This window comes from Anopheles stephensi, chromosome 3 (genome assembly GCF_013141755.1).
Source record: "Anopheles stephensi strain Indian chromosome 3, UCI_ANSTEP_V1.0, whole genome shotgun sequence".
In the NCBI taxonomy this organism is placed as follows: Eukaryota; Metazoa; Arthropoda; class Insecta; order Diptera; family Culicidae; genus Anopheles; species Anopheles stephensi.
Genome location: NC_050203.1, coordinates 12,916,414 through 12,977,361, shown reverse-complemented (window position 1 = coordinate 12,977,361; position 60,948 = coordinate 12,916,414). Strand labels below are relative to the sequence as shown.

General features: G+C 45.3%; 1 protein-coding gene across 4 annotated transcripts; it reads left to right on the top strand.

Annotated features, from left to right (window-relative positions):
- Positions 1–617: 617 nt before the first annotated feature.
- On the top strand, positions 618–25,208 carry LOC118514462. Of its 4 annotated transcripts, none has more exons than XM_036061380.1 (11): positions 618–732; positions 896–1,782; positions 19,118–19,541; positions 19,649–20,179; positions 20,624–20,854; positions 21,399–21,547; positions 21,785–21,980; positions 22,076–22,915; positions 22,984–23,213; positions 23,284–23,464; positions 23,565–24,320. In XM_036061380.1, the coding sequence occupies exons 2-11, from the start codon at positions 1,659–1,661 to the stop codon at positions 23,890–23,892; spliced, it is 3,234 nt and encodes a 1,077-aa protein (XP_035917273.1). In that variant the 5' UTR covers positions 618–732; positions 896–1,658; the 3' UTR covers positions 23,893–24,320. The 4 variants fall into 4 exon arrangements, with proteins under 4 accessions (XP_035917273.1, XP_035917272.1, XP_035917275.1 ...); XM_036061379.1 differs by adding an exon at positions 24,365–25,208 and having other exon boundaries at positions 620–1,782; positions 23,565–23,909; XM_036061382.1 differs by having other exon boundaries at positions 620–1,782; positions 23,284–23,459; positions 23,565–23,758.
- Positions 25,209–60,948: the final 35,740 nt, after the last annotated feature.

The window sequence follows — 60,948 nt, the reverse complement described above, 5'->3', positions numbered from 1 at the left end:
TCAACCCTTCCGGTAAATTCCGCTTTAATTCCGATGTACATCCACCGGGGTGTGTGTGTGTGCGTGTACAGTACGGTACCGAATTGTATCGGGGTCCATGTTTACATGTGTCGTCTGCCTACCCACCTGCAGGCCTGCACTAGCGCTTTGTTTGTTCCCTTGACAACATTGGCAACACACCTACGGAACCTAACTACACACAGCGTAACATAACAATAGTAACCACCCATTACCGCCCGGTCCGCCTCGCTCCAACCTGGGGGTCAATTGAACCTTTTGGGTGGGAGTTACGGGGAGTTGTTTGGCGCGTCGTTGTGAGGTCCATTAAACTCTGTACCGTCCACAAAAGGAAAATATCGCCCCTCGCTTCATAGCCAGGCTGAAGTTCTAAAAGGCGGGCACAGTTTCCATGACAACAATGGAATTAAACAACACAAGAACGAAGAACTATAATCGAAAAAAAATCACGCACACACACACACAAGCCTAAAGTGGTGTGTGTGTTATTGGGGGTGGAAAATCTAAAGAAAAGCTACTCAAACTAGCATTGTGTGCGTGTGTGTTTGAGTCAGTAGCCTACAGGCAGGGGAACAGGTGAAGTTTGGGCACATTGGCCAAAAAACGCAGTCTTGTTGGAAGCGCTCCCCGGTACGGTTGAATTACGGATCAGGCGGATCGGATTGACTCACTCAATAAAAACGCGCTGCAAATGTGTATTACGGCGTGAAATAAGTTCCGTCATCAAATTTGTCATCACTAACTGAATGGAATGCCAGCGACATATTGAATGCGTTCAGCCAAAAAAGCCAAAAAAGTGTACATCAGTGATGTAAAATCACTCGTGTAATTTAAAGCGTAAAGAGTGTGTTGTAATGAGCTTTTCTCTTTTTTTAAGGCCATAATACCCGGTGTAATTCAGTTCCAAATAGTTTGCTGTTCGTTAGTGCTGGATTCGATACGAAAATAGTTGTCTGCTTTGATGACATCGGAGATACTACTACTCTGGTGACAGTTTGCTCACTTGTTTTTGTTTTGTGTTTTTCTTATGTGAGAAACGTCAAGTCAGTCAAAAGGTGACCTTCTAATTAGATTCGCCCAGTTTGTGATTCCGGGTGCGCTTCGTGTGGGAAAGCATTCGTTTGAAGTAAAAGTGATACGGTACCGTTTTTCTGCCTTGAGCAGCCCCAGCAGGGAAATGGATAAGTGTAAACAAACGTGAGGACAAACGCGCACCATTCGCTTGTTGTGCTAGCCGCTTTCGAATGAGCCGCTTGTCGGGGAGTGATTGTGTGTATCGCCTACGATGGAGGCGTTGCTTTTGACGCTTTTCCAAGCATCATCATCGTCATCTACGGTGCTGCAGTAGAATATTAGACGCCGGCGTTAAGAGACTTGTGCAGGAAGAAAGAAATCCGTGTTTGCAGCGAGCAAAAGTGCCCAGTGATTGAGTGCGAAAGCGAAAGATTGCCAATGACGCTCGCCGTTACTCAATCGAACCGAGCCGGGTAACGATTAACAGTGCGGGAAGGGGGTTGGATATGCGAATGCCAAACGCCACCGGCTGCAACCGATCAAACAGGCAAAGAAGATATTGCCCGCGAGTCGAGCTGCTCTCGGCCACGGCTGGTTGGAATTGATGAGGAAAGCAAACAGAAATAATGAAGTGCAATTTTCGTTACCTGACGCTGCTGGCCGGGCTGGCGGTGGCGTTATGCTGGCTGGTGCCTGCTGTTCCAGTAGCGCAAGGATATAGCAGTGATCCGCATCTGTTCGAGAATAGAGGTAATTTTTCCTGGAACTGTTGTTTTTTGTTTTTATTGCATTTCTTTCGTTTCTAGCAAAGCATCGGATGTCTTCCTGCGATTGAAGGGACAGCATCGAAATCACAGGGATAAAAAAGGGGGCAATACCGGTGGGGGGTTTTTTTGCACGCCCAACTCCAATGAGTCTTTCCCATCCATATCCACTCGCCGGAAGGACGAGGGAATGCAATTTTACGGTCACTTCCTTCGGAGATGGTAATGTTGCTGTTTTTACCCCGTCTCGCCCTGTTTGTGATGCTTGATCAGATGCACTGGTGCATCGTTGCGTTCATCCGCGTGAATGCAGCTATCGGTTGCATGCTCCAAACTTCTTGCGTTACATTCACCAGTCGAGCTGGCCCTTGGTTGGTCGTCCATTTTGGGGTGTTTTTTTTTGTGTGCTGTTGCTCCGCACCGAAAAACGGGCGACTGATTGATTGACAAAGATAATTGAAATGCTTGAGCGGACCCCAGGACCTCAAGGTACATTATTGGCGCCCGGTTCGGGAAAATACGTACCCCGCACTCAGTCAGTGACTAACGACATTTCCTGTTGTTGCCTGTTTTGTTTGAACGCCCCGTGCCTTTTGTTGCAGCATCCTTTGCCTGGCACGGATGACAGTGTGGATGACACTGGCAGAGTAGATTTTGCTGGTAAGAAAGAGTCTGCAAGAGTCCACACAGAAACGAACACGGCACGGTCGCCAATCCTCCAGCTGGGATGTTGAAGAATGTGCTGTGGCTGTGGACAGTAGTGGACCGAGCGCGCGCGAAGCAAAACAACTTAATTACGCTTGCAAAACAACAACTTAATTGAATTAAGCGTTGTCCGGCGCGCGAACCGAGTTGCCAGCGTCATGGTATGTCCCGTGCTGGTGCAGCTGATGCAGCTTGTGCAAATCAGGCCAACAGTAGCAGCAGTAGCAGCTGCACCACCGACAGTCAGCGCATTAGTTGGAGGGGTTGGGAAAAATGAGTTTTGATGCTTTGTTGTTTCTAGTCGCCCGGGTTTCGGGCGGTTCTTCTATTAACGAATTGTGAGGTGCTTTTTGCCGCTTGCATCCTTGCATCAGCATTTTTTTTTCTTCTTAAATTGGTCGCCACCTTCTACGGTAGTAACTGGGAAAGCAATTGGGCACGATGTGAACAAGCGCTGGAACAAAATGGAGCGTAATATTTTCGGAATCCAGCTACGTTAAAGGGCTAATTGGGGATGGTAGGATGGTTTTTGTGACTGGCGTGATTGTGACGAATGGGTTGGAATTAAATCTTGAGTACACGAAGCTATGCTGATTTTGTTTTTGGGTTGACAAGCATTGGAGGGATTGTCGTTATGAGTGAGTTGAAGGTAGTTCTTTGCAGTCTGGCGATTGAAGCATTATTGGTGAATTTTTGTCTTAATTGGGCTCGTCTGATGGGACGAGCCGCAAGCGACGCTGGTTTTAATACGCCAAAGTCCGGAAGCGAATCCCGTCTGGACTGTCTATATAACTCTATATAATTTCTAGTTATTAGCCTTGAATAGACATAATTGGTCGTAGGTTGAAGTTGTTGGGTTTTAATCAGGAACATGATATGCTACTCATGCCTATATAGTTGTGCCATAAACTCTTGGTTTTCCATATCGTCTGGATAAAAACATCAACTGGTTATCAAATATTGGACATGGTTCAATCTGTCTCGGAGAAAAATGTTCGATTCCTTTGACATTGACTTTGTGGTTATCCTTTGAGTTACCGTGTAGTAAAATTAAGAACAATCAAATTAGACAACAACACAAGTGAAAACCTCTCCATTTATTGAAAGTTTTCTTCACCCAGACTGGCTATTAGCTAAAGTATGCCCCCATTATGTTACCTCTGCATTATTATGAGACCCCTGCCAAGGTATACCTTTTCAACCATAAAATATTGCCGTAACTTTTCATAGGCCATCCGCCCAACAACCAACATTAGTCATTCGATTTGTTGCCTAAGAAGTAATTCTAACTGGGTTGGGCTACCCGTACCTCTAAAAGCCTCCTCCCGTAAAGCAGAATAAATGGATGGCAACACTTGGACAAAGCTTGGTACAGAAACAGAAGGGAAGGAATGTGCCAGGTACCAAGCGGCTCGTAACCGGGGTGTTATTTTGTTTTTTCCGGCCAAGAAACGAAATTACCCTACCAAACAAAGCATCGCAAAAACAAAAAAAGTAACTGATAGAACCAGCACGCACAGGTTCGGTACCAGGACCGGGGAAAACTTCGATTTCAAATATCAAAGAATCGAACCGATGCGACCGTTCTAGTTCCCCCGGGAACCATTCCGGGATCAGTGTTACGCGGCACCCGAAGACAGGTGGGGGATGGATGAGCCCGTATAAAAATGACTTTTCGTTACAGCGCACCATAAATAAGCGACATAAATGTGCGGCAAGGTTGTCGTATAAAAATCGGGTCGGTTTTTGTGTCTCTGAATGTGCTTACACCGTTCGAATGTGCACCGAAACAGCCCCCAAAAATGGGTAAGAAATATGTTTTTTTGCTCGCTCCCTTCTCCCCCCCCCCCTCCCTCCCTTCCAAATGTCCCAAACTTTCCTGGTGAAATCGGAATCGGGTTTGCAAATGAATCAATGGTAGGGAAAATAGATTTCGGGACTTCTTGTCTTCCCGCCCTGACATCTAGGCAGGGGTTTGTGTCCCATTCTCGTTCTTCCACATTTGTCTCTTTGGGTGAAAACAGAAAAAAAAACAAAAACGCCGGTAATGGATTGCGTTCGTGCGCAAATGGCGTCACATTTCCACCCGTGGCGGGCCACCCTTAAACCCCAAACTCTAAAGATGGGAAAAAGGTGAAAAGGTCGCGAACGGTCGCTTGAACCGGGCCGAAATCGGCCAACCAAGTTCGATCGGATCGGATCCAGCTTTTAGGATGGGGGAGAGAGTTCTCTCCCTGGAGAGTTTTGGGGATGGCTCTTCTTAAATCAAAAGTTTCCACGTGGATCGCGTTCCGGCTGCTTCTTGCGCTGCCGTATTTATCCACCGAAATAATGTGTGTGTGTGTTTTTGCGTTGCGTATTAGTCGTCGGTGCGTATTTCTGTAGCGGTAGGCCAGTCTGGTGGCTCATCCTCTAATTTCATTTCAAACCAGCGAGTCGAGTTGGGTGATATATTGAATATATGCAAATATGGCCGTCCGCTTTGTCCGCTGGCGTCGTGAAGCGGAGGAGCTCACGGGGATCCAGTCACTAGCCTTGATTACTGGGCCGGACCGTTCGGGTCGTTCGGGCCGGACGACGGTTACGATTAATCCACACGCGAGAATGGCCCAATGGTGCCGTAGCCGGCCAGTTACGGCCCGGTGCCGTACTTCCTGGCCAGCCGACTGGAACGAATGGAATTGTTGTTTGTGCTGGGTCGAAACCCATAATCACGCGGGCGGGACGCGGGCGACAGGGTGAGCACGGTGGCACGGATGCTGCGACATTTGCGGTGATCTATTTGCACCATTTCGTGGCAAATGTGGCAACGGCGAACGGTCGTAAGCGCGCCGCACCAGTTCGGTTGTCATGATTTCGGAGTTTGAAAATGAGCGTTATAGATGCTGGCATGCTTAACTGCCAATGATTGGAAATTAATCGTTTGCTCGTTGATGTAGCGGAATTATTGTGATACTACTGTGGCGGGGGAAAGTGGGGCGCGCGAAGGGAGCGGGTGCGTAGGTTGGCGCCCTGTTGTGCCCTGTTGTGCATCGGTGAGTGTCGGTGAGTACTTTTGGGGTACCGCTCATGGGAGGAATTCAATTATTTTACCGAACCAGACGACTATAGGCTCTACGGCAAACATGGATTGTGCGAATGTGTGGCGGCTTGGACATTGTTGTTGAAGGACGAAATTGTGATTGCGAAAGATAAGCTTGCCCAGTATATACGCGAAAGGCATGGGATGTAAAATATCATCATTTAATGTTTCATAATTTAGCCGCCGTAGCCATTTCGTTCCCTTTCGGAGCTCGATGGCTCCGGATAGATAATTAGGAAGCTTTTCGTGTATGGATTAGCCGCTTACGGGTTGTGATTTTCGGTTTAGTGTATTTTGAATTTTAAAACGGGATTGGTAATTAATTCTTGGTTTTATGAAATTGATTTTAATCGGATGTTTTTTTTTCTCAATACAAATTATATGGTATATGAATTATATGAGTATGATTTAATGTTAACTTCAATATTCATCGCTATCGACTGCATTTAATCTACTGTGAATGGTAAATTTTGATCACATCTTACTCTTCTCATACACTACAGTGCGTGGCATAACTTTAAACTTGCACACCTGCACTTTGCGGATAGAATAAAAAATAATCGATCTCCATTAATATGTTCATAAGTACAAGTCAATTTGACGTCTTCATTGGGGAAGAAATCAGTTGTTTTATTCTCTTTCGTATTATATTGCATTTATTCATCTGCAATGCTAATCAAACAATTTTTGAAATATTTGTAAAAAAAAACTTTTGTAGAAAATTCAATCAAAATATTTGTAAAGGAATTATTTTTACAATTATTTTTTTATTTTTAAAATTGTGGTGAGGTCGAGCTGCGAATATAGCAGCAGCTGCGTGTTTTGAAATGGCCGGGCTTTGAATCTCATGTCGACCGTGCGCTGAGCTGTCCGTCCAGCCACGGGCAAGATCAAATTAAGGATGGGTAATTTCCTGAACAGATCTCGCGAGGCTGTAGGCAAAGTTTCTTTCTAGAAGGAATTAGTATTTATAAATTACAGGCAGAAATATAATCTTTGACGAAAAAAATTAGACAAATTCAAAATCATTATCTTAAAGCGACGTTACACACTGTAAATGACAATTTTGCCGATTGATTTACTCAGCCATAATAGTACAGACATGTCATATTTAGACGTTAACTCTGAGAATTGAAATTTGTATTTTGTTCTATAGTTGATCAAAACCTGGTGCAGTATGAAGGTTCGTTTTAGGCTTCAGATACTGTGCTTCAGAAACTTCCTGAAAAACTCCGAAATATCTGCTAGTAATAACAGTGGAAATTTTTGACCGGTGATAAAAATAACCAAGCTCAACAGTTGTCGCCTCCCTCCCCCTTGGACGGAACTCATCAAAACGCTAATCATTTCGTCCGGGAATAGGCACTCGCACAGAGATTGGTGAAATTTCTTTCATTCCTTCCCGGGCTGCTACAACCCCGTAGTTGTAGTCTCGGTAAGCATAAAGCACCACCGGGAATAAAGTAATAATTTTCCGTACATAAAAAGCGTCTCGGCCGCTGGTGCGCGTCGAGTTGCGAGAGTTTCCCGGGGACAACTCGCATCAAATGTTGCGCAGCCATACCGGGGCAGGGAAAAGTGAAAAGGGTGAGCGTGGTGAGGGCCGGAGCCACCGATGGTCACGAGAAATAAATTAACAGCAAATCTATTTTCCACCAAAAAACGATGGTCAAAAAGGAGGGGCGCCACGGGTTTCGCTGGCGCTTGTGGATGTAGTTCACGGTTGATGTCACGCCCCGGGTTAGCATTCGTGTTTGTTTGTATGGCTGGTTGAGAGTGTGTGTGTGAGGGCAAGGGGGTTGAGACGCGTACCTGGGGGAGACCGGGAGGTTTTCCCCGTATCTTTTGTAGATCTCTGTCCCAGCGTGTGCTTCATTTGAATGTGAAGAAGGACGGAGGCATTATTATGATACGGGAATTGAATTGTGGCCGGGACGTTGTTGGACGGTGTCACTGATGCTGTTTGCTGCACTCGTAGCGGATGATGATCGGTCTCCGGAGGGTTGGTCTCCGCCCTTTGGTGGCGTTCCGATGGATGGCTGTCGGTCCCATTACTGGTAACGGCTAATGATGCTCATGTGACTTTTTAGTGGTCTGATTTTTAGCAGCAGATTTCGCGTTGCGGCCATTCTTCGTTTGTCACCCATGCGTCCGGAACCATCCAGCCGGACGGAGGGATGATGCGGTTGGAATGACGGTCAGGTACGGAACAATAATTGAACAATGTGTTGGTTTGCGTCGAACGGCCGCCACATTAGTTTTTGTTTTTTGTAGTTACTAGCTAAGCTTTTTTTGCGGCCAACGGCACTTGCCGAATGTGACAGAGGTGTCAGAGGAACGCTGCAAAATGTGGTAAGCGTTACGGTGGGTCTAATTTTAGCTTCTAGCAGGAAAAGAAACGCCATCAAGCTTTCGGGTGGGTCGTTTGCACACTGTGTTAATTTAATTTTGTCCATTGCGAATTTAACAAGCTAACATGCGGTTAGGCGAAACAACGTGCCCGGACACTAAATAGTCATTTTGTGGGTTTCAATGAGTTAGATTTTTTCGTTAGATCCGCTAGACGTAACTATGGAAGCTTCCCATGTTCCCAAGGACAAACCTCGGAAGAACGAACGATTCAAATCGGCGTGATCTGTCTGTGTATGTGAATATCGTTTCCGAAAGGCTCGTCTCACTTGTCGCTAGTAGGCAGCATGCGTCAAGCCAATGATATTTTAAAATGGGCTTGTTTGATATTATTAACTTATTAAAAGCCTTACCGTTGAAAATGACATTTTAACTATAACCAAATTCCTGGAGATATCCATTGCAGATAATAGCGCCACTCCACTCCAAGTTCACGGATATAAACGATGGAACCGGCTGGAACCAAATGTTCCAGATCGTACATTTAGTTGCCGTTGTACCTGTTAGCCGAAAGATGGTTCAAACATTGTTTAGAGCTTGGTATTGCAGGTATGGATGGTGCGTGCCATTTTGCAAAGTGTCTTACAGTGCGTGCATATTTCAGTGTTGGGACCATCGCCGTTCTGTTTGCCCATGCTTGGAGCTTCCGGTTCAATTGCCGAGGTATCGATTGTCAGCTACACAGCTGGAACCCATCGGTGGAAGGATATTTTGTGTTAAAGTATGCACCGGTGACCCATTATAGCGTTGAAATAAGCAACTTGCAAGCATCGACACTAGGGCACCGGTTTTTCAGCGAGGTAGAAAAAGTATTTCAGAACGTGAAGATATCGGAATCTCCCATGTTGAGGGCAGCGACGGTTACGATAGCTTGCACTGTCGTTTGGTTAAAGTTTGTAAACACCTCGGTTCATCGGCTTAACTTCAAACCGAACATGCACATGCTATATGTAGAGGTCAAAAACAGTCCGATGCGAAACATTCCACCCTCCGTGACCAATTTACTCCAGTTGCAAGGCATTGCCTTTCGCCTAACGATGCTCACGAGCGTGAATTTAAATTTATTCTGCCGGTTGAGCAGGATTGAGTATTTAGACTTTGGCAAGAACAAAATAACGCACATCGTACCGCAAGTCGATTCGTGCCGCAGCGATAACGTAGGCCTATTTATTTTAGAATCCAATGAGCTGACTGAGATTAATTTAGATATATTTAACTCTTTTGCAAACCTAACCCAGCTTGATTTGCGGAAAAATAAGATCGAGACACTCACTGGGCAGCTGACCTATAAACTGCAAAACTTGATACTGCATCATAATCGTTTGAAGGTGCTTGATTTCTGCAATTGGGACGGTGCGAAAGTGGACTGGCTTTACGTAGTGTACAATGATCTTACTCGGGTTCCCCGTTGCTTGCATAAACTGATATCTCAGGAAGCTCGTGCAGTTTCGTTTTCGTTTAATCAAATCGATCGCTTCGAACTAGAGTGCTTTCGTGGCTTACCGAACCTACAAGAGATTGACCTGTCGAACAACAAAATTAGTTCATTACCTCTGAATGAAAGTTTGTATCCGCTCAACTTAAGTGCGTTATATGTCTACAACAACCCACTCGTCCGCTTACCAAACGGAACATTTAACAGGATTATGGTAGGTTTGGGGAAAAGAGTATTACCGTCTTCATTAAACCATTTATATGAGGAATAGTGTGCATCTCACAAAAAAAAGACAGTAAAAAGGAAATAAATGCCGGAATTCATATAAACTAACCGAACTGAGTGGGATATTTTTGCAATCTTGGCTGGGCCGGAGTTCAAATCCAGGCCTGCTCACCGTTCGCAGGACTGTATATCCTATTCTGCGTACGGGGAGCTGGTCTGCCGAGTGAAGCCTGAAGTCCACATGCATTGCAGACAATTCTAGACTTAAAAAGATATTCCTGCCCAATCGAACTCGAATGACACAAACTGTAGAATTATCATTACTACGACACTTAACAACGCTTCTCGTGTTCCTTTTGGGAAGCACTTGGCAAAAATGACATGTGTCATTATAAATGTACGCGCAGAAACAATCGGCTTGAAGTGCATCACCATTATCCGCCTTAGTTGACGAGATACATTCTGGCTGGAAGATGTATTATTTCGCGTTTAGCCTATGGTACGTTAGCGAGTGCGGCAAAGCAATTGGTGCATTGTTGATCGGTATGAATTCACGGTGTGTGTTACTTTTCAGTATGGTACTCACCGATGTGCTGGTTGGACGTGTAGGGAGCTTCAAGTTCGATTGCACAGACATTCGAACCTGTAAGCTAACGAATTGGAGCCCGACGGTCGAAGGATACTTCGTGTTACAGTATGTACCGGCGGACCGGAGCCAGATTGCCGTGAGCAACTTGCAAGCGCCGACGCTCAAGAAACGTTTGTGCCGCGAGCTGGGAAAGCGAGCATTTGAGGAGCTGTGGATTGTTGAATCGCCTATGCTGAGGGCAGCTTCCTTTACGGCAGCTTGTAATGTGCATGTGTTAAAAATTCACAAGACATCGGTGTCACGGGTTCATTTCGAACAAAACAACGCTACGCGGCTGCTAAGCATCAAAAGCAGCCCCCTGCATTCGGTTCCTTCGACGGTGAGCAATTTGCTGAACGTGAAAGAAATCATCTTACGATTAGCAAACATTAAATCGCTCAACTTGAACGTGTTCTGTCCACTAACCATGCTGGATAGTTTAGATTTGGGTCAGAACAAAATAACGCACATTGTTCCCCAATCAAATGTTCCGTGCATTCCTAACCTCGTAATATTTCGATTGGACTACAACGCGCTGAAGCAGATAAATTTGGGCATATTTGACACTTTCTCAAACCTGGGTCAAATCAATTTGCGAGACAACAGTCTGGAGACGCTGACGGGTACGTTGAGCAATCCGGACGTACAAAACTTCATACTGGCTCGCAATCGTTTTAAGGCGCTAGATTTCTGCACATGGGAGGGTGGTAAGGTTTTCAATTTGGACATATCCTTCAACAATCTTACCAGAGTGCCTCGTTGCCTGTACAAAGTACTGTCCCAAAGAGTTCGTTCGATTTTTCTCGTGTTTAATCAAATCGATCGCTTTGAAATAGACGACTTTGATGGCTTTCCCCAACTGGAAGCTGTAGATCTGTCCTACAACAGCATCCGAGCGATTCCTTTGAACGAAAGTTTGTATCCACTTAATTTGCGCGAACTGAAGTTGTATGGGAATCCTCTAGTTTGCGTACCGAATGGGACGTTTGAGAGGCTAATGGTAAGCTTGGGCGATCCAGGATCTATTTCGTATCCTACCGGTTGACTTAACCCCGGTCAGGTGATTGAAACTCGTTAGGAATATAGAAACTGGACTGCAATTCTGGTCATTATCTAACCCTCGAAAATTGAAGGGAATGTGGGAGTTCTTTTGTTTTTCTTTCGTGTTTAAAAGTTTTGAACTTTGGGGCAAAATAAAGTAAAGCATATGGCATAAGCATGGCAGGTCAAATTTGAAATTGTTGTACGCTTGGATTTGCTGTAGTACACAGCAACACTAAGGATGAATCCATTTTCGAGTCATTATTCATTATTATTATAAGGTGCAGCTCATTATCTTTTTGTAACTACGCATCGATAATGGCATCAAGTGGTTCAAGGATGAGTGTTAGCTTTATCTGCTCTAGTAGATGCTGTCTATCCGGATGTGCTCATGCGTAGCTAAAGTGTAGAAGAGTTATTGGCACAATGGTTGGTATTAATTTTACTCTTCTGTTTGGACCGGTAGCGAGCTTTCAGTTCGATAAATTAGACAACTGGAACTTATCCGTGGAAGGATACTTCGTTTTACATTTTAAGCTCTCCAATGGTGAGGGCAGTTTCATTTACAGCAGCTTGTAATGTGCTGGGCTTAAGAATTCTTAAGACATCCGTTTCATGACTATTACTTCAAAATTATAACTGAGTTCATAGCACTATCACGATCGGAAAGCGTTGTATTATAAGCTGGAAGCTCTATAGAGGGATAATAAATGGTTGAAATATATAGGCTCATTTATTGGAGGCACTATAGCATATATTGATTTTACAAATAATCAGATTGGTAATAAGATTTCATTGAAATCCTAAGTTGTGTCCTAAGTTGTTTATAGTTAGTGAGCGGGTGATTGCGTTTCGTAGTCGTTCTATCACTGAAAGTAGCCAGTTTGAGTAATGAGCCGTTCAATTAGCGAGAAGAAAATTTAGATTTCAACCACTTGTACTCCTACACTGATTGTGTCACATATGATCTCATCCTTAATTGCGGTGATTTACTTTCGGTGTTTTGTTTTCCTTTTTAACGATCATTACCGTTAATGCTTGTTAGTCGACCGATAGTAGCGCAACGGTATAAATGATTGTCCAAAACTCGTCAAATTGTTAGTACAATGAGAAGTTCGTCCGCGAGTGTGACACATTCGGTTGAACCATGTCTAGCTGCACCAAAAAGGCCTGGCACTGAAAATGGAAAAATGCTTACGGCTTCAGTTCGCCGACCATTGCTTAGTAGGTTCAGAACGGCACCTGACGTATGTGTCACTTTGCAGTGCTGTGATCTTGGCTGTGCTTTTTCGAAACGTTGGAAGCTTTGAGTTTGACTGCACAGAAAAAATGTACTGCTCTTGCTTTTTAAACCACTGGAACCCATCCAATGAAGGATACTTTGTGCTCAAATACGTACCACCGAACCGTACCTGGGTGGACCTGCAAGACCTGCAGGCATTGAGACTCGATGGGCAGTTTTGTAGCGAGCTGGGAAAAGTATTTAGCAAGATTAGGATCAGGCACTCGCCATCGTTAAAGGTTGCTTCGTTTACCGCAGCCTGCAATGTGATTGGTTTCATTATGCAGACAACATCGATCATGCGGCTATATTTCGAGCGAAACAGCCACATAGAGTTCATAACGATCCGAAAAAGTCCGATGCGCATCATACCACCCTCGGTGGGCAATTTACAGCGTGTGAAATTCATCACCATACGGCAAACGAACATTGTGCGTGTGAATCTGGCTCGGCTCTGCCACCTAAACAGGCTGGGAACATTGGACTTGGGGCAGAACAGAATAAGGCACGTCGTCTCTTTCCCGGACGCCAACTGCAACTCAAGTTTGGATTCTATTTATCTCGATTACAACGCGCTCAGGAAGATAAATTTGGATGTGTTCCGGAAGTTTGGGCAGCTGTCTTTTCTTGATATGCAGCACAACCAGCTAGAGACGCTTACAGGGCAGCTAAACAATCCAGAACTGCGCGGTTTTATACTGGAACATAATCATTTGACAGTGCTGGACTTTTGCCACTGGGATGGTACGACGGTACCCAACCTTAGCATAGCGTACAACAGTTTGACGCGAGTTCCCCGATGTCTGTACAAAATATTTCCTCAAAGTATACGAACCATTCTGCTGACATTGAATCAAATCGATCGCTTTGATGTGGACGATTTTAGCAACATGCCTAATTTAACGGTAATTGACTTGTCTCACAACAAGATCGCCTCGATTCCGTTGAACGAAAGTTTATACTCGCCGGTGTTACGTGAATTACGACTGTACCACAATCTGATCGTCAGCGTACCGGACGGAACGTTCCAGAGGATCGCGCTTGCATTTGGAACACCGGTGGGATACGGATATTAGTGCTTCGACAATGCTGTTAAAATAAAACTATTCCACTTTTTGTCGGTGGAAGTGAAGTGAGTGTGGAAGTTTTATTGAATTTAGTTGGCTTTAGTGTGAGCATTAGAATAAGATTTGATGAGTGTGTTGAACCATGATTGACTTGGATTGATGATGAGCATTCCCAGAGATAAGTCCACAAAGCTTATTAATATACTGATAATTGAGATAAGTTTTTGGGCATTGAGTAATCTATTTTAAATCTCCAAAGTAAATCGTTTTGATTGGTTTTATGGTGAAGTTATGGAGCAATCTATGATCAATGTACACTATTCGAATCAATTTGTGCTCAAAGCTTCATATAAATGATAAGTATCAATACTGCATTAGTAGACCTTAAAAGCCTGTTATGTTTCTTCCCTCGCCCCCGTTTTTATAGTACAATCAACCACACTATGCACCACCTTGTGCGATTGTACGGAATGCACTTGACGGCTGATGTCACTGGCACCACAAACAGCTACCTCTCGGAGGCCGCAGCAACTCGGTCCCGATCTGTTTCATCTGCCACTGGCTATTGCTTCAGCTGCTTGTGCTGCTGCGGCTGCTCACGCACGGATCAAAATACACTCGAGCGATTATTATGAACCATTATAAAGCGATCCGCTTTTATGGAACACATGGTACGCGAAATACGTACCACAGGCTGTGTGGCGCTGTGTCATGGCAGTGCGCACGAAACAGCTGTTGTGAAGTCACCCTCGAGCATCAGTCACCCACTCGCGCTCGGGGAAGGTGGCATTTTAGTCACTTCCTGCACTGACTTGCTGTAGGCCGCGTGTGTTTGCAGCTTTGGGCCGCGACCACTGCTGGGGCTAGCCAGTCAAACAACAGGCAGCGGGCACTGGTTAGGATGAAAATGGGGCAACTGTTGCCGTCGAGTCTATTGACAAATTTCGATTCAACGAGCGTTGATCTAATTTTGATGCCCTGGCAACGGATATTAATCCGCTTGGTGTGAGGCACACACACACACACACAGACGAGTCACAAACCACATCGAAGGATTGCATGTGTGTGGCGCGGATAGCGTCATTGGCACCATTTGGAACGATATGACCGAAAAACCCAAACCACCGCGCCGTAGCATCTATCTTTACCCTGTAAAGCGTGCCTTTCATCAACAAAGGTGTATCGAGCACAGGCCTGGTAGCAGCTGGCCGTGAGAACCTGCCGTACGGCAGTGTCCACCGGTACTGTCAACGGCGCTGGTCAGAGCGAACAACCGCGTCACCAGGTGATGAGTGATGCCGATTTGATATCGATACCGTGCGATACACTACCTAGACCGGGGATCGATTTCGGTGCGCGTCCCGGACTTCCTGACGGACTGACATTTAGCGACACCGATAGCGTGGGAGGAAAGAGGGAGAGGGAGATACAGAGGGAGTGAAGGATACTTGAATCCTCCGGGATGATGGATTTTATTGGGCGACACTTAAATCACACTTACCTGCAAGGATGAATTGGATCTCACTGGATGGAGATAGTGGATTTCGTTTTTGGCAACGTGCCAAATATTTTCGCCTACTACTTGCACGTGTGTGTGTGGGTGATATATGAAAGAGGAAGGAGCAAAATCATTTTTTAAAACCTATCGCGACGTGGACAAAAAAAACCTGGACCCCGTGAGAAGCTTCCCCACACAATCATCGTTAAATTTATCGACTTTTCCGTGCGCCGTTGATCAACCGATCGGATGTTTTTCCTGTTTTGGTTCGCACAGAACCGTTGCCCCCTGAAACGGTTCCATCTCTGTGGTGGCATCTGTCGGACCGGGATGGGGTACGGTACTTTGAAACCGATTGAATTTTCGCACGCAAAGAATTATGAGACACCGGGCGGGTAATGCACGGAGCTGGTGGGATTGGGTACGGCGAGCAGACGATTGATGGAAATTGTGATGGAAGTTAATTTGGTGCTCGATCGTGATGCATCCTTTATAAAACTAGTGCTCGTCGTTCGCGCATAGCGGAACCGGTGGAAAGCAAATTCAATCGGTCGTCAGATTTTAATCCAAGATAAGTGTTTTATTACTGAGATGACGGACTGTTTTCGGCGCCGGCGATCTACTGCTGCTGATGTTTGATGTACTGGGGGGTCGAGACGAGCATAAGCTCTGGTGGGGGAAATAGATTGTTGTGCTTAGAGATTGTGTACGCATGGGAAGTCCATCATCATTTACGCATGAGTGTACTGGTGCCTCTATGCTCTGTCGGCTGGTGTGGAAAATCCATCCACCCATTTGCCCGGGATTTGGTTGGGATCGTTAAGTTGGTGATGATAAATTTTAAGTGTACTCTGCTGTCCGGGAACGGTCCTTCCCCATTCTTCATGCCAATGGTCGAAGCTTCTTCGCTTTTTGAACTCTTGCTCGATTGATTTTCTGGGAAAGCGAGTTATTAATTTAGCGGAAATAAAAAGTAAGCGCTTTTGCTAGCCAAATGTTGTGACAGGTTCCGGTGTGTGTGTGTGTGCGTTTTTTTTCACCTCCAGCCATGCGGCATATCCTTTTCGGGTGTGATGCGCATCAACTCATCTGCCTGTGTGTTTTCACGTCTGCAGTGAAATATCTACACCGGATTGCAAAGCAATCAGCCGGAACGGGGCTCGAAGAGACGTAGAAACGTCCCGAGGCAGGGCAGTCGTGGTTGTAGCGGTCGTATGGTTGTTTCTTGGGTGAAATAAATATATGTGGGCAATAGAATTTTCATCGGTCGATTGATGATGAGGTGATTCGAAGGGAGTGAGCGCAAAGGGTAAGAATAAAATATAATCGGATATTGAATCCAAAGGCAAAGACATTATGCGGAAACTTCCCTAAAACTGCGGGGGCGCTGAAAGGTAGCAGTGGAGGTGGATAGAAGCCTGGTTCGCAGAAATAAAGTATCCAACTGTGGAGGGAGCACGGTGGAGCATGGATCACTCTCTCACACACACACACATATAGAGATCGTCATGATTTCTGGTTGAAACTTGCCATTCCTCCAGGGGAAGCAGATCGTAACGTGTGCTTGTGTGTGGGCCATGATGATTGATTGCCCCCGGAAGGGATGACCGCATTTATGCTTTGAGCGTCTACGATTTGTATCGACGGCTTGTTACTGTCAAAAATGTTTCCTCGCGATAAACTTCATCACATTCGGTAGGCACTAAAATATACGCCTTTCGGGCGTTCTTTTGGGTAGGTTTGGGAGTTTTCAGGGAACATGTTTGTAAGGAGCACGGTCGACATCCATCGGAGTACGAATGAGTGGCATATTTTTTGCGAGAGGTTCAATGTGATTCGTTCGTTCGGCAAACTGCGAAGTAGGACACGTTTATGGTTAAGATAAATTGTTCCCTACGAGGTTTGAGTCTGTGTTTTGGTCTTTTTGCATGCTTCAGCAATCGATAGCAATACGTATCATTTATTTTATTTTATATTTCTAGTTGGACGGCTTGACGCCGTATTGACAACACCGCGTGTGTTGACGATTACAAGTACAAATAAATTAACAAGGCATTTCCTCCCTGTTATTTTGCCTTATCCCGGGCATGCTCGGTTGTCGATGTGTGGAGAGCAATACGTATCAGTTGTTGGTATTTTATTAGTGAAGAACTGTTTAAATTTGGGTTTTTTTGGCCATAATATGTTAGAAACGACAACGAAGCTGGTCTTCGCACGGCTGGACCGCGGTTCAAATCCCATCCAGACCGTTCCCCATTCGTGTGAGGAGTGACTATCTAAATACGTGATATCATTAAGTCTTGCAAGCCAGAAATGTCAGACATGACCTAAGAAAGTTCGTTAGGCCAAGAAGAGATAATACGGCTGATCGATTATTTTCCGATACCTCTGTTATGACTCACATTAGAGTCTTTTACCAAAGTCTTGCTTAGGATGTCACTCGAGCACGTAGAAAAATTAATTCCTACGTTTACTTCAAGGTCTCATTTAAAATTTTAGTAGCTGATATCTTGATGCTGGATGCGAAACTGTTCTTTCTGGTCTCGAGAATTGATAGGGCTATTTCAATATTATATTTAGATCCTTAACTCCCAACTTACATCCAGTTGAGTCTAGTTCTAAACCACGTTTGATGGTAAAAGATTGATAATCGGAACTCATTTTCAGGTAATCACAATTTCTGATAACTCATTGCTCGACTGCTTGTATCTTAATCGTACGATCGATTGTTCGAACTAGTTGCTGCTTATGTTTATTGGCCCGTAACTCGATTAACATAAACAGACGATACATTATGAAGCGAGCCGTGCCGTGCTAGTACCTCATCCTCGGCGATGAGTCAACGTTGCCCCCGGTAACCGACCGAGTTTGGTTACGTTCGACTGTCGAACGCAGTGTTGCGCGTCCGTCCGGCCGATCGGGTCGCTGCTGTTGTTTGTTGAATCGATAACCGTGTAAATGCGGAAGTAAATTGATACTACTACCATGTGCGTGTCGGTCTACCCGTCTAGCGCAGCGGGGTAGAAGTTTCACAACAACAGTTTCGGTAGCGGGGTGAGCACCAAAACCTGAAGCAATTTCTCATAAGTTGCTTGCGCGTACGGTAAACTTTTAGGTTTCCCGCGGTGTAACCCAGACTATCATACGGCCCGATTTTCCCGTACGTTCAATTTCCGGTGAAAGTCCCCGACGGTGAGGACGGTGGTGGCGTGCAGCTGGCGTGGATCCGGATGTGGATCGGAAAATCCCTACGCTCTCAACCACGGCACAACCGGGGTTGGAGTTTTTCCCGCTGGTTCAGCGAATCCCGAGGAGTGGAAAGGGGAGGGGTTGTTTTTTGACTGCGAATAAGCGGAAAACTTTCCCATAAACTCCTACTCGCTACAGGACCCCGTGCCTGACTTCCACCAGTGATGATTGTTGCCGGTGTACTTTGGTACTGCTGGTGTAAGCAATATGTTTCTCCTGCCTGGTGAAACCTGCCACTTAGTCGAACGGGACACGGGTTGCGTTCAATTTCTGGACGAGGGTTGGTCTGGTGGGTGGCGCGAACCACGCACACCGCCACCCACGAACGTCTAAGACGACGCACAATCGCATAAATCTTTCCCGAATTCCCGCTGCCAAAACTGTTGTTCGTGTCTTCATGCATTAATATTGTTTTGATTCGATTTCCAATTGTTCGGGAGCGATAAATCATGTGCCCGGTTTACGGTGAGTGTGCTCCCGAGAGCGCTTTGACGTGATGTGCGTTCGTTCGTGTCCCGCTGGGACGTCCGAGGGGCACAAAGGAAATAGGATGTAAATGGGGATGGTACGAATTTGTTTTGCTGATTGTTTGGTAGCCCAAAAGCGCGCGCCTTTTGTGGGGCAGAAAGCGCAGAATCTTATAATCACCTTAAACACATTGGTTAATGGAACGCTGTTTCCATCTCGTCCGTCCGTCTAGATGGGTACATCATCGGCAATTATCTGCAGGCAACGGATCAGGACATCCGGGACTTCTTCTGGACCGGTTCCGGCGACGGTCCGAGCGCGGTACTGAATCCCTTCGAACGGTTCCCAATCAGCGAGGATGCCATCATCAAGACGGCCACGGTTGTGGCCACCGTGTACATCGATCGGAACGGTGGCCCGGACGGGTACGATGATCTGTGCATCTTCGACTGTCCGTCGGTGCCGGGCGCGCGAGGTGAGGACGAACCGGACCGGTTACCGGTGGACGAGAACGACTATGGGCACACGGTCGATAACGTTACGCCCACGGACCGACGCTTCTGGCTGATGACGGTCATCGGTGGGCTGTACGGACGGCCGGACTATCCGGCACTGGAGGGCAAACTGGCAAAGCTGTATCGGGTTGCATTCGCTCGGTAAGTCCACTGGAAAAGACAGAGTTCATTCTGTTTGCCCGTCATTGCCCTGGAGAACAAGATCACTGACGCAGATTTCCTTCTCGTAACAACAACAACAACAACAGGCAACAGGCATTACATCTCGGCATCAACGGAAGCACCAACAACCAGCACCATCACAACAACAATACACTCGAGCAACAGTCGATGGGCGAAAACGGCGAACAACCGGTGCACCGGTCCAGGCGCCGTGTGCCGACGACGGACGGCGGAAATCCTCGGAACGGCGAAGAAGGCTTAGTGGCAGCGCAACAACAAAAGGTTCGACCGAAACCTGAGCTATCTTCCGGCGGCACACACCCCCCACACCTTGACAGCACTGGCCGGGCGATGCTGCTGAATGGAAACGTCATTGCGTACGAACAGGCCGGGCGGAAACGGCGTCGGGGACGGAAAGCGTCTCTTCACAAAAGAGACACGGCCGGTGTGGTCCGATTGGTGCAGCTCGAACAGACGGGCAGCAGTAGTGATGTGCTACCGGTACCGCCGGTAGTGGAAGTCATCGGAGGACACAACCCACAGGAACAGGAGGGTAGCGGTGCCGGGCACGGTGGCAGTGGAAGCGGGAATGGTGAAGATTCCGAAGAACAGTTACGGTATGTTGCAGGTTGAGCACTGCGAGCCTCCGAACCCATCCCAACCGTTCCTCACGGCTCCAGAACTTCCAAGTACTTGTGTCGAGATTTAGCTTCCCGTGCCTATTGTTTGCCATATGTCCTGTTTTTCTTTTGTTATTTTTTTTTCGCTTCCTATTCTATGTCCCATTGCCATTGCTGATTCCCGCTGGTGGCATTCGGTGGGGGGGTTTTTTTTTAGACGTTCGGAAAATTCAAAACAAGCCTCCATTTCGAATGAATAGCGTACCGAGGACAGGGCAAAAAAACGCACTCCATCCTAACCTACTTGGAGCGCATCCTCTCGAACGATTTGCTCGATATTTGAACAAATGGCTTCCGTTGCTCTTTCATGTGTACATGTGCAGGATTGTAGTATGTTTGTGTCTCTCTGTGTGTGTGTGTGTGTTTGGGTAATCGTTCCAGTACGCTGCACGGTGCCGGTCTCGATGGAGTCCCGGGCCCCGACCGGACGGTGGTTAGGCGCAATCACGACAAGGATGCATACTCGACCGGCCGGCGGAAGGTGCGGATCCTGATACACAATACCACCCACTTGCGGGAGGAGGATCGATTGGCAATGGATGATGGCGCTGGTCGGGAAAACAATCGGTCGAAGAGCAATCGGGGCAGGTCGGCGGCAGCGGACACGACGAAGTAAGTGCGTACTTGTGGTTCTTCGGAGTGGCCGACGTAGAGACGGATCCAGCGTAACACCCGCTAATAGGCATCAGGCAGAGTGTCCACTCGCGTAGGGCGACACTCGCTAGGGCGGGGTTCGGGTAGCAAACCGAAAAATATGCTTTTGATCCTCGTTGGAGGGCTTTGTTTTTGTCGTTGTCGTTGGGTTGCTGTGGAGTGTTGTTGGTGCTTCGGTTCCGTTTCGGTGCATGGCAACGGATTTGGTTGGTAATTTTATTTCTTTCCATTGATTTGAAACGGGCAGAGTTGAGACATCGAGTCATTATTATTAGTTAGAGCATTTTATATTTGTTTTTCACTTCAAAGTCACTCCGTGTACTTAGCAGAGGGCAAGTTACAGCTCATTTTCGCCAGGGCAAGAGAGTTACTTCGTTAGAAGTCGAGGGTATTAAAACAACTGAACTTTGCGAATTGTGGTCTCTACATTGCGGACTTTACCGAGCACCGGTTTCCCACCCGCTGTAACCTTTATTGGGCTTTTATATCCCCCCTCCCACAGTCACACGCTGAATCAAACCGAAATAATCTACTCGGTGTTTGTCGGAGGTTTACCGGTGCTGGCAACAACGGCCGCCGAAGATATGAAGCTGATGTCGCAGGACGAGATGGAGCACGTGCTGGAAACGATGGTTTACCTCAAAGCTGACCGTACGTATCGTAGCTGCGCCCGGGAGAAAACCACTGGCATTTCCCGGGACTGGCCACGCTAATAACCCGAAAAAACCCTCTAAAACGCCCAAAAGAGGACAGTCGCTGTCGGGCAAACCGCAGAACTTGAACTCGTTTGTCGTGGTTTTGCCCGGCCGGGGCGTTATGGCCGAGTCGAGTCGAGTGAAGCGGTGCGCTGAACTTTGTGTTTCGTTCGTTCCACCTTTTCCGTTCCAGCGTATCTGAAGGAACCGCAGGCGACACCGTTGATTCCGTCGACACAGAACGGTAGCGGTAACGTGATAGCGTTGATCGGCCAGAACCCAAGCCTGTTTGTGGTGTCGTGCGTTGCGGCCCTGCTGCTAGCCGTGCTGTGCGTGGGACTGTTTCTTCTGGCACGCGGCAAACGGAAGCACATCGGCGAGATGAAGAAGTGAGTGTCCAAACAGTCCGGATTAGAGGGCTTTTCGAGAGCTCCGGTTTACATTTCTATATTTGTGTGTTCCCTTTTTTTTGTTGTTGTTGTAGATTGGAGTCAACGCAAGCGCTTGTAATGCCGGGCACGATAAGCGAAGAGCTGAACGCGCTGAAAACGGGTGAGAGTGGTAGCAGCAGACATCCGTCCCCTTACACCCGCGATCCGTCGGCCAGTGTGAGCCTGATAGCGCAGAAACCCTCCCCAACGATCCATTTCCCACTGCCACCGATGACGCGGCCAACCTCCTCGTCCTCGAGCTATTCGTCCGACTCGTCCGTGTACTATCCGAAGCGCAAGCAGAAACATCATCACCACCATCATCATCATCATCAACAACAACATCATTCGCAACAGCAACACGAGCTGCTGGACGAGAAGTCGGTTAATCTGAGCAATAAGCTACAGAAACAGTTCCACCTGCAGTCGCTGCTCACCGTGCACGGTGGGCAGGAGAACGTGTACGCCTCGGTCCAGAAGCCGAAGAAGGAAAACAAGCGGCGCCGGAAGTATTTGGGCGAGAATCGGGTCGGATCGTTCGAGGGTGGCGGAGCGACAGGAGCGGTAGGACCGCCCAGGAGTCCACTGACGACGACCACCGCCAGCAGCGCTAGTCCGAGCGATCGGTCGTACGATGATCGCGAGCCAAAGTTGGTGCCGGGCCCGTACGGGCACAGCGAAACCTTCAACACGGACGTGATCCTGAAGCACTATCTGAAGCGTAAGCCGCTGGTAGGGTATGGCGACCATGGCCATGGGCTACCGGTGGAGGCACTGAATCGGGACAAGATCCGCGTGCTGGAGCAGTGCGGCGGGGGCGGTGGTGGCGTTTCGGTGGATTCCGGTAGCATTGGATCGTACCTGAGTATGGCTTCGGTGAAGAGTTTCCCAAGGTGAGAAAGCCGCTTTCGAGCTGTAGGTAGAGTTGGTGGTTTTAAAGTAGAGCTTCTTCCTTCTACAGATGCTTCGTGCCGGAACCGTTGAGTCGTGTGCTGGAACCGGTCACCATGACCCATCTGGATCATTCGGATGCGTACATGGAGGGTATGAAGTCGACGGGGCCCGACACGGCCGCCACTAGTCAGTACAACACGGACACGGAGGTTCACCTGGCAAGAACTCAGAGCGATGGCGCCGATCCGGGCGTGGTAGGCCCGATCGTTTGGCAGATGCACAAGAAGGAAATGGATGGTAGGGATGGTTTGCTGTGAACGTTGAGTTATAATTCCAAACTACTGCTTTACTGACTACGATCTTCTAGAGATAGCGAGTCCAATGCGTGATCCGGTCGTGACGAGGAATCGCTTCGAGGGTCTGCTGGAGGGTGCCATCCAGCTGTACACCGATGGTCCCGAGCGGGAGGAAGAGCAAAAGAACTCGATCCCACTGCCCGGTGTGATCCGGCCGGTGGAAAACCGTGGAAAGTCGGCTGTCGTTGTAAGGTAGATTCGGTAACAGGACCGAAGTTCGCTCTTAGAATCGACTCCTTATTGCTTTTCTTACTCAATATTCATCATTGGTTTGCTATCCTCTTCCCTCTAGAGAAACGTCCCGCTCTTCGTCAGCCACCATACGCCCCGTAACGGCCGCACCGGCCCGTAAGCACACGGACGGCACACACGCGTTGGGTAATCCAGCCTCTCCAACGCCCGGTGGAACGCGTGGTGGCGCTTGGAGTAGTGGCACTCACTCACCACTGGTACGGCCGATGAGTGCTGGGCCGTTTCACACCCCATCGGGACCAGTCGGTGGGATGGAAGTGACGCGCATTACCGCACCACAAAGTGTTCTTCAATCGACGGAACTGTCAACGGCTCCGTTGCTGCACAACATCATGCAGGAGTTGAAACGGTTCCGTAACGAGCAATAAGCGAGAATAAGCAGGAGGTAGTGGTTTTATTTTTTCGTCGCTCCTATCCGCAACGCAAGGAACAGGATTTTATATACGTATATATTTATACATGTATACATATACACTCTACTATTATTATTATACTGTAAAGCAAAACAAACAAAAACCAACTATTGCTTAGACCAGACCAAGCGAGGGAAAGTGTTCGTGGTTTTGATTATTCCGTAACCATTAGAAGCGTCCGGCTTGGTCCGGATGGTGTCACCGAACGTGACGGTAGCATTCAGTCAGTGTCCCGAAATGGCAAGTAATTTAATTTTAGACTACAAATAAACGAGAGGACATATTGGATGCCCCACCTTTTGGGAATGGGTAAATGTGTAGCATTTTAAGCAAATATAAATCCACACTACCGGTGGTCATCAGTTTTTTCTCCGCGAGGAATATCGTCTAAATTTTATTTCCCCAATTTTTTCTCTCTATTTTTTAGATTTCTGTGCTCAGCTGTAAGTCCGAAACTGGCAGAATAGAGAGAAACTGAACAAAAGAAAAATATTGGTGCAGTCGGCGTGGGATCTACAAATCGAATTAAAAATATTCTAATATCCGAAATATGCTGGAAAATAAAAGTGGTAAAACGGTGTGGAGAAAAAAAAACCCGAAAAAAGAATTCGTGAACGAATTACTCCCAAAATCCCTGGCAAAACAGGGTTGCAACCCATGGAAATGCAGCCCGACAGCCCGACCGTACGAGAGGGAACCTGCAATTTTTCAAAACATCATAAAAGTCATGTTACGGTGTGAAACTGCAATGGGCGCAATGGGCGCACATGCACGGTAATAATATTTTCCAATTCCCGCGTGTAGCCGCGCACGACTGGCTGCTGCGGAAGCTCGGGCTTCGTTATCGATTTGCTGTTGACCCTGTTTGTGGTTCGACCCGGTCCGGAGTCCGGCTGTGCGTGAAAAAAATAATCCTTTCGGGTGCTGTTCCATTTTTTCCCCTTCCTTTATCCGCACATTTTTTTCCGGTACCTACCTTCGCCTAGCTTAAGCTCAATCACTAAGGGGCTTTAGATAGATAGGTGGGATGTGGAAAAGGGTGGAAAAAGAAAATGGTAAAAATACGGCACGATTTAGCCACACATGAAAAAACGGGACACCTCTTTTTCCGCCATTGCCCAATGCTGCTACACTTGTTGCATTCAAATTTCACTCGCTGGCAGGAAGTGTGCATAAAAAAAATAATAACACGAACACTGGTGAGGCTAGAGATTAACGTATCATAAATCAAAAACTAAAGCTGAACGAAGAAGAAAACCAAAAAAAAAAAAGTTCGTTTGAATTTATGCAACGGAGAAGATAATTTTGAAATGATACGGATTTAATAACGCGCTTTTCGCGGTACTGGAAGCGGTTAAGGATTATCGGTCAGCACACAATAACGGCAATCACTGTTGAACGTGTGGGAGAACCGAGCGTCAACCCCACAATCCGAGCATCAAATCGAATTCTATTTTATAATTTATTTCTTTTTAATCCAATAAATCATATTCGAGTAATAAATGCTGTCCGTATGTGGTGGCGTGGGTGGGCCGCTGACGCAGGGCTGGAATGCTGGCGGTGAAGAGAGTTTTAGGATCGACCGTGGTGGTTGATCGGTTTGTTGGAACAATTTGCTGTTCCGTTGTGATACGAGGGTTTTGTGCGGTTTTTTTTTTCACCTTGTAACGGCTCAATCGCTATTTGTCCCACGATTGCCCGCTTGTGTTGACCTCGATGCCTAGCTTCAGTTTGCTTTGATCAGCTTCGATCGGTGGTTGCTTTTAAAGGATTTGCCTTGTCTTGGAGCTATTGGGAAGGAAAATCCTTTCCGAGTGTAGTATCCGCCCGATCTTCATTAAACCGCAGGCCACACATTCTGTATACGGACGTAGGATTCCCGATTCTAGGGGTGTGCTTTTCGCGTACTTTGATTTTAGCCGCTTTGCGCTTCTTGCAGCATAGCAGAACAAAGTTTCGTTGCACGTGCAAAGTGCAAAAGATGTGCGGTAGTGTTACTTACACTTTCTTTGTAAGCGTATTTAAACTTTCTCGCACCTTAATGCTGGTGCTTTTGCTGATTTGCTTAAGCGACGGTGCGCCGTCTAGCTGGGCAACGTGAGTCGCAAGTCAAGTGTTGTGGGATTTTGTTTGTTTTCATTTTTCAGGCGTTGAATATTGCATGAAAAACAACCCGTTTCTCGGTATTCTGTTTGCCCGAAATCACATCCCGGTGCGATGCAGTTGAATGCTACACAGAATCGTGGAAGTTTGTTCTCGGAAGCGGAAAGTTTCGTTTAATGAATAAACACGTTTTATAAAGTGTAAGAAATGATAAAACGGTGTTGGAGGTGTAGGTGCGCGTGGTACATGTTAAGCTGATTTGGTAGAGGATTTAGAGCCAGCGAATGGACAGAAGAACTCGTAACGGAAGAGAGATTCCTGATAGAGGAATTGAAATACAGTAAAACAGAGAAGAACGGATTGTATCAAACCCTACGATAAGGAACAATGGATGCGGTAAAGTTATTTACTGTAGTTAGTTAAGCAGTGAATTTTTCCTTGAACAAAGCTGTAAAGTGCATCTTCAAGGATTTTTTTCTCCTTATGCATTACTGCGATAAGACTAGTTGCATCCAACAAGGATTCTTGGAACTGGTCGGATTTGGTGTGGGACTATTCTCCCCGTTTGATTCTTTTTTATAACTTATAAAAAGTTCGTTTGTTGCATGGAAATATTTAATGATCTTATATAGTGCCATTTATATCATATACAAACATAAGTTTTCCGTCTCCAATGTGAAGCATAATTTTAAAGACAAATTGTTGAAATACTTCTCCCAAACAGCAACACATTGATGCAGAAGGCAATAGCGTTTTCTATCGTATTGATTGGAAACTATAGACGATACGCGCCATCTATCTTACTGTACAAAGGTCCACCCAAAACCAAATCAATCGTTTCACCATGGGCTCATACTGCTTTCGGGCCACTTCTGCTGGAGAACTGAAGGACAAACGCTTTTGAGGCGTTTGGTGTTGCGAGAACGAGCTGGCAGAAATGGGCGATGGGAGAAGCAGTGCAAGATGCATTTTAAAACTGGTCTTTCGTTTTAATCTCCTCCAGAACCGTTCTTTCGTCCTGTTCTAAGGGGAAGATTCTCCAGCCGGGTTCAAAGATCTCGGTGAAACTGAATACGCTCGAGTCGGTCGCTCGGAGTTGCGTTGGGTGCGATGCTAGCAGAATCACGTAAAGACCACAGACCGAAGCCACAACTTTACGGATTGGAAGATTGGAAAAATTGATCCTCATTGATCGGTGAAATGTGTCGGTGTTGCCTTTCCATCATCCGACTGAGGAAATCGGTAGGTAACAGTAGGAAGCTTGAATGTTCTCCACTGCAACGTCCGTAGAGCCGTGGAGCAGAAGCAGCTGACAATAGACATCCACAAGGGATTCGATTGGCAAGTCTCGTGCATTATAGAGGCCATGTTTTTAAGAATCAACTCGTCCTCAGCTCTTGAACCCTGGACAAAGAGTTATGGATGAGAGGCACAAATCTTGAACTGTGAAATGATTATTTGAAATTGCTCCAGAATCTTATGATGATCAATCGATTGTTTAAGAGAAATCAATGTGATCGATTGCAGGGTGTAACTGGGAAAAGCTTTTGCTTATTTTCACTCAAAATTAGCTTCTTGACAAAGGGAAACTTGTTAACAGATATTAAATAATTTTCCTTTGTATTCCCCGTAGCAAACTATAACGCAGACATCCTGGCTCGAATCGTGGCAAATAGACACTAGGCGCCCCACTTCTTTCACCAGGATGGAAAACTGTTAATTTAATTGCAGTGGAAGGGAAGCTCTAAAATTTGAAAGCTCCAAAGTAAGAGCATCCTTGACGGGATGGCATCCCTTGCCAAGGTTGGCAATTGGACGGACGTCCCTGTCAATGTCCTTCAAGAGCACGGCTCGTCATGGCTGGCAGGTGCTGTTGAGCCAAGCGAGCCAAACCCACAAAAAAAGAAGGGAAAGAAAGCGAAGAAATGCACACCAAACAAGATGTCTGCTGTACACTTCAATCCCCATCGTAAATCCGAATCCTCCAAAGAACTCATTTCGCAATATGCAAACCCTTGCTGCCAGTGCGGTGGTTGTCCGTTCTCTCCCTACTCGGGACACCGTACAGAACGCATCGAGCAATGCTTGCGTCCTTAAATTATCACCGATGCATGATGATAGCAGTCGTTGCTGTCGGTCGAATAACACTGCACTCGAACGATCTGGGTCTGGTTTGTCTGACCCCCAGGGCCATCCCGTAAGCCCGTGCCCGTTTGCATGTTGCTGTTTTGGGGGCTGCCGAAGAAACCGGATACCGGGCAGAAACGTGCCATAACCGTTCCGACCCGGTGGCGCAGCCCAACAAACGCGTTACGATGTTGATGATCCATCAAGACCCTGTACCAGCCAGCAGCGTTGCAGGGGTAAGGAATCGTCGTTTCCTTTTCATCGTTATCATTTTCCACTTCGCTGCACAATCAACACGGTCCGATGCTGGAGGGCCGCATGCGGCGCGAGGGCAGGTCACAGGTTGAGTTCTCGGTTTCCAGCTCCATCTTCTTCTTTGTCATCCGGACGGTGGGAACGGCTTCACCGTCTTGACGGATTATCGGAACACACAGGAGCTCGCAGGACGATGACGACGACGAAGATGAAGTCTTTTCCCGGCGACATCCGGCATCGCCAAGGGGTCGGTAAATCAGTCCACGAGGCAGGCAGAAAAGCGAATCAGAGTGAGATAATTTCGTGTTTGACCCGTAAACTTCTTTGTTCTCGTTTGTTTCGCTCCAAAACTTGCCTTCCGGAGAGAGAGAGTGTGTGTGTGGGCCGCATCACTTCACTGGTTGCCCATTAACAACCAGCAGCAGGAAAACGTTTGCGTTTGCAAAGGATCTGTTCGGTTCAAGCCGGAGAACGCACACACACACACACACACACACACACACACACTTTCATCAAAGTCGGTCCGAGTCAGACACCTGGGAAACGCACGGAGTGCGTCCCATTCTTTGGACCATCTTTTGATCCTCGAAAGACAGGACCCGGGTGACTCACTCTAGAGTTCTTCGTATCCCCATTTCTATCCTCGCTCATTCTAACTCTTGCTCTCGCTTCCCAAGAACTGGGAAACTAGAGAAAACTATAAATTAAATCTTGTACGTACTGGATGAGCCGTACCGGTGCCGGCAAGCGCAAGGAACTAGGTTCAGGCTTTCGAGCGCTTTTGCAGCTTCACCTTTACCCGGAGCGCAAGGTGTCTTGCAGTGGCTGGCTTTCGTGGGCAATGGCCAAAGGATTAGGACTCGAGAAAACTGATCCTAACTCTATTTCGCTCGTGTGGCTCCGCCTATCTCGCTTCCTGCCCGACTGCCCACCGGCTGGAGACGAATGTGAAACTGCAACGGTGAACGGGCCCACCCACGGGTACCTGCACAAGACCGGTTCCCTTTCGGCCAGGGGAGAGAATAATTTCAACTCATTAAACTTGCAAATTGTGCTTGATAAATGGATATGATTTCTGTCTCGTCCGCCTACTGCGCTCGCTGGCTGCCTTTTGCTACTGCGTGAAACTACTACTTTACTCTCGGCGAGTGTGTTGTGGGGCAGCGTGGCAGAGACCACCGTCCATTACGACCACCATTTCGAGGTAGAGGATTTCGGTGACTGCATTTGTGCAACGATCGTAGCGATGAAATGGCCATCCATTACGGGAGCGTCATTCGTCGTGGTGTGGTTGCGTCGTCGTTTCTATGGTGCCAGCACGGTACTTAGCAACCGAAGAAGAAGCACAGCAATCACACACACACACATAGAAACGCACGCATGGAAGCAAAGAAGAAAAAAAAATGAGCCAGCTCTTTACTGCACAGTACTGCGCGTTTTGGGCACGATTTTTCGCTCCGGTTCGCTTCATCATCCGCGACAGAATCTAACCTTGCCTAATTGAACCGGGCCACATTTTGCACGGCAAATGCACGGCATCCAGAATTTACTGCCATCAACGAGTGCCTGCCGATAGCCACTATGGGACGGTTGGGAGTAATTTTAGGTCAAAAATGCCTTTTGCGCAATTTTCTGTAAAATGTCGATGATTGATATAATTTTGTTTTTAAACATTAATGTGGTATTTTCAAAGCATTTTATTGCAGCAACATTATCTGTTTCAAAAGGACAATATTCAAAACATTTGAGGAAAGCTCCATCTCTCAATTCAGTGAAGAACAGGGCGCCTCCATTGACGTTTCACAAAAAGTAGGAAAAATCCTGGCAGAATATTTTCATCCCATAGTGCAGTAGAACGGAAGCGATCCTCTCCCTACGGGAAGCTCATTGGTCACACACAGTTTCCCGTGTATTCGGGAGCAGAAACATAAAAAAACATCCACGGTAAATAAATGAGCGTCATGCCAGCAAGATCCATACGCCCACCCACCCGAAATGGCGCACGGATGCTGGTGAATGAATAGTTTAATTTCTAATTAAAGCAGTTGCAGCTAATGATGGACCATTTAAATAACGGCTCAAGTTTCGGCTCCGAGTGAGCTTTCCCCGCGTTACAGCAGCAGTACAGGCTTGTGGAACGGTGAGCGCACGGGGCAGGAATAGATGGATGTCATGCCGGCCACAACAACATTCACGAAAGTGCAAAGTACGGGAGCACGAGAGGTTCGGGCGTGACAGCGGGTTGCGTGTGGAATGGTTTTCGGGTTTTGAATTAGTGCTATTTGAGCTTGGCCGTCATTGATTCATTATCGCTGCTCTGTGCTCCGTAGCGGGCAAGCGGGTCGGTCATCGGAATATAACAGCGGAAGCGTCGTCGTATCGTGTCCCTGCTTCTAGTGCACCGGCCTCCACCAGTGCCGGTGGTAGACAACCGTTCTAGAGCAAATTGCGGTAACTGGCCACAACTGCACCTCCTCGTCGCGAGTGCCACTCGGGGGAGATGCTCAGGTGCCCAACCAGGTACTGCCACAGGCCCCCAAAAGTGTTCACCACAGCAGCACCGGGAACGTGCGTTCATGGCCGTTCGTTGGTCGGCCTGCAAGGATCGGATGGCTGTTGGGTTGGTGCAAACTGTTTAATGAATTATTTTATTCATTAATTCATAGCAACTGGACCCATTTCTCTTCCACGTTGGCCCGGTGTCCGAAAATTAGTTCGTGTGTCCTTTGCGCCGTTTCCCCGCGGTTCCGGAAGTTTGTGTGGCCTTGTTTCCCGCGCACAACAGGATGTGTTGAATGTGCGCCAGCACCCGGTGCATCACACTCGCTTGGCGCTCGCTTCCAGAGTTAACCGCACGGCGAATTTTTCGTTGTTGTGCCCGCCCTGTTCGTGAGCGTGCGTTGAGGGGACATGTTAGGGGACACGTTGACACATTTGCGGATGCCGTGAATGTGGGGCTGGCGGAACGCTGACCACAAACAAGTTCATCGGGTGCATCAGTTACTCCGATCGGGAGGGGGTGTGCGAGCGTGAGTGGGTGTGGTGTCCGCTAATGCTCCTGTGAGTGGTTTAGGCTTAGCGATTATGAGAGGCATCGGATGAAAAAAGGCGGCCATAACAATACATAAATGCACACATACACACACACGCTCACTTAAAAGAATGTTGATGCTTGGTTTGTCGAGAGGGAACGTGACAGTGACAGTGGCAATCGATTACTTCGTTCGAAATTGTTCCGTTTGGTGATTCTGGATCGTTCTCTAATTGAATTCATGTTCACTGGCAAAACCACAATCTCTCCACCGGGAGTGCAAAAGCACTTCGGGACGGGATCAGTTCGATGGGATTAGGGTCCTGACAAACTGCAATTGAAATGAAAGTTGATATGTGAGCCGGTGGAATTAATACGCTTCGAGAGGCTGATGGAACGGTTTAAGATTGGTTTAAAATCTTTCAATAATAATTGTGTGTTAAGTTAGTCTGTTTTAATAATATATTCTCGGCTTCCTTTGTAGAAACGTATGACTTAGTCGTTTAGTCTTCTCAAAGTCGTGTTGATATGGACAGGTCAGTAAATCGTTTGGCAAATTAAGTGAACCATACGATCATACGATCTTCGAAAGCGATCGTACAAACTGTGTAGAACCAATGATTTACTGGTTAGATCCTAAGTCTTAGAATCTTTTGCTCGAAAATTGTGTGTGGTTGATCAGACAGAAGTCTTGAGCGACTGATAGGAATTATCGCGTGACATATCAATCTATGAAGCTATCATGAGGTTTCTGCATTGGGTTAGAAAGTTCAATGAAAGGCCTCAAAATTCATGAAAAGGTTTAGCTTAAATAAAGTTTAAGTCAACGAAACTACGATGAATTTTTTTGCAAAACCTTGGAAGAGTACAGCAATAAGTTAAGAATCTGATGAGAAGAAGGTTCGTGCTCAGAAAGGAAGGTTTATAACAAACACGAGTTTAACATAGATAAAAACTGAGCCTTTAGAGCTCGAAGAAGTCACACCTTTCCTCTTCGGAAAAATGAATCTCGAGCCACAATTCGCTACAATTCCAGTCCGAGTTATCAGATATTAAAAAGATGTATCCCAACAAACAAATAAACCGAAGCGAAATATGTAGCACGAAGTTTTGCTCACTTAAAATGGAATAAATGTATTCTGTCGTTAGTACCCACCGTTACAATCATGGGCCCATAATTTCACTTACCAAACATGTGCCATAAAAGATGAAAATCGATGACCCGCTCGAACCCAACCGGAACCCAGTACGCATCGGGAATGCTCACCGGAAACTTTCCTAGCCAAACGATCCATTTGTATGATTACGTCCGGGGCGAAGGGTGGCTGCTTGCTTGCCGTGTGTCGCCGACAACATAAGATGATTGACCAGAGCGACTATCCCGGACCCTGCTTTTGAACCCCTTTTTATTGGTGCAAAAGAAGGTGGTGGGCTTTTAAATAAAATAAGGCAAATCAGTGTTCGTGTGAACGGAATTTCGGTACGCACGCAACGGTAATCGTGTACAGTGTTTTAATATCAATTTAGAAGTCAAATTCCTTTCCATTTGTTTCGGTTTGTTTTGCTATTTTTGCTGTAGCGAAGGGTTGCCCTCAGTCGGGTGATTCCAATGCTGATGGTTACGATTGGAAAACTTTCTAAAGGCTGTACCTTCAGCTTTGGGGGGGGGGGGGGTGGGTGGAAATTATTACCATACTCACAATGCGTACGCTCACATGGTGTTGCCAATGAGGGGCCCTGGAAGAAAATGGACGTGCAAAACGGCACACGACGCAGCTGAATGTCTGTGCCGCTGGTTTTCGGTTTTATTGCAAAGTTTAATTAAAAACAGTTGTTTGCATAATTATTTCCTTGCCCAAATACGACACCACTGCTGACGGTGACGGTGATGATGATGGTCGTTGGTCGGAAATCTTTTTGCGCTCCGACGTGTCCTGTCGAAGGATTAGCAAGGATTCGGTATGTCGCTTACGCAGGTGCTTCGTATAAGGCAAGATGCATAAATAATTATTTAATTACCTACCTTCGCCACTCTTCGCGTCCCGCTGTGGATGAAAGGAGTTGTGTGGAAATTCCTTGAAGATTGCTACGATATTTCTGGCTTTGACAGTTTTATACGTTTCGGTCTCGAATTCAAACGAATCACCCGGTACCGCCTGGGATGGGAAGGGTGGTTGAGAAATCCCGAGTTTTCAATTACAGTGTCGTAAATTTACGCAAACCACCACGCCGCAAAATCGGATCGGCTGGAGAAAAGGCTGGGGAGGCCAAAAAATGCCAACAAGCTTTCGGCCTACGGTGGGGAAAGAAAATCTGTCGAATGTCGACGTCTATAAAGTACGCTACACATGGCCGCACACCGGAGCAAAAAAGCGGGCAACCTGTCCAATATCATCTTCTAATGGTTGAGGATACCTCGTCCCGTACCGCGAAACTCCAAGCGAAATATCCGACGGTAACAAAATTCGAAACGAATTGATATTATCGTCCGCTTTCGGCAGTTTCCATTTGAGTTTTTTCCCGTGAGGTGCGTGAGCGTACTGTGAGGTTAGATGACCTTTTTCACATAATAATAATTTTACGGTTCACGGCGGCGTTTCGCTCTTCCCGCAAGCCTTGGACGGTCAGTCTTTCGAGGTAGGCTTGGTGGGCTTTCGATAATGTTCCAACTGTCACGATCCTTTGCTCACACCCTGCCAAAGGTTCTGGTCCCAGAATGGGAAGTTGTTGCTTTACTGCTACTGGACAAAGTCCAGCAGGACTCGTGTATCTGTTTGGACTCCCCAACAGAAGCAAAAGACGGAAGAAAGTGACCCCAACATAAAGAAAGGAATTCCTCGAAGGAATGGCAAAAAAGGGATGTAAGTACGTGCACGGAGTGGAAATCGAACGGAATCTTTTTCCGTAGCTGTGGCCACTGGTTGTGTAGTCTTCGACAGGCAGGAAGATTCACCAAAAAAGCGAGCCAGCAGGAGCTACAAGTACAACGGCCTTGATCCTCGTTGCCCAGATCCATCGTCACCCAATCTGTAAGGTGGTTGGTTTTCGTTGCGCCTTCACGTCTTCCTTCTTACGACCCCCGGGCCGCTGACTGACCGCGTGGCAGATACAGGGCACACTAGACACTGACACTGAAATGGAGCAAGCAGGCTTCAACTTTTCAACACGATCCAGCGGAGGACGAGCCGGGTTTTCTTCTGCCGCCCCACGGTTTCGAAGCTGAGCGGAATAAATATTGTAAATTTATCGAAAGGTTCGCGGTGCGGTGAAAATCGAGGGAAATCTGTTTTTACTTTTTTTTTTATTTGTTTGTTGCGTCAAATCGGACGCTACAGGTTCCGTTTCGTTCGGCTTGGACATTATGGCGTGTGACGCAGTTTAGGAGCGTGCGCGCGCCTCCGGAAAAGCGTTGCGAGAAGGTATGGGAACTTGCGTTTCATTAGAGATTAGAGATGATGTTGCTGGTTTTTTTTAAAGTTTTTGTCGGTTTTGTTTATCTTGTTTTGTTTGTTTTCTGCTGTTTTGTTTGCCAGTTCAGAAATTGAGGTTTATAGTGGACGAAAAGTGTGTAGAAAATCAATACACTCAATCCAATCCTCTCCTACCGGGTTTTCTTCCTACTGAGGAGGTGTTTTAGATACAGTGTCGTCTTTTTCCCTTTTTCGGAAGCAACCTAAAGAGAGAAAAAGAGTTCTCGAAGGGTCATTGGAATGTGTTGCCGGGTTAGCAAAGTTGAAATTCATGGGCCCCCTCTTGGTTCCAATTCGGACAACTTACGCGAAAAACAGTGGGAATCGGAGTTTTTCATCCTGGTTTTTTTTGCTTGTTTGTCTAAATCGGTATATCCGGTTTTTCCTTTTTCAATTTTTTCCCCATTTCTGCAACTTTTACTTTTGTTAAGTAAAGAGAAAAAAACGCATGGCGAACAAAAAAAAAAAAGTCCCGAGGATAATTTCATTTAAAACAAAGGCACAAAAGCCTTACGAGTACGAGCTAAGGGGAAAAAAGGTATCAAAAAAGGGCTGCCATGCATTGGCCACTCCTTACCCCAGTTGCCCCCTCTTCCCATCCTTTATTCCCCTCACCCAACAAAATCAAACCCAAGTCAAACTTGGTGACTGCAGGTCTGAGGTCGAGTCTAGCCGGCCGGGCTTCGGTTCGGTTTTGGTTTTCGGTCCTCGAGATAAAGTGTCCGAAATCGAAATAATTAAATAAACCTCTTAAAATCTCCTCCTTTTCCCCATCCGCTCCTCCTCTTCTACCCCCCTCCCCTGTACGAGTGAAATTGATATCTTTTCGGGCGGGGAAAACGTACGTGTATGTGGGAATAAAGATAGAGATTTGCTAAAAAAAAAACACGGACAAGGAAAATGCAGGAGCTTCGCCCCAATCGGCCCATTTCTTCGTATCCCAACATGTTGGTGTCGTAAGGGGGGAGGAAGCTCTTTGGTTAATTGGAAAATTATGCCAGTGGAAGAGTGGATCGAATTAAGTGTCCAGGGTGGTTCGATCGATTCCACGGGAGCGAACGGGACCAACTACTGAAATCGGAGATGACATTTTTATTTCAATCGAAAGTAATATGTTGGGCTTCCTTGGAGTGGGTCAGCAAAATTAAGATCTCGTTGATAGGTGGCAGTAATGAAGATGAAGATCGTTCGCGGTGTACAGCAATGGGGGAATCTTTTCTAACGACGTTGATGGCCGAATGAGGTTGTTATTGTAAAGTTTTCGATTTGGGTTTATGACATTTAATAAAATGCTTGTATGATGTGGGTTAGGCCTGTTTTGTTGGAAACATTATTTGAATGTCTTTTGTTCAGTGCGAAAACTGGGATCCTTTTTCAGTGAGCAGGCAATCCGCCGGAAACCTTTGGAAAACCACAAGCATGTTGCGGAGGCAGGCTGTTAATCGGTGTACCAGAAGCAATTGGATTACACCACAGACGCAATCGTCAATTTTAAGCATTGGCTTTGGATACGTCTATTCGGAGACTTCTTTAATGGTGATGATTTCAGAATGTTTTTAGAGATATAATTGTAAAAACTTTAAGTTATGAAATCAGAATTGAATGGTGTTTTCTCAAATTTTGCCTTGGGGCCAAAAAGTATAACACTGTCTTTGAGGTACACAAACTATTGGAAGAGGTAACGGTTCTGCCATATGTAATACGAGAAAAAAATACAAACAATCGAGAGCGAAATGAGAGAGAATGATAGGAAAACCGAGTGTAAATTGAGTGAGATATTAGAGAGAAACGAGGGAGAGAGAGAGAGAGAGAGAAATGAGAGAGTGAGATGAGATAGCAAAATGACAGAGAATCCAAAGAGACATAATCGAGCGAGAATTTAGAGAGAAATGGATGAGAATCGAGAGAAAAATCGTAAAAGATGTGAGAGAAAAATAGGGAAAAATCCAGAGCACATGAAAGAGAAATGAGAGAGAGTTCATAGAAAAAATAGGGATAATCTAGAGAAAAATGAGAGAGAAGAGAGATAAAAAAGATAGAAAATTGAGAGTCCCACGGAAGCGAAATGAAAGAAGCTCTTTCATTTCTTTCTCGATTTCTTCTCATTTCTCTCTGATTTCTCTTTCGTTTCTCTCATTTATCTCTCGATTCTCTCTCATTCCTCTCTCGATTCTATCGCTTTTCTCTCTCATTTCTCCCTCGAGTCTTTCTCATTTATCTCTCAATTCTCTCTCATTTCTTTCTCGTTGCTCTCTCATTTCTCTCTTGTTTCTCGCTCATTTCTCTCTCAATTCTCTCTCATTTATCTGTTCTTTTCTCCCATTTCTCTATAATTTCTCTCCCTTTTCCTCCTCAATTTTCTCGTGATTTTTTTTTCGATTCTTTCTCATTTTTATCACAGTTCTCACTTTTTTCTCCTCATTTATCTCTAGTTAGCAAAAATGACATGCCGAAAATGACTATCTGGTTTACAGAGAGCTCACAGCTATCCTTGGAGTTTGATAAAATGGAAATAATTAAAAGAGCAAAATGCTACGGTAGTCAGTAACTTTTTCATGTGGCAGTGAGTAGTATTCTTCTCTCGAGGTCCTTCGCTCGAGGCGTTAGTCATGCCGGTCTTCCCACGGCAGGACCAGGGCTCAAATCCCATCCAAACCGTCTGTTCGTATGTAGAATTTTGACTTTTCTGTGAAAAACTACGGGTAAAATTTAGTTAAGATAAGCCAGAAATGGCAAACCGATACCTTTAGAGGTGGTAGTGCTAAAGAAAAAAACATAAGTAATATTGTGTTATTGTTTCTGCCTGAAAGTTAGGCAAACTACACACGTTCTCGAATGGTTCTACATTCTAAAGTTGCACATATTCTTTCGTAATATTTAGTCATATCTTACTATTTCTTTCTATTTCGTACCTGGTTTGTGTGATTGTTAAGTCTTCCTTATTCACTCATTAATTTCTTAAAAACGTCTGAAAAAAACAAGTTTTATTTTTGAATTGCCCGTTCAAACACTTGAAGTAAAATTTAATATTGACCTTTTCGAACTGCAAAATCAACTATCGTCCCGCAAAAAAAAAACGCAATTGAACAAGCGAAAGCCACACAACTCCTTCATCACACTACGTTCCGTTTTGTGAGGTTATTTGATCCTTGACCACTCCGTTCCGTCCGTGCTTCAAACGTTCCGATGGTTCTGTTATGGTAAGGGGTTTATTCTGCAAAAGGTATTTTTTAATTAATCCTCTTCCACACACACACACACACAGCTCCTTGGTCCCGCCAGTCAGGAACGGGATCCATCAGATCGGGATCGGACCGATTGGGTGAGAAGACAAAGGAATTGAGAAAAATTAGAATCAGTTAGTTAGATTCAAGCGACAGGTAGCAAACCGAGTGGATAAAATTGGACAAGTGCTGGAGCTGACCTTAAAACAAAAATGCGGGAAAATGAACACTTTTTTTACGCCTCTTTTTCTCTGTGTTTTCCCACCATCGGGCATGATCTCACGTCCAAAGATGGGATACTGCAAGGGGCCCAGATTTCATTGGCCTTCATTGAATGTGGCTCTTGAGAAGGTGGAAATTACATGCATCTAAAGTATAATAACAAGTACGAAGAGAGAGAGAGAGAGAGAGAGCGGGGAAAAATGATCCCTGCTCACCATAGTTCGTGTCCTCCATCCATAACGGTGGTGGCTGTGGCCCCACAAAGTATCAGTATCAAAATCCTGGGTAAAATCCAATTATTTTTACAAAAATGAAATTACATACCAAACGACTGCAGCCCTCACCACCGATGCATCGGTGTGAGTCGTCTATACGCCATAGTACGTTCGGTTGCAGGTACGGAACCGATGTGGTCAAGGTATAGTTTAAAACCCGAAGCCAACCATAGGGCGAAGGAGAGCGTTACCTTGTTTGTGCGTTGTTTTGTTTCTTCGCCTGCCTGTTTGTTGGAGCTCACTGGTCAGCTTCTTGTGCCCACGTTTCCATCGGCTATCTCTTTTCATCTCTTAATTTTGTGTGTGCACGTGAGGGTCTATTTTTCTACTGAGGTCAGTTAAAACTAGTGAAAGAGTAGTAGTATTTCTCACCAACCTGGGGAGAGTCTTTAGATTAAATGAATCCCAGTGGTTGTTGGTGGGGCGGGCTTGTGTCTTGTACCTGGCAGAAGTCCTACTACCATCATCATCCGTGTAACGCTGTACGTCAGCCTGGTTTGGAGCTTCGTTCGAGTGTAATATTTTAAAATCGGCCAGTGAATAGGGAGAGAGGGAGAAAGTGAAGCACGCACGTAAGCTGGCGTAAAGGCTCAAGGAGATCAGACAACATGTATCCAGATCCGTGAGCCCGAGAAGAGCGCAGGCTTTTCAGGACATTGGGCTAGTAACGGGAGAAACCAAATCCCGATGAGGTTGTTTTCAATTTTCGCAACTCATTTTTTCCCTATCGCTTACTCCGTGTGTGGAGTGTTAGCACGTATGGCAGTGTGTTTGTTCTATACCATAAGGCGAGAAAAAAAAGCGACCCGAGAAAAGCCCACGGTTAAAAACTGCTTGCTGGCTTTGGCAGGAGCGGATGGTTTGAGCGTGTGTGTGTGTGTGTGAACGCCTGTACGTACCTACGGAAAGCTCATCAAAATTCTTCACTCAGCTGAAACAAAACCCATGGAAGCGTTTAAAGGTGCGAATCTAGCTCACGTGTACACGCTTCACTTACGCGTGGTTTTGTGAGGTGAGAATTATTTGCAAATTCACCTGATCCCGGTTGGAATGGATTTTCCGGCTTGTTGTGCTCTCGCTCCTTCTGGCACAACACGGCCAAAGAGGTCGGTACGGTCGCGAGAAAAGAACAGGCATCGGGCCGAAACCTTTCCTTGACAGAATGTTTGCCGCAGTGTGCTGAATGGCTTGCAATTAATTATATTTTAATTAAAATCACTCACCGATTAGTTACATCCATCGGTGGAAGATTGATGGGGACCAGACCGTGGAGGCATGGTTGGGCCGGCTGCCATTTGCATTGGACATTGAAACGGGAAAACGAAGACAAAACATTCACGAAAGGTAAACAAAAAGAAAATACAATCAAGACCATAAAACTAGAACCGATTCTTGAGACAGGCTTGTTGCTCGGGTGCGAGTGATGAAAATAGAAGCGTAAAGCAAGTGTAATTTTCAGCGCCATGGTTTGGTTTGGAAAAATGACTAGCTTAAGGTGATGTACAGCCCACCATTATGAGCCCGGTGCTGAGCATTTCGTTTTGTTGGAGGTTGATTAAATTCCAAGCACTGTGGGTCATTATTTTGGGCACTGTTATAAGCATGAATGGCTGGGCCGGAGAAAAAACTAAATGGCCTGAGCAACTGGGACAAGATATGTCTGAAGCGCTTTTTTGAGTCTTGAGAAGTGTTCATTTAGCAACTGTTAACGTATTATTGCTGGAATTAAAAATGCGTGCAATCTACCAAAAATCTTACACTCTATCTCTCTCTCTCTCTCTCTCTCTCTCTCTCTATTTTTGGCCAAACGATGCCTTAAGGTCATACCTGCCATTTCTAGCCACTAGACTTATTGATACCTCGTAGTTGAATAGTCAAGTCCTCACTAAGGGGGAACGGTTCGGATGGGATTTGAACCCTGGTCCAGCCGTTTGAAAGCTGTCACCGTTATCGCCTCTACCTCTAAACCACCTCACAAAGCTTATTATTTTAATCTAATGTACGCATGGCATTCTACTTCTTCTTCTTTTTCATTGGCTCTTCAACCTCGAGAGGGCTCGGCCTGCCAATTCTGGCGTTCTGTGACTTAATTTTGCCCGTAGCAGTCAGCCCTGCGTACGACCATGGTTCAAATCCCCTTTTGGACCGTCTACCCGGACGAAGGACCTTACAAGGTGAAGATTTTTCAAACTGAGAAACCTTACAAAAAATCTGTCTCAAAAACATCTGACGAAAATCATGACTTGAGTAAACACAAAGCTCTGAATCGTTTAAAAGCTCACATTAATACATGTACAGGATGGTTTAATAATTTATAGCTTTGATTAGTCAATCGTAATAAAATGTTCTTCTGTATGCAGTAAACTCTCTGCTTAATCACCCAAACAGTTATGCGCCGTACAAGCGCCTCCAGTCAAATGCTTCCTTCTGCTTACCTTACTAATTTAGCCATATTAACGAAATAAACGAATCTTCCTAGCGAACCGGCACCAGCCTGCTTGCAATCAACCGAGCAAACCTCAATTGACTGCAAACATACGTTTGATGCGGCTGCCAAGATGGCACTCGACGTACCGTGCCTACCCATTATTAACCATTCATCGATGCTGATGATGATGTGTACGTTCGCCTGGGTTCATCGAATACCAGCAGTCCTGGTTATCTGGTTACTCAACAGTCCTGGATATTGGGGCACTTTCCTACCTGTGCCGAGAAAAAAAAACAACCAAGCTCCAAATCAAAACGTGCCTTTCGGGAAGCTGCTGGAGGCGTGAAGCCACAAATAAAGAAAGAATCGGCGGGAAAATAAAAATCCCACCCGGGGCATTGTCGGGGTGTTCGCTGTGCATTCCGGTTGTTTATCTTACTTCCTTCGCGCGAACCAGTGCACAGTGGCAGGGGGAAGTTGCAGAAGCGCAAAAGGAACCGTTTCCACCGAAAACCAGTTTTTCGACCGAGTTGATGTAGAGCGTGAAAACCCATAAATACGGCAAATGAACAAATAAAGATATTTTCTCGCCCCTCTGGACTGATCCCCACAACAGGCTGCCCCCGGGAAGGTTGTTGGTGTCGAGAAGTTGGGCAATCCGTGAACAACGTTGTCCTAACGAAGGGGTTCGGTATTTATCTTTTTTTTTCGGGGCTATGGTTGGTGGGCACGTAGCACAACCCGGCCCCGAAACCGGTGGCGAGCTTCGTTTACCTGGCCGGTTGTTATCAATGAGTGTGGAAATAATAACGATAGTATGTTTATGTTTCCTCCGCCGATATGTGTTTGAGCGTGTGTGTGTGTGTGAGAGAGAGAGAGAGGGAGATTGAGGGAAAAAAGGTTCGAGGCACACAACACGGACTCTGGGAAAAACTAGAGCGAAAATGGGCAACGAAGATCTTTGGCCACAACTCAACCCCTCGACAAAACAATCTCGATCTTGGTCGATTCGCACCCGCATACACTCACAAACTTTCAGTGTAATGATGGAATGACTAACGGAAAATAAAAAGGAAATATAAATGTGCTTTTTCCTAGCGGCCATTTCATAGCGCCAGTGGGTCCTCCGGATGATGAACTAGACAGTGGGAAAAAATTTCGGATTAAAATTGTTAAATCACATGTTAATGAATTTTTATGACATTTTAATGTTATTTTCCAGTTTTATTTGTTAGTGTGATATTTTTTTCACTAGTGTATTTTAGTATCAAATTATTATCTTTTCAAGTTTTTAGTTCACTTCTCGTCTTTGTTCATCGAGGTTTCCTATTTCTCTCTTATTTTATTTTGTTAATTGTTTATTTTTTCTTTGCGTTTTGTTTATTGAGGGTTACAATTTATTTCTTTTACATCATAACTACTTCCAATGTGTGACCATTTTTTTATCCCGTATCACACACATAGTGAGCCATTTTGAGCTTTCTATTTTCAAGAGAAGAAAAAAAAACAGTGGCACCCATAGATATCGTTACAAAAATAGAGTCAAAATGCAAAAAAAGGACAAAAAATCCTTCCGAGGATAGAAAAACTGTTCCCCACCAACACGGATGGAACGAACCGGGGGTTAGGTATTCACGCGCTCGCGCTCCCACCTTCCTATTTACGACCGGGAGCGTAGGAAAATCGCGCGACGATGGGAGCACGCGGTGGCCAATGAATTTATTTACACCGCTATCAGAGTCCGGCCCTCAAGGGATCGACCATCCTTTCTGCGAATGGGACGTAGCCGTTACCAATACGGGCGTGAAGATGATGGCGTTATGGAGTTATCATGTGGGTTTTCTGGAGCGTGGTGGAAAGCGCGTCTGTGTGTGTGTTTGTGTTTGTTATCCCTGGCAGGAAGTGAACAGCTCCACACACACAGAGGTGCAACAACAACTGGTCTAAGCTGCTGTGCGAAGGATAGCCAGGTAACAGGAAATGGCATTCTACCGGACACTTGGGCTTGGGCACACCCGGTTTGAGGTTGTGTGCAGTTTTAAGGGTTCTGCAGTTCCCCAGCCCAGAACCGAGCCGAGAGATTATGCAATCATAAATGATTTATTTGCCGCTTTATGTGAAATAATATCGGATTTTGCTTGGACTGCCGGGGGTTTGGTGTGGGAAGCCGGCATCGAAATGCTTCGAGCGTCATCGGTCTTGCACCGACTGGTGGGGCAGGGGAGCGATCGAGTTTTCCTGGCGGAGAAGAATTGAAAGTGATGAATTTTCATTGCGTAAAATCTGCCGAGAGGAAGAAGGTTGAATCCGATTCCGATGATCGTATGCGGGAAAATCCATGTGTCCATGTGGATTTGGCTCCTGCTCTTGCTCGGCCCGGGAGGATTTGTGGAGAGCTTGTGGAGAAGGTTAATTCAAGTTCGAAAGCTTTCGTCTCGGACGGACGGAACACCCCGTTCTCTTGGCCGGATCGCAAGTGTTGTTTGATAATGCATTATTAATAAACCTGCATTGCATAATGTCATTCTGTCAGGCTTAGCTATTCCGAACGCTGCAAGCGTACGTACGTACGGCGCTGGATGATGAAGTGTCCAGATATTTTCCAAGGTACATTCTCGTTTTTTATCCTACCCTCTGTCTCCTCAGTGCTGCTGTGACTGATTTCCTTGAACGCTCCTACGCTTCGAAAAAAGCCGGTTGTTTTCATCCATCTCGATGCAACCGTGCCGGTGGATGAAGATGCAACAGTTTGTGCAAATGTGGGCGACAAATTTCCAATGTTTAGAATTATATTTATCCGAACAGGTTTAACTCGTCTCCGGGCGGGCGACCCGCCCGATGCAAACCACAACCCAGGCGATGATTGTGTGCCGTCGCATAAGTGTGGCTAGAATGTCGGGCAAGAAGTAAACAAATAAATCATACCATTCGTTGCATCTACGGGCCTCCGGTTGTTGCACGCAGTGTGTCGTTGAGGAACGCAAAATTCTGATCAACCAGTTCGTATCGGGAGTGAAGTATGCTTTCCATCATCCGGTCCAATGCCAGTGCAGTATGGTGACATGGTGGTAAACAATAAATAAATGAATGAATCTAGTTAGATAATTTAAATAAACTCACCACTCTGGTTCCACTTCTGTCTGCGTTTGGGGAGAGTGTTCCGTGCCAGGGAAGTATTGTTGCTTCAAAATCGTAATACTTACTCAGTGTCGTATTGGATACTGAGCAGAGTAGATCAAGAGTGACTTCCATTTAGTTGAAATAGGTTTTGTTTATCGCTTTGATATTAAAGTAAAAAATAGTAATGAAACTCAAAACTAGTCATGATTGGCTATTGCTAGAAGGATAAATTAAGAAAAACCTGTTCCTTGAAGCATTAGAAGACTTGAACACACATAAGCGTTTTGTGGAAATTCACAGCTGGTTAGTATAATCTACAAGAGGTTTCGCAGAACTTCGTTTCTCTTTAAGTAGCACACTATAAGATTTTTATTTATGGAATAGCTTTATATTGTGCTGTTCTAAAGGACCGTTGTGAAATTCAGGATTTTTTTTCGTTGAGACCTTGAACTTTGTTTCATTAAATTCTGTATAAAAATACAACAAGAATAATCCTGTGTTAGGAATAGCAGTAAAGCTGTTTATAAACTGTTTAAAAGTATTAATAACCTAATTTTTAAACATCATGTAAAATTAGCCATTTAAGACGGCGATCTTAAGCGAGCATCTGACAGTGTTGATTTTAATTTTCAGATTTGTTTTCCACTGTGGAATTCTTCAAACTAGTGTAAAAATTACTAATTTTTCATGACTTCAACTCCATTCTTAGTTCTTACTCAAATGAAACGCGATTTGAGCTGACATACTCATAAGAAAACTTTGTTTGTGGTAGTTCTGTTGTAGCTCACATCCCTTATTGCGTTCCCGATACAGCATTTTTCTTCCTTACCAAAACCCGAGATCCCGAGACCCATCTTTCGATACATGGGTTTTTCTCCATCCGATAAATCTTCCCATTATCAAGAAATGGAACACCATTCACCAAATCATTTGTGGCGCAGCCGAATGACAAGATCGACCGTTGGCACGTGTTAGGAGCGGGATTGGGGTGTTCGGAATGGCACGCAGTGCGCAATGGGAAAGGAAATAAGATGCCTGATAAAAGGATAGTGATTACTTTTGTTCTGTTCCCGAACCGCAATTCAGGGCCGCAACGACTCCCACATGTAAGGGCTGACCAGAGATGAAATGAAGAATAGAACAAGGTAAATATTGGTGATCTAACCCTGTTTCGGTATCGCTCTGTCTCTCTCTCTCGCTGGTGGCCCAATTTACCCGCTCATCCCTGTCCATCCAGGGAGTCCTTGAACTCGTCCCGGGGAGCACCGCACCGCACCTCGAAACCTCCCTGGAAGCACCCGAGCGGAAAGCTTACGCTTCGCCGAGCGAGATGAGTGTAACGGATGCGAAAGTAGCACATCGTCGTTCCCTTATAATAATATCTATTATCCCGATTATCCTACTACAACAACATCTAAACCCCCACGAGGACACGGCTCCGTGCGCCGCACAAGGAGAAAGCTCATTACAGCTTATCGGGGTAAAGGTTTTCGCCTATGGAATCCTGACGACAAGAAAGCGGAGCTAGAGCGGCACATCTTATTTCATATTAGATGTACCACTCGCAAGTCCCTTTTTGCATGACCGTTTCCGGTACGGGTAGGGGGGGGGGGAGGGAAGGGAGAAAAAAATAATAATTCGCCATGGTTTCTATCCCTCGATCACGCAGGCCAGCTCATGGTGCCAGTTAATAGCATCACAACTACCGTACCCGGGAGCGACTCACTTGGCGCACGAAGCATGGCAAATAAATAAATAAAAATGGAGTACAAAATCCCACCGCAAATGATAATGTGGTCAGATTCATCAATGAGCGGGATGAAGGATTTGTGTGCTGACTGAAAATAATGAAAAATTTACCAGCGCAATTAAAAATGGCGGTAAGTTCAATTGATAGAAGCGTTAGTTGGTTTCGATGCCGGTTCAGCCCACCTTCTGTGGATGCCACCCCAAAGTGCTTTTGGGTGATGTGCAGTGACACTCGGCGGTGTGCGTGTGTGTGTGTGTGTTTTAGTTAAAACCACCATGTTGACTTCCTGCCCGTGTGCCGCTGGCCCGCTCTCCCGTTCCGCAAAACGATCATTGTTTCATCATTTTGTTAATGATATCCTGTACATTCGCTTAACCCGCGCACGGATGCTTGTGGTGGATCAAAAATTTCCGTAAAGCACTTCGCCTTTTTTTGGGGGGTTGTGATGGGGTAAGGTGGACAGGAGGGAGACAGGAAGTTAATTTGTTTTTTTCACCCATTCGCCCCGAGCGTCACCCCGCGCGTTTAAATCGTCAACGTGATGTGACGTGATGGGAGACATAAAGCTCGGAAGCGATGCTGCTCATTTGTTGGCCACTGACCCATGGTTGGCCAATCACGGTGCACAGGGTGTGCATGCTTTTGCTGCACAATGGATTAATTTGCGTGCACGTACCCACGCACACACACACAGAGATTGCACCGCCGTATGCAACAAAACAGCTTGAATAATAGCAGCATCGGTAGCGATTGATGGAAATTGCCATCAAAGAGAGCCAAATAGCCAAATAGCTCTGGCCGGTGGATGAGGATGAACAGAACGAGCCAAACAGAACAACAACAAAAAAAGAAGGGAAAACAGCAACAACAACAGCAGCAAAAAAAGCGGCACATTAAATAGGAGCTTTGTGCAGGTTAATCGATGGTTTTCTGCCCGCCACCCGGATTAAGCAACACAAAACCGTGCGCCAGGACTTTGGTTAATGAGGAAAATGGTTCCGGGTACCGGGGGAGTGAAGGTGATTTAATTTCGGCCAACCAACCAACGCACGCACACACACACTGCTCTTCACAATAACGATATAACATTGCCACTGATGTGCTGTGTGTGTTTTTTTTATTCGCTTTTTGCTTCGCTACTTTTTACTGATTAAAACGTTCACCAAATAATCATGATTTTGTGCTGCCATTTTTCTTTTTGCCCACTCGGCACTTGCTCCCGGGTGCTTGCTTTTTAATAGGTTGCTGCTGTTTATGGGGGCACTTCACCAGTATGGGGCCGTGAATATTATTGCACACTTTTCGCACCAGGTTGTGTGATAGTTTTATTATGGTAGGTGCGTATGTGCGTATGATCTTGCCGTTTTATAGCAGCTTTTATTTAGCGAATAATTTTATCGATAAGATGGGACGGGAAGAAACGGGTGTGGTTTTTTTTAATAGGCCAAATTTAAATTAACTGCTTAAAATTGTTGTGGAGAGGTGCTGTATTGCTTTTATTCATGGAGAGGGCAAAAAAAACGGAGTTGTGCTTCATTTCTATTTTATGCTTAATAAGCACCAATGGACTGCAATTAATGACTCAGTATGCGTAAAACATTGTCCCTTATTTTAAATGGTCATTAATTGCATGATTTAAACTTCTACGATGAGTTGCTTTATTTAAATCTGAAGAGCGTTATCGGGCGCGATCTGAAATAGCTATGGCCCTTACACTTCGTAGGACTTACGGTCACTAGTGGTCTTAAGCAGCTGCTAAACAGCGGTAAAGCGTGATGCTCGTATTGCAGCGATTTGGTTGATGTGATTGTGATTAGTTCCACATCAAATTGCAATATAAATAACTTTAAGGATGAAATTTAGATAACTTAATACCCCTTTGAATATTTTGTAGAAATTTTGTTCTCATTCTATGAGTTTTCTCTGCTGTTTTAGTAATTTTGTTCTTGTTCGATTTTGTCTTAAACTTTTGAATAATTGTATATAAATAATCTTTGATTAGATAGCAATCAGAGCAAACTCCAAGCAAGTTTTGAGTTTAAATTTTCATCCAAAGGTCGGTTCGTATTGCAACTGTTCTATCAACAATAGTATACCTTCACATAAAATCCACATTAATAGATGCTACCTTAACCACCGGGGTACGAATGGGTATGTGTGCGCCCCCGTCCTTCACAGGACTGAAGCATAATTACATGTTTATGGGGCTGCATCGCTCCGTGCATTAAAGCCCACGGTAAGACACAGTTACTACCATTCCGCCCGCGTACGGCGGAATATGCGCTCATCTTTAGCGTGCTTCCAACCTAGGCGGGCTCCGGCAATGCCGACTACCGAGCTAGGGCAAAGTTCTAATGAAGTTAATTAGCGAAACTTTTTCTACCGTCCCGTCCAACCAGCGTGCTGCTTGTTGCCGGCATGTTTTATGCAGGTGATGCTGGGCCAAGCAGCAATGCCGCAAGCAAAACTAATGCGAGTGGGCTGAAAGTCTGAGTAGAAATTTGATTCGTTAGCAGCAGGGAGCGCATCAAACGATCGATTCGCTCGTCTGATTGATTGAGGGAAGCTCTATTAATGGGTGGCGTTCCGGTGGGCAGGAGCGTTGAAGATTAAGCGGGGGGGGGGGGGGATAAGTTTTCCTTTTCGTTTTTTTGTTTTTGCTCAGTGAATGTTGTGAGTGGTTTTGTTTTTATGATACCTTATCGATGCAGCGTTGGGTTTCGGTTGATAGATGGAGCCACGATGTGGTTCCTGCGGGAATTTAGAGGCGAAGTATAATAATTCGCTTTTCGGGGCGAACTGGGTTGAGTTCATTGCTGGCACATCAAGTGAACTTTATAGAAGAATCATCAAGCTCGGGTTTATCTTTTAGCCAGCTTCGCATCAAAATTACTCCAGCTTGTGGTGGCATCAGGAACCCTTCCTGTCATATGCAGGCTACTTGGCTGGAGTGTGCACTCGCTCAAGAGTTACTCATTACCCTCAAATAGCTTCTTTGATGTTTCGGGAACAGTACATACACTCACACACTGTTTGAAACTTTTCCAACTACCAAACACCACAAGTAAGAAAGCAAAAGAGAAAAAATGGCCAGGATAAAAATCTTGATCTTAACAAATAGACACTATTTATCATTCGGGGTGGTTGAAGTTTGCTATCGGCTGACATTTTTCAGTGCACCACCAGTCACCTCGGAGAGGGCACTTTTTTGTTGCTTCCCCATTCGCGCTGTCCATTCTTTTTACCACCATGTGGTAGATGCCACCCAGTTGAACCCCAATGATTCGGCAAAGGAGCAAAAATCGACAAAGACCGTCCAACGTTGGCGGCGGTCCATTCTTTATCGTGCTTTCTTTCACTGTCGCTACTTTGAGGTTGTGGGTAGTTTTGGTTGGCCGTTTTTTGCGTGTGTGTTCCATTACCAAACCCCTTTTAAGCTACAGCTTTTCATTGGTTGACTTAGTATTTTTTTTCTCACCAATCCCTTTCGGAACGCTTCGGCCTTCCGCTCCGCTGGTTGGGAGCGGTCAAACAAAAGCGCCCGGATGACAAAAGCAAACACGTAAAAATTGTGTGACGATGATGCGACTGGACCAGCAGAAAAAAAAACCCAGCAGGATGAAGAGTAAAAAATGTATGGAAGAAATTTCAGCAGAATGAAAAACGTCATCAAAATCTGGATGGTTGTCGTGTGAGGAGTACGTGAAAGCAAGCAACAAAAAAAGTCTGCTGGACGAGAAAGAAATCAGTTGGTGGTTTTCGCTCATTTTTCATCCAAGGTCCAAGTTTTTGACCATCCGCAGGCTTCGATGCACTTTTCCGGGACAGTTTCGCTTTGTTCTTTGCGCTGTGTACCGTGTGTGCCCCCCCCACCCTTTTTCGGTGTTCGTATTCTGTGGTTTTGCCATCCTAAATCGGGCCCATTAACCACCCATCCGTCGGGGGGTGGTTTCCTTTTACTTGCTTTCGCTCTCTCTTTGTGTCTCATTTTTCGTGTACGGGTGTGTGTGTGTGCGGTTGGTGAATTCAAAGGTGAATATTTTAAATAGCAAGCACGAGCGTCAATTAAACTTGTGCTTCATCGGAGGTAACGAATCGGTGAAATCTTTAAAACATATTTTTGTGTTATAGTTTGTTGAAAAATTTTAATTTCCCTTTCTTTCCAAAAGAGTCCTTTTCAGTTTTGGTGGAGGTCCATTTTTGTTTGGCTTCAATTACGCCTTCAGATCCGATCACGGTCATTGAAAATCCTACAAAGCATTTAAATAGATTTTAAGTCTCTTTTATTTTGCTACGTCCTACTAAGAAGCAATTTTTTCTTAAATGTTTTACTTGAATACATCAACAATCTTTAAAACAGAGCATTTTTTATGTTTCAGCTCATAATACATAATATCAAGGTTATCTTGCCAAATGCTGATCGTTTCTATGACGTCCTGTGTGATTGCCTAACTTAAAAATGCATACTTTATCGGATTTTTTTTCTTGTAACACTTCATTATGTTCCTGATAGCATTTTAATCAATAATTATTCGATCCTAGTTGTTGGTAATGTAAGTGTCAAGAAAGAATTTGTAAAATATTCTTGTCTAACTATTCAACTCGGTATTCTTGCTCCGAATCATCTCAAGTACACTCAGAGCACTGTAATTTGAATTAAATTGAGCTCTTTGTACAACAATAACCATACAGAACTTGAAAATGGCGAGAGTGTACATAAATCCTGTGCTATGCGTATTGCCTATCTGTAGGCTGAAATGTTCAAATGCTCTCCAACGATTGCAATTAAGAGTAGCAAACTTAGTGCAAAACGGAATAAATTATCATTGACCGTAATATAAAATTCTCGGTGATCTGTGAAGCTTTCTCAAAACATGCCAGCATAATTTAGTCTCAACTTTCAATGTTTAAATTAAAAAACGAATAGCAAGGCATTACCATAGAACTAAAAAATATATTCTTGTTGGAAAAAGAACACAGTTTTTTTAGTCCTGTCATTCTCCTACTCTGTCTTTATCGGCAAAAATAACCTAAAACACTCAAAGAAAATAGAGATGAAAAAAGAAACCCATTGAAACTCCCTCCAAAAGGAAAGTGTCTCAGTAACATATTGTAATTTTCCGCCAGGAACAGTCCATCCAGAAACGGAGACGGAGTAGTTTTTTCTTTGTTTTACGCTGACTTTTGCGCTTCCAGTACGATGCAACCAAACGATTGGTCCAGCCAACCACCAGCCACGCCAAAGCAGCATCACACACCTGATGCAGTCGTGCTCGTACCCATCCTTTTGCTGATGTGCTCGATACTTCTCAAGCCAGTCAACCAGACCACTTGCTTTTCTCTTCAATTTCCTTTCACACACACACACACACACATAGCGAGTGGAAGATGAAAAAAGAAAGAACTAACCCACACTCAATTGTTTTTCATCCCTCGTCCCACACCAAACATCTGTCCCGGGCGAGCTCTCCGTTTCGCTGTCCCCGCGCATCCCGTGGGTCGAAATAAAAACGGGGAGAAAAATATAATAAAGTTCCCGAAACGACAGGAATCACTATTCGTATGGAAATATGTTTTTAATTAAAACTTTTGACGCTAGTTTTACCAGTCCTTGTGGCCCGTGGGTCGCTGGATGCCTTTGTCCCGGGACAACCTGTCCTGTCCGCCAGTGGCAGTATTTGGCAGACTATCAGGGCTGGTTTTTTTCTCTCAGGTATAATGCTGCCAGCGAGCATGTGATGGCATTGCTTTCGAAGTTGTACTTTTTTCTCTCCTTCGTATTTTGATTGTTTTGTTTCCCTAACTCATCTTGATTTCTGAACCAAACATCTGCCTTTTTCTCATTCTGCCCGTGCTTAAGCTTGTGGGTCATTAACGGATTAAATTCGCGTGTTCTGGGTGGGGGGGGGGGGGGGGTGGAGTTGGAAACTCATTTCTTGTCCCGACAGTTGGCCGTAGTTTCGTTTCTTTCGGCCACTAAATTAACTCACTGAACTGAACAAGATGCTTGAGGATGCTGTTTGTGTTGCTACAGTTCATTTGTTGGAAGAGATCCCCCAAAATAGCGCCACTTAACTGTCCAATATGTGTCGGAATTTTTGACGCTCGCTCATCTCATCCGTATCCAGCATCTATTTTCGGTCCACAATCACTCAGCCATGGACAGGAAGCACCTGTAGTGCTTGGCGTTTTCAATTTATAGTTGTGTCTGGGTGGCTGAAAAGAAAAGAAAAAAAAACATGCAAACACACACGGACACATTTGCCTCGATCTCTGCAAGGTTGATTTGCGAAAGGGAATGCTCCGGACTCTGGACAGCTGCCGATGGACAGCCGCGTGTATGTCTGTGTGTTTGTGGGCGAATAAAACTTTTTCCATTTTCCACCTCGGTTAAGCTTGTTTCTCGCCGTATGAGAGATTTAGCATCACACACAACAACATCATCGGTGGTTAGAATGATGGGAATCGGTTGCACAGGGAAAGGATCTTCATTTGACATGGCAGGTGCAACATTTGTTGGGTTTTCACATTTTGAAGATAACTTTAGACTGTGCGTAGAGTTATCTTCATCACTTAATTAAAGCATAAGCTACAAGAATACGAAGAACAAATTCACTTCATAGTGTTATCGGCAAAGTTTATTTGTTTTATCTCGCTTCAAAGCTTCGAGCGATCCATTCCCGCTAACATTCCACCGCATTTAAATTCAACATAAAATTCTACTCTCCTCGTAACCGTTCTGCACAAACTGGCCGGTCCGGGCCGCTTTTACATTCGTCGCCGCTATTGAAAAGGTTTAATCAGGCAGAAGTGTGCTGATTACATTGTCGCCAGAACGGGCGTACGTCCTGTTCTTTGTGTCCTGCGCCGGTGTGTACCGCCGGTTGGTCCCTCACTCGAAGCATCTTTTATCAGCAAAGTGGGGCTTGAACGATGATGACAAATGTGTGGAGCACACACATGCCACATGGAAAGGCCAGGTAAGTTGCAGCTCAGGTATGAAATAATAAAACGAAATAAATTACATTTTAGTACCAGATGTGTGTGTGTGCATCGGTATTAGAAGAGCTGCATGCAGTGTTGCATACGAGCTGTGTGTAGGATTTGTTGCTGGTGATTTGATTGGGGAGAGAAATGTTAGATTCTGTTTGGTTGATTAATAAGGTATGATGACAAATAATCGGACGTCGTAGGTGTAATAAGAGAGGGGCTTTTCTTCGACTAATCTGAGCCGTTGGAATGAAGATGGAAATTGTGTTTCGATCTTGGAGCAATGGATGAGATGAATCTTTGTGGTATGAGCTGATGTAATTGAATATGTTTATTCAAAGGATACACGTAGTGATACCCTAACTGATCGTAAGGAGATGACATTATTGACTGAATATTAGGATTTTATAGACTTCAGATGAGTGTGGAGGGATGCTAATATCTATTTACGATGGTCGCATTTAATAAATGATTTTTAGTAATTTATGGAAACCTTCACCCAAATACTGATTAAATCAAAGGGTTGAGTTGGTACCAGGGTCGATTGAGTCGCCGCTTTTCACACGGCAGGATTGGGGTCTAAATCCAATCCAGATTCCTCGTAGTGATGACTGACTTTCAAACTACGTGGTGAGTAAGTCTAGTAAAACTAGAAATGACAATCATGAGCTAAGAGATCACAAGGCCAAGAAGAAGGAGAAGAAAGGCACTGTACAGATTGATGAGCATATCTTTAAAATCGTCCAAAACTTCACCTATCTCAGGACGAATCTCAAACCTGTCATAACTATTGAGATGTTGAGAGTCACACAATGGTGACTTTTGCCAATACAGGGGTGTGAATAGTTCTTAAAATACTTTTTGAGATAAATGGCTAAACAAAAAATAGCGGCGCCGATCTTCACACGGCAGGACCGGCAGGTTCAAGTCTCGTCTGGGCCGTTCCCCCAAAGTGAAGACTGGGTATCCAGCAATGCGATATCATTAAGTCTAGTAAGCCAGAAATGGCAGGCATGACCTAAGAGGTTGTTAGGCCAAGAAAGAAGAGGACCAAATAAAAAAATTTAGACCCACTTGCAAACGCTTTCTAGACTTGGATTATGTCCAAAATTTACGAATTTCTTAAGGCTGCGTTCGAGAGGAAAATCAGGTTCAGTAGCATTTCTGGACCCGAAGTCGTGGAAGGATAATCGAGGAGCCATTATACTACCGATCTCGGTGAGATTGAGGAATTGATCTCACTTTTTTAGAGCCTAAAGACTCGCTAAGCTGCGGTTGGTCATGTCATGATAATGATAGTGGACTATCTAGACCTTAAGGTCCCTTGAGGACGTCCATATAGGCATAAGAATATCTAGATTACGACAGCCCGGTGAAATAGGTGCATCGGTGGAATATACTTTAATTTATTCGATATATGAATAATAAATTGATATTTTCTTATGAGGCAGATTGCTATAGAATTACTAAAAATTGGAAGTGAGCTGTATGTCAAACTATAAATATTTCTTAGAACGATTGAAACAGTGACCATTTATTACTAAAAACTTGTAAGAAGCGTAAAGTGCACTTTTACTGTGTATTAAACTCTGAAAACAACCCATCAACATCACAACGCGGTGCTGGTAAAAATGTTTACTTCCTCTCCCCCTGCCCCCCAAAAAAGAAACCCGTGCGCCATACGTGTTTGTTTTCCGGAAGCTCCGGGCTGGGAGCCCATTTACTCCCAACGACAGTTTAACGTCACCGAACGCCTAAACCAATTTCGAAAGGTGCCGAAGCCGAAAAAGCGTGCGCGCGCGTCCGAGCCCACTCACACGAAATCGAATCACGTCCCCGAAAAACGTTCCGAAACGCGTTACCCATTTGATTGATTCGGTGATTTTGTCCGCATCCATGTCCGTGGGTGACGGCGTTCGTCGGTGCTGATGGTTTAAAATTTGGCCCTCCTTCGGAATCGGAATGTACCATTGCGCGAATGGGGTTGGCCGAATGGTTGTGGAAGGGATTTTTCATTTCCTTCTCCAATCGTTCGAAATGGCAGGGCCCATCAACGCGTGCGTTCCCCGGAGTGACCGGATACAAAACCGGAAACAGTTCAAAAATTTGTTCCATTTCCTTTCGCTTCCACGACGGTGGGTGCGTGTACGGTTTTGCCCTGTTGGCCGCTGTCCGTGCCATGTTCGATTACCATTCACCAGCGTGTGGAACGTATGGCCGGGTGGGTGGGGAAGATTGGGAGGGAAAAGGCGGTGATGGACCACGGTCCCTTTTTGCTGCTTCTAAATGAATTTCTCGCACACCGGAACTGCATAAAAGCAGTTCCGTGTAATGACCATCATTTGTCGCGATCGGCGCCTCGCAGGGCTTAGCCGGTGTACGGTTCGCAGTAGGGCTTAGCGTACAATGCTGGAGGTTTTTTTGTTGTTGTATTCCTACGCTCTCATCACTCGGTGTGAGAAATGTTAAATTTTTGTGTGCAAAACTAAGTAAAACGTTCGGACGCAAAATCAAATCTCGGAATCGTTGAAGGTAGCAGCGGAAGAATTTTCTTCCTTTTTCCTCCGCTCCAAACCGTTGCACTCCGGGCGTGTCATTTGCTGGGGTTTGCTTTTTGTTCGTGTATTAGCAAATCCCCCGGTGGACTGGTGGCGTGTGTAATGGTGGAATGAGCTTTTTGCTGCTTTCGCATCCACAATTCCATCCACCAGCAGTGGCCGTGCAGTGCAATTAATCCATCTGTGTGCTTAAATTCATTTCAATTATTATTTCAATTTCCTACACCCGGGCTCCACCGGGATGGAAATGCTCGACCCGGCACGAGCATGGTTCCCGGGTGGTCACGAGAAGTTTTTTTGTGCGCCAACCCCCTTCCGCCCTTACTTTTGCACCGTTAATGCCCTTTCCGTTTGGTTCGGGCGGAAGTGAACGTTTAAAAAATTGTAGGCCCAGCTTTTTTGTTGCTGTTGTTCCCCCTTTGTGAAACGGGCACAACCGTACGCAGATTGGAAATGGCACTGGGAGAAAATGCGAAAAGTGTCACTTTTTATCCCGTGATGAATAATCGCAGCTAACATTTTTCCACCATTTTGAACGCATTTAAGTGCATGCAAGATTTGTGCATGTGTGCGCGGCGATGTTAGGTTTAGTTGATCGTGAAACCTTGATCGTGTTGGTGCGTTGCATAGAGAAACGTACAAGATGGGCGACAAAAAATAATGGGTTTTGGGTGAGTTATGCACGGGTGTACATCAAGTCGTGCGCATTGGGACATAAACAAATCCGTTTCTGGTGTAAAATGGAGGAATTGTTGAAGGACATTTAACATTCCTGTTTGAAGCAATCTGTTAAAATGCTTTCGTTATCTTTATATTCCTTCACTTCCTAGGCACTTAATACTTAAGTGCTATTTATTTGATATTTCTAGCGTATATGCATTGAAATTAAAGGCCTGAGTTCAGGAATGACGGAATAGATTCAGTGCCCGTTCCTGTCAAGGTCTTCATGCATTATCTTCGCTTTTTTTTTCCAAAGTCCTTATTTTTTAATTTAATTGTGAAATGTTCAGATTTGGAGTAGATTATTTCACATATTTATTTACATATGTGATGAATTTTCCACAAAATTAGAAAAAAGACTGTTTGATGGTTTAGCTCATATAGCTCATATACATCCGTAAGTGCTCAAATAGCGTCGTTGCTTGTAGCTTTCTATATGCTACTGGGATGACTAAGGGGAAGGAAAACACTAAGAGGTTTAAACCGTGCTCTCTTGCAAATCTGAAAATGATCTTCACGTACTGCAGGTCTTTTGTTACCAAAATGTCAGATGCAAGCAGGGACCCTCTGACATGGTTCAACTCGTTGCACGACCATAAAAGGTGGTCTTTGTCGTGATTGTCCAGCGCAAAATGATTAGACATGAGTTTTGACATCAGACGTATGAACGCTCTACCCTCGGTGAGTCCGCTAAACCAGGGTCGTAGGGATACTTTTGGAGGAATCGAGTAGAGAAATCTACCAAGAATTTCCGTGTCCCACAAATTCTGCCAACGAGTTAGACAGAACTGCTGTGGAGAGCAGACGTACTCGTGGATGAGAATGGGTCTCTCGTACAAGTCTCCTTCAGAAGCGCCTTTTTTGCCAATTCATCCGCCTTCTCGTGACCATCTATTTACCAGACGGTATCCATATAAGCGAAATGCGAAACGCCTTGTTAAACAAGGAGCTTAGGAATTTGTTGCATAAAAAAGTCTAAACTCTTCACAGACCTAACCGTTTTGAGTGCTTCAACAGCTCGTATAGTAGTCCAAACGTGTGAAGTGCTTTTAGTGCTGCTAAAGAATGCTTTTGCGATCTGGTGGCCGAGACCATAATGGCGCCGTTCTTCACACGGCAGTATCGGAGATCAAATCCCATGCAAATCGTCCGTACGCAGGGCTGGCATGGCATTGTCAAAAGAGTGTTGGCTTTAAAAATATATTATGTACAAGTTTTTTGCGGTCATCAATGTGTGGTCTCTCAGCATTCTCAACATGGCAATATTTTGTATGCTATGTTATGCTGTTTAGTTTTCATAAGATAGACTAAATTACATGACTGTATGTGTGTATGGTTTCAGCCGAATTTACACTTTATATAGAAATAAGAGTGGATGTTTAATGCTGCACCCGTGAAGCTGATGGAATTTGCCCCGGTACTGTATCTTCAATTAGTGTACACGTCAGCCTAATTTCGTGGAACAATACCTTTCGGGCATGTGATCGCAACATCCACCATCTATTCCGATAGTTAAGCGTAAAAAACTGGCCACAAGAAGCAAACAAAACCCCAAGCAGCATGGAAATATCGGAAAATAGTGCTCAGTTTTGTGTTTTAACCTATATCACGTGGGAACGCAAATGAAGATGATGAGGAAAATTGAACCCAAAAATCGCCAAACCGAACTCTATGCTAGTAACAATTGCACTAGCTTTCGGCCATGGTAAGGCCATGATGATTATGCTGTCGATGGGAGCAAACAAAGCTAGCGCAAATGCACAGAAACAAAACGAAGAAGATACAAAAGTGGACAAAACATTGTGCGGCCATTGTGTTTTTCGCGAGAGCTTTTCACATCGCATCGCCGAACGAGCGTCCGGCGTGTGTGTGTGTGAGTGAGCAGCTTTGCGATTAATTGAAGTTATGTAGCGTCAAAGGGAATTAATTACGGCGTCACTTTTTCGGTCAACATGGGACGCGTTTGAGGGTGGCAATCGGGTGGGTTTTTGTGCAAACTGTACGCCAACAACGGCACCACCCGAAGCGTGTTGTGTGTTTTGCGAGCAAAAATTACCACCAACGGGGCGAAAAGTGAAATGCTGGAAATGGAAAATGAAGCGTAATGGCATTGATAATGGAATGTGCAATGCATTTTCACATGGGTTGCATGGGGGGGGGGGGGAGGGGAGGGGAGGTCCGGGATGAGTTCAAGGCGTGCGGGATGCGTGTCGACTTGAGAAGAGGTCAGCTATTTCGCACAACATTTTCGGCTCGTTTCATTTTGTTGTTTCTGTGCGGCGAGTGATTTGGGGGCCTTGCATGTTACTGTTGTTGTTGCTGCTACATTTTTGTGTTTTGTGTATTATTTTGTTTTTATTCTATTTGTTTTTTTCTGCTTCTGCATTGTACAGGTAAAGTAGAAACTCTGTTGTTTTACATTCCCCTCTTGCAACGTTGCAATTCAATTTGACAGCAGCCTGTTAACCGATGGGACACACATTTTGCTGGTCGGCGTCCGTTTGCTTCTTGGTATTACTTCGAAGCTGAAGGGCCAATAACATTTATTGATATTTTTGAGGTACTATGGGTGGCTAACGGTAATTTAATTTTGTTTTATATGTTTGAAGCTTGTAAAAAATGGATATGGTAGAAGTGTTATATTTGTCCAGACACATTTTATGCTGTTTGTAACATAATAAATATTGCTAGTTATATGATTTCTATCGCTTGCTTTAGTGTCAAATTGATGATTTTTATGATAAATGATCAATTTGTTATTATGTTGACAGCAAGGGCTATAAATTTTTCAATAAAGGAGCTACATTTTCCAAGGGACTCTTCCGTCCAACGTTCCTTTTCCTTGAACAATTTTAAACTAAAATTCTCGTCCTAGAAATCTTGTCTGTTAACTGATCTCCTACTCCAAATTATCTGCCAATGGACATTCCAAATCTTAAGACCACAAGACCTTGTTATTCAAGCAGCTTCATCTACCAATGAACTTTGCACCCTTCATATTCCAGAAAGAAAAGCTAGTCGTTGAAGGGCCTCATCGTCCAATGGGCATTGTCGTGTAAAGGACTTTTGAGACCACGATCATTCTGATAGAGAAAGTTAGATTAATCTTCTTCTTCTTCTTCTTTGGCACTACAACCTCGGGAGGTCTCGGCCTGCCATTTCTGGCTTTCTGTGACTTAATTTTACCCGTAGAAAAGTAGTCAGCCTTAAGTACGGGGAGGCGGTCTGGATAGGATTTGAACCCCGGCCCTGCCGTGTGAAGACCGGCGCCGCTGTCGCCTCGGCCACCGGGCCGCCCCGGTTAGATAGTTAGATTAATAGCATAGTGTTTACGTTTAGATGTTTTGTTTACGCTTAGACGTCACACCATACTTGACGAAAGCTAGTTTCGTCAAGTTTTTGATAAACGAAATATTTCAAGGATACAGTGAGTAAGGATGAGTGTCGCTCGCGTGGGGGGCACTCAGAAAGTTTATAAATAGGGCAGAAAACACAATTATATCTCTCTTCGAATTTGGAATCTGAACACGACGCTTGGTAAATATTGCAACCCACATCGATCCGAAACTCCGCGAATTCTTCATGGTGCCGTGACCAGGATATAGCTCGAATTTCTGGTGCTTTCGCGAGTTTGATCGACCCATCGTTCACCGTTTTCTGTGTCGTACCACATTTCGTTGGGATTTTCGTGCACCGTACAGCTGTTTTTGCCGCATCACGCATTACACTGCAGGTCACTCACTCACACGCACATACACACACACAAGATTGCACAATGCCCGTACCACCCGTTGTTTTGGCGTCCCGTCGGACAATTTTGTTGGCGTCCCTTACTCGGTACGAGAAATTTTTGGATAGTTTCGTTCACGCACGGGATCAAGTACAAGTGGAGGTTCGCCTAAGAAAATTCGAAACATTATGCAAGGACCTAGAGAGTGTTCAACAAGAATTAGAGGATTCCGCTTCCACGCTGGAAGAAACAACGCAGAATGCTGCATTTCGAGAGAATTTCGAGAATAGATTGATTCGTGTCCAATCTCAACTGCAGGCAAAGCTAACTCCTACCGCGCACCCGAGCACTGGATCGAACTCACTCAAGGGCATCAAGCTTCCCACCATCGCGCATCATACGTCACAGGGTCACGAACTGAGTCACTCGCGGCGAATAACCTTTCCGCGTCAAACTAGTTTTGGTACCACGTCACATGAAACGCCAAATTGCATTTTATGCAATTCCTCGCATTCATTGCTAAAATGCCCACGATTTGAAGGAATGGAGCCTAAGGATCGCTATCGTTTCGCGATGACCGCGCGTTTATGCACAAATTGCTTACGCGAGAATCATGCGGCTCGTGATTGTCCGGCGCACTACAAATGCCGGTATTGTAATTTGGCACACCACACAAAACTGCACTTCACACCGAATAGCCCTAGTGACACAGCTCCGCCACATCACACACACAACACCGCTAACGATCACACGGCCACCGATAACACACAACGCACATTTGCAGCAGCACTACAGCAAGCACCCGAGCAGGTATTGCTCCAAACTGCTTTCGTGAATATTATTGATAATTTCGGAATTGCTCATCCTGCGCGCGCGCTGTTGGACAGCGCATCGCAGCCGTATCTAACTAGCGATCGACTCGCTAAACGGCTAAGTTTGAAGACGAGTAACGTACACGTTACCACGCTAAATTGGATTTTGTCACTACCCAACACCTGGAAAACCGTT

Excerpts from the sequence above, each read along its gene's own strand:
- LOC118514462 (XM_036061379.1), top strand. The coding sequence starts at position 1,659 with ATGAAGTGCAATTTTCGTTACCTGACGCTGCTGGCCGGGCTGGCGGTG. Across the intron at positions 1,783-19,117 it reads GCATCTGTTCGAGAATAGAG|ATGGGTACATCATCGGCAAT; the intron begins GTAATTTTTCCT and ends CCGTCCGTCTAG. Across the intron at positions 23,214-23,283 it reads GCACAAGAAGGAAATGGATG|AGATAGCGAGTCCAATGCGT; the intron begins GTAGGGATGGTT and ends ACGATCTTCTAG.